This window comes from Amia ocellicauda, chromosome 7 (genome assembly GCF_036373705.1).
Source record: "Amia ocellicauda isolate fAmiCal2 chromosome 7, fAmiCal2.hap1, whole genome shotgun sequence".
Classification (NCBI taxonomy): Eukaryota; Metazoa; Chordata; class Actinopteri; order Amiiformes; family Amiidae; genus Amia; species Amia ocellicauda.
This window is the reverse complement of record NC_089856.1, coordinates 49138591-49199538: the sequence shown is the minus strand read 5'-3', so window position 1 is coordinate 49199538 and position 60948 is coordinate 49138591. Positions and strand designations below refer to the sequence as shown.

Genomic DNA, 60948 nt, shown 5'->3' with positions numbered 1-60948 from the left:
GTTAGTTGTATTGTGTTTTTCAGTGTTGTACAGTTTGATATAGAGTCACATAGTGTTATGTATTTGCAAATAATGTGATACAGTGATATGTACAGTGCTGTTTTGTGTTATTTAGTGTGGGTCTCTGTAGGGGGAATGTTGTAGAGCATAGTTTAAAGTAAATCACAACATGCAAAATAGACAAGAAAGACACACCACACATAAGACAACAAGCACAGAACAGTCAGGACACACAACCGATAACAGACTCAAAATGCTGGTGTTTACCGAGGCTTTAATATAATACACTGGTGACAGAGACCTGCCTCCACTCACTCACCGGTCTGTGTAGGCCCACGGTCTACACAACCACATACACAATACACAGCCACCTCACGCTTTGCATAGATGTAACATATTGCATTATGATTGCTACTGTTATCATGATGATCATTATAAATCTCTCTTTATTGCTTATATTATTATACATGTTATTATTGCATGTTGTACAATGTTGCATATTGATCAATAACCTGAGAAGCTAGAAAAATATTGTTGTGTTTTTGTAAGCCAGTGTGTTTTCATTCCTGGTCTGTACTGGACTGGACTGTGTCTCTGCAGGACCAGGCCTGAGACCCTGCTGGACTGGACTGTGTCTCCCAGGATCAGGGCCGAGACCCACTGGTTTATAGTCAGAGCTGGGGGTAAGTTTGTTTTGCCTGGTTGCAGCTCCACCAGCACTCCAGCCAATCCCCAGTCCCATCCTGTAAACATGACAGTTCAGTTCCAACTCCAGAACCACCCTGGACCCCCAGCTCTGGACACAGCTCAGCATTTGACTGCGAAAAACAATGTAAATGAACACATAGAGACTGTGGGCCAGTGTGCCAGGGTGGCAGGCTTTTGTGAGTGTGATGATGGGGCAGGGGCGGACAGGCACTTGTGTGTGTTTGCGTTGCTGCGTGTGGCACCAGTGTACAGCTGTGTGTGTATACACTTACTGGAGGTCCATATGTCCTCTGTGTGTGTGTCAGCTGTTCATACCCGATATACACTTGCATCATGTAACAGTTTTTGACATTATTCGTATTTATTTATTAGCAGACACCCTTATCCAGGGCGATTCTTCCTATGTGGACACCGTGTGAGGTTTTATATTTAAGACAAACAATAAAAGCACAATGTGAGCTCCTGTGAGTTGCCTGGACGGAGGTGGATGTTGTTGTTTTTCCGAGATCCCTCTGTGGGAGATTGCACACTAAGTCCCCTCTCTGTGACTTTGCATTCCCAGTCCTCAATGAAAATGGTGTCCAAGCTGTTCCGGATTAAGTCTGTCAGTGTCTCTGTGTCTCTCAGTGTGTCAGTCTTTCAGTACACTGTGTCTCTTAGAGTCTCTCTGGGGGGTGCTGGTGTCTTATGGTCTCAGTCTGTCAGTCCAGTGTGTGTCTCATAGTGTGTGGTGTCTCTGTGTATCTGTTTGTCAGTGTCTCTATGTCTCTATTAGCAAGTCTCACAGACCTCAGTTACCAGTCAGTGTTAGATAGTGTCTCAGGGCAGGGTGTCCCTCTGTCCTCCTCTCAGCACATTTCTTCAGCCTGCGTAGGGGGGTTTGCTTGAGTCTCCAGAGTATACGTCCCTGTTTCTGTGTCTTGCTGGCTCTCTCAGACTGCCGTCTCCATGCTGTGTTGTCCATTTCTCTCTGTCATTCCACACATCTTTCCAATATTTAGGGCATCTAGAGGAAGCTCAGTTTTGTGCTAAGTATTTGTATTATTCCACGGGTTACATATGGCATAGTCTGTAGCATCAGTATATAAATGTGTGTGTGTGTGTGTGTGTGTGTGTGTTTTTAAGAGAGTGCGTGTCAGTGTGAGTGTGTATGTTCGTGGACAAATATGATGGGGAAAAAATCAGAGTCTCTCTCTCTCTCTCTCTCTGTCACAACACACAGTATCTCCCTCTGTGGTCCCTCTATCTGGCTCTCTCCCTGAGTATGGGCAGTCCTTGGTAGCACAGCCGGGGGTCTCAGTGCGCAGGTCCTTGGTCCGGACCTCTGTCCTCGGTCCAGCCCTCTGTCCTCCATCCCTCTCCCTCTCTCCCTCTGTCCCGCCATGGGGTCAGTGCCGTTTCTGTCTCTGTCTGTCTGTCCCCAGTGTCGGCTGTCCTGGGTATCAGCGGTGGGGGGGTGCGCTGTCTCTCTCTCTGTCTGTCTTCGGGGGTCAGTACAGGCTGTCCTTGGTGGACGAGGTGGCCGTGGTGTTGGAGTCCTCGGGGAGGGAGTTGCGGTGGGGCGGGGCCCAGCGCCGGCGGCCTCCTCGGCAGCATAGCAGGCCAGCCAGGTCCCGAGACACGCTGCTGGAGAAGGCCGTGTAGATCCAGGGGTTCGTGCAGCTGTTCAGACTGGCCAGCAGCATCAGGATAGTGAAAGCCACACCTGGGGAGGGTAACAGAGGAAGAGAGGAGAGAGGGAGAAGGTGAGTGGGACAGAGGGGCAGAGGGGATGATTACTGAACTGCTGTTTCTGCTCTGTTCCCACAGCCCTCTCCTGCTTCACCTCGGCTCCAGTGCACTGTCAGTATTTACACTAAGAGAACCCGTCAGGGAGAGAGAACAACAGCTACCGGCCAACGGAGAGAGCAGGAGCAGAGATGAGTGGATTAATGAAGTAAACAGAGTGAGAAAGAGCCAGCGCGCGAGAGAGAGTGGGGGGGTGGTGACTGTGCAGGGATCAGCGCGTCTCTGCCTGCAGGAAGACTGCGGTGTCAACAGCGCTGCGCTGAGGGACCTGCTGTCTGAGGGACCAGCCCAGGGCTGAACTCAACACCTTCTGTCTCCCTTCGCTCAGCTGTCCCAGCACAGCACAACACACCCCAACACAGGGCACAGTGTCACTGCCTTGTCTCTCTGTGGCTACAGTCCAGCAAGGGTGTGTAGTGTGTATGAGTGTCATCGGTGTGTGATGTGTGCGTGTCAGGGGTGTGTGGTGTGTGTGCGTGTCACAGGTGTGTGTGAGTGTTTATGTGTCTGTTATATCAACAGTCACTCCCTTGAGGCTACTGCTGCAAATCGCTCTGCCTGAAGACAACAGTGCCATGAAGGGGTCCGGCTGTCTGAGGAGCGACGAATCGAGAAACAACTGGCGACACGTCTGAGGAGGCACACCGGCCCACACGGCTCGGCTCTCTGTGTCTCTGTGTGTAGCAGACAGTGTGTCCCACATAGCAGTAGTGGAAGTCAACTTCAGTTACAAAGGACAACATGATGATGTCTGTGAGTGTGTGTCTGTGAGTGTCTGTGTGTCAGTGTGTGTCAGTGTGTCAGTGTGTCAGAGTGTGTGTCAGTGTGTCAGTGTGTGTGTGTCAGTGTGTCACTGTGGCACCTTGGTCTGGGGGGTTGGGGTCCCAGGCAGCCCACAGCTGGACAATGAAGAAGGGCGACCAGCACAGTGCGTACACCAGCACGATCACCAGCGTCATTCTCACGGTCTTGGACATGGCCTTGGACACGCCTGGGGGGTGCGGGGGGGCGGGTGGAGCCGCTCCCTCTCCTCCTCCGTCTCCTGACCCCCCGGGCCAGTTCTCGAAGTGCAGCGTGACCTGGTTCTTCTGCAGCTCGGCTGACACCCTCTCGGACTTGAGGTAGATGTTGTTGTGGATCTCGCGGAAGATGCGCACCTGGCAGGCGCTGATGACCAGCGTCGGCATCACGAACACGGCCAGCGCCATCCAGGTCACGTAGGCCTTGAGGCCCCAGGGCTCAGCGAAGCGGCCCCAGCACTCGAACACCCCGGGGGCCACCTCAGACTTGGAGAAAATGAACACCTGGGGAGAGGAGGAGAGTGTGACGCAGGCCGAGACACACACATGCAGACACGCACACGCACACACACACTTATACAAAACATCCTGACACGCTTTCAATCAGACACACGCACACAGACGCACACATTAACGCACTCATACCCATTAACACACGCACACACACATTAACGCACTCATACCCATTAACACATGCACACACACACACCTGTGGCACGCTGAGCAGCAGGGACAGCCCCCAGGCCACGGTGAGTGGGGGGCTCCAGTGTGCCGCACCCCCGCCGCTGCGGAAGGCCACCATGGGGTGACAGATGGCCTGGTGCCGGTCAAAGGTCATAGCCACCAGAGTGTAGGAGGAGCCGAACATGCCCAGCACCTGCAGGTACTTCACCGCCCGGCACAGAACGTCCGGGCCCAGGAACCGCTCCGTCACGTCCCACAACAACTGAGGGAGCACCTGGAAGGAGGGAGGGAGGGAGAGAGGGAGGGAGAAGGATGGGTAGTAAGAGAGGGAGAGAGATGGGTTAGTCATGACTGTAAAGCAACCTTTTGAATTTAGTTTGAATTGAATTAAATTGAGAGCGGGAGGGAGAGAGAGAGCGATGGGTTGAGAGAGAAGGAGAGATGTAAGGCCATGACCTGTCACACACGGACAGGCACACACAGTCAGACGCTGGCATGGACGGGCGTGTCCCTCTCACCTGGAAGAAGGCCACGGCCAGGTCTGCGAGGCAAAGGTTGATCATGTAGCAGTGCATGGGCGCCCGGTGCCTGCGCCGGCGCCGCAGCAGCACCCACAGCACCAGCCCATTCCCCAGCACTGCGGCCAGCAGCACCGTGGCCAGCACGCCCACCTCCGCCCGGGCCAGCGCCACGTCGCGCTGCAGGGGGGGTGACGGGGATGGCCCGCCCCCATCCACGCTGCCGTTCCACCCCCCCACACCGGACAGGGGCTCCGACGACATCACTGTCACTGCTGTGGACACCGGGACCAGGACGAGAGGAGGAGCCTGCAGCCAGGAGCGGGTGTGGTTGGCCATTGCTGTGAGAGATGGAGAGAGGAATGGAAGGAGAAAGGGATGGAGAGGTGATTCTGAGTGTCTGTAATGCAGTTGATCTGTCAGGATCAGCAGCTCATCAGCCACTGGCAGGTATTGATTAGTTGACTGGTTAGTGTGTTACTAACTGTGTGTTGGTGTCAAGTGTCTTCAAAGTATTGGTTGGGTGATCAGTTCATTCAGACTCATCGTGACTCTGTCCTGGTGTTGGTGTTATTAGTGATTGATCAGGTGTTCAGCTCAGTGTGATTGTCTTGGTGTTGGTGTTGTGTCAGTGATTGGTCAGGTGTTCGGCTCAGTGTTACTGTGTCTCGGTGTCGGGTGTTTGGTCAGTATTGATCAGGTGTTCAGCTCAGTGTGACTGTCTTGGTGTTGGTGTTGTGTCAGTGATTGGTCAGGTGCTGTGTCAGTGATTGATTAGGTGTTGTGTCAGTGATTGATCAGGTGTTGTGTAAGTGATTGATCAGGTGCTGTGTAAGTGACTGATCAGGTGTTCAGCTCAGTGTGACTGTCTTGGTGTTGGTGTTGTGTCAGTGATTGATTAGGTGTTGTGTCAGTGATTGATCAGGTGCTGTGTCAGTGATTGATCAGGTGTTCAGCTCAGTGTGACTGTCTTGGTGTTGGTGTTGTGTCAGTGATTGGTCAGGTGTTGTGTCAGTGATTGATCAGGTGTTCAGCTGCTGCAGCGGGTCAGTTTCTGTTTTCACACACCCCTCTAACCTCCCAGCCTCGCTCCTTCGCTCCCTGAAATCCCCTCCTCTCTCTCTCTCTCTCTCTCTCAGGTTCCTTTCCCTCACCCCCCCAGGTTCCCACACTGCTCTGGGAATTAGAGACACACTCAGCTGCGTTGCACTGCTCTGTGTTCCCAGGCCATCAGACCCAGAGAGAGGGACAGGGAGATACTGGAAAATAGAGAGAGTGAGGCTCTAATTTTGTTGCAGGGGCATTCCTCTCTTCCTTCGTTATCCCCTCTCCCCCTCTCCCTCTCTGGACTTGGGGGGCGAATCACAGTAAAGAGTGTGGAGCGGCAGTAAAGTGAGATAAACTACAGATTCTAGGCACTGCAGCCAGTAGCAGTCGATACGTGCTAAAGCACTGGCCATCCCTCAGGGCTGTAAAGCACTGGCCATCCCTCAGGGCTGTTAAGTGTGCCTCAGTGTGCTGTGTCTCTCCAGCATCCAGCTGTAAATTCACCGTGGAGACCAACCAACCGTTCCTGTCACACCCCCCCCCCCCCAGCGCACCCCTCACCTCCCCTGGGTCACTGTGACAGGATTACATAACACACTCTCTCACAGCACGCTGACCGCTCCACCCCCGACCCCCGACCTGGCTTATCAGAGAGACAGCATTCCAAACAAGAGAATGTTTAAAAACGACGAATCATAATATTGATAATAATCAAAAACATGATTAAATAAATAAGTCTGACCACAAAATTGACCAAACCCGGGGCTCTGAGCGTGAGACCATCCCTGCCCAAATAAACACTGATGGAGAGGGAGATGGAAGGAGGGAGAGGAAGAGAGGGAGTGAGGGATGACAGAGATGAGAGGTGGGAGCACATGTGTGGATGGTGAGAGAAGAGGCTCAGACACACACACACAACGCTCCACACCTGCCCTAGCACACAGCCCTCCCCCCAGTCCCTCTCTGGTCCTCCGGCACCAGAAGACTCTCCACTCCCCCTCCTCCACACCCCGCCCCCTGAGTGGTGGGACGACCTTCCCAATGAGGTCAGAACAGCAGAGTCCCTGACTCCCTTTTACTCACGATGCTTGTTAGACCTCCTGTTGTTTACTGCGACCTCTGCCCCCCCTCCCTCCACGTACCGTCTTATATCCGCACTGTGAACTGGGATATGCACTTATTGTAACGCATTCATTGTAGTGCTTCCATTTAACTCCGCAGTGATTTGTTTTACTGCACTGTTGTAATGCTTACAGCTCTTACTGGAGACTATTATAGCAGAAGCAATACAGTCGATATCTCAGCCACAGGACAGTCACATCACAGACACAGACCACGGGAAGGTACATGTCAACTCCAGCCGTCCTGCGCTCACTCCTGCCCTGCCCTGGCTCACTCTGTTACAGCCTGTCCATTTTCTTGGACAGTTTTGTTTTCTTTTCCACAGCTTTGATCATGAAGCCTCTGGGATCGGCAGCAATAATTACACGTGAAACACGTGACATGTGAAAGAGAATTCCTGCAGCATTTTTCCACAGAGATTCAGGAGAGACCGCCTGGTGGGCCAGAGGGGGCCGGGGGGGCGCAGGAGGGGGCATGGGCTGTGTTGTGTGTTGCTTTGTGGCAGTTTATCTCCTTCTCTCCCTCTCTCTCTTGCTGTCTCCGGCTTTCTCTACTCAATGTTGAGATTGATCTGTACTGCGATGTATTGGGTTTTAATTGACTGTCTTGTGCTGCACAGTGGTGTTTCTGAGGGGGGCCAGGGGTGGCCAGTGCCCCCGTGACAGCAAGCTTGCCCCCCCGTGGCCCCCATAACTAGCAGCAAACCCCCCCCCCCAGCACCAAGGAGAGGAGAAAAGACCCCGCCAGCACCTCCCCCACCACTAACATCGCGGACAAAACACCATCAGCACCCCCCAGCCCCCCCTTTAAAATAGCGGACAATACACCCCCGCACTCCAGAAACGTGGACAAATTGATGGCCCCCCTAATATTACAACTGGCCCTAGCCAGGCCCCCCCAATTGAAAGGGTCTAGCATCGCCACTGGCGCTGCGTTGTATTTTCATGTTGCGTTGTATTGTGTTGCTCTACTGGTTTGAGCTGGTTCTGCTGTGCTGTGCAATATCGTATTCTACTGTGTTTTAAAGTGTTTGTGTTGCTGTACTGTATTGCTTTGTTGTCTTGCGTGCATTGCTCTTCTGTGATGCTCTGTTGTCATATAGTGTTGTGCTGTGTTGTGCACTGAGTTTCCCACTGTGTCAGCTGTCAATATCTGACCCCACCCTCTCTCTCTCTCACATTCTCACTCTCTTCTCTCAAACCCTCATCCCCCCTCTCTCTCTTTCGCTCTCTGACACTTTCTCCGATTCAGACACTCCCCACTCAGTCTCACAGTCTGTCAGCACATGCGTGTGATTCCATCCCCAAAGAACAGCGTGCACGGACGTGACCTTTGACCTCTGACTGTGTTCCTGAGCAGCCACCATCAGCTGCTGGTAGGAGCCTGGTGTGTGTGTGGCTTACAAAGATCCACATGTCCAAATCATGACTCACAAGGCACACTCCAGTCTGCTTCAACATGTCTGTCTGTCACATTCTCCACAATTTACTCTCTCTACAATACTGAACAGCACACTTGTTGTTTGTGTAAAAATGTTGTAATGCACTACAAGAGCTAGGGCCGTAGCGACACTCACAGGTATCCTTACCCCACCTGACCACCAGGTGATGCTGTTTTCACATCATAAATTACCAGCACTGCTACCTATACACCTTTCCTTGTATACCGTGCGCCTAAATTAAAACACTAGAATTCTGTAGGCCATAAAACAGCCCCTGAGAGAGAAAGAGAGAGAGAGAGAGAGAGAGAGAGAAAGAGAAAGAGAGAAAGAGAAAGAGAGAGGGTGGCCTCACCCTTAACAACACAAGTCAACATGAAGAAGAAAAAGATCATGATCTTCCACAAAAAAGGCCAGACCTCAGGGAAACAAATATCACTTCATGCTAGGCAACATTACCCTAGAACACACCTCACACTACACTTACCTGGGCCTGACTGACTGTCAGGGGCTTTAACCTGGCAGTGAAGGCACTCAAAGACAAAGCAAGAAGAGCTTTCTATGCAATCAGAAGAAGATTAATTAATATCCCAGTCAAAATATGGCTAACTAATTGACAGTGTGATCCAGCCCATTGCGCTGTGCGGTAGTAAGATATTGGGTCCACTCAGTCAACAGGACTACACCAGGTGGGACAAACATCCAATCCAGACCCTGCATGCTGAATTCTATAAACACACACTGTGAGACAGGAGAGGTCGAGACAGAGATGCACTTCCTCCTCCACTGCAGTAAACATAGCTAAATTAGCAAAATATTCTTTAATAAATTCATAAATATTATTACATCTTTTACAGAATTGATAGATGGAAAAAAAATAGCTTTCCTCCCGGGGGAGGGACACACAGCCCCCCTGGCTGCCCAATATGTAGCCGCTGCCACAGCCTGAGGGGCTCACTGTGAAAACATACACGAGCATAGGCTGTAAACTTGTTAGCTATAAATAAAGTACATGTACATGTATATGAAGATTTTATTTATAAACTATGTTGTACTATTTTTTTTTTTTTTTTTTAACCATAAGATATTTTATGAAAAACCCTGACTTATTTATTATTTTTCAATGTATGTATGTAATATTAACTGCTTTGGAAACAATGCAGACCTGTTTTTCATGCCAATAAAGCACCCTTGAATTGAATTGAATTGGGAAAGAGAGGTGGGGGACCTTTTTCTGTCAGTTACAGACAGCAGTCGGGGTGTGTAACTGTTGAACGAAGAATTCCAGATGTGTTTGTGAAACAGCTGGAGAGGCGAGAGGGGGGAGTGTCCAGCTGTGTTTACATGTCCAGTGTGTTACCGTGAATGTTGTGACAACCCATCCATCCCCCCCCTCCCTCAGCAACGAACTGTACTATTCATAGAACACCTGTGGGATGACCCGGAGCAGAGGGGCGGGAGGGAGGATGCAGTGGTAGATGAGACGGAGGGGTGGGAACAGGGAGGTTTAGCAGTGGAGGGGTGCAGGGATGGAGGGATGGAGTCAGAACAGAGAGCCTCTGTAGAGCTGTAACAGAGCAGCCACACTCCCCTACACACCGGACTTACACAACCCCGAGCCACAGCGCAGCACAATTGGGGACGACACAGCACTACAGGGTACAGCACAATAGAGTACAATGGGGGTCATTACAGCTCAGTGCCACACAGCAGCGCAATTAGGGCCCAATTAGTGTTCCCTGGAGCGAGACAGAGACAGTTGTACACTGACTGACAGGCCTGTGAACAAGACTGAGGGGAGACAGTGTAGCAGGCAGACAGGCAGTCAGTGTGTCAGTCAGTATGTCAGTCAGTCAGTGTGTCAGTGTGTCAGTCAGTGTGTCAGTTTGTCAGTCAGTCACCGGTGTGTGTGTATATGTGTGTCCGGTTTCACCTGAGGCCTCTGTGCAGGTTGTGGGTCTGTGCGGGGTGTATGTGTGTGTGTGTCTGGTTTCGTGTGATGCCTCTGTGCAGGTTGTGGGTCTGTGTGCTGTGTGTGTGTGTACACACTATGGAGCTGTTACATGAGTGACAGAAGCCAGAGAGACAGTCTATTATTGTAGACTTTGAACACTGTGCCAAACCTGGTCATTCAATACAACACAGAGAGAGAGAGGGAGGGAGAGGGGGATTGTTGTCAGGGCTCAACGCTAAACACAACACAACACAGAACATCCTTACATAAAGCACAAAACAAAAGCCACACTCTCTGCTTAAGCGCACAACAACACTGCGCTCCACTCCAGTGCTTCGCAGGGTGCAGTGCTGAGGGCAGGCTGGCTGTGCTGCATTTCCCTGCAAATGGAAGCCATTACGCACAGGGGTCAAAGGTCACCTGCAGCTGTTCTGTGTACAGAGGCTGATGTAACGGTGCGTCAGAAAGCAGCCCCTTCCCAGTGCATTACAATTAGTGTCACAGTTACTTCAACAAATTGTAGTGTTACTGCTTCACTTAACTAGTAAGTGTGAGGAGGGAGGAGGGTTTGCTATCGCTATACTCTACTATACTACACTATACTACACTATTCCACAGTGTACTGGCGTATTAGGTGTATTAACCAACTTCAGACTGATGTTGAGTACAAGTACAGTCTAGTGTGTAGAGTATAGCACAGTTTCACAATGTGTAGTGCAGCACAGCGCAGCACAACACTGCACAATAAACGAACACATCACCCACACAACATATGAGGAACATACATGAACTGAATGTAAACTTAAAGACGCACACTAACACAACAAGGCCACGACATTGTGAGGGTCAGACATGCACACACTCACTCACATGGAGAGAGAAAGGATAGATAGAGGGGCAGAGAAGTGATGTGTACATTTCACACAAGTTTGTCCGTTATCAACGCACCATAACGCGGGAAAACACAGCACAATGTGCGCCGCTCACACCTGCCACCTGTGTGAGGAGATTGTGCTGAAACCACACTACACTGTCACTGCACAGCTGAACTTAAAACAAACACAAACAGAGTAGATTTAAATAAAAACAACAAGGGAACATTTCCAGTTCTCCCAGCTCCTGTCATTGCATCACAGTGCACTTCCACAGAGTGTAGTAATTACTGTGGTTCGTTAGGGTAATACGCTAATTGAGTTTTTACTGCAATTAAGCCGTCTGCCAGTCAGTCAGTCCATAAATGTGGGGCTGTGTTGTGTTGCTGTTGTTGTTGCTACTGCTGCTTTCATTGTTGTTGTTTGGGTGGCGATGGGGGCGCAGTGATGCAGAACAATGGCGCTCTGTTCGATGTGTGTGTGTGTGTGTGTGTGTTCGGGGGGGGCAGAGAGATATAGAAATGCATATTACACTCTGCACACACACACACACAAACACACATACACTGCACAGTGGCACACACACTGTCACTGTAACACACTCACACTGCACACACACACACACAGACACATTGTATTCAAAGGTTCACCCATTTCTCTCTTTTTTCTGTTTTTAAGTTTATGTCTCTCTCATTTCCCCCTGCCCCCTCTCTCCCTGTTTTCTTTAATTATTCTTCCTTTATTTCTTTCTCTGTTCCATGTTTCTCTGTCTTTATCTTTCTCTCCCTCTGTCCATTGCTGCTCTTTTTCATCACTGTCTCTCTCTCTCTCTCTCTCTCTCTCTCTCTCTCTCTCTCTCTCTCTCTCTCCCTCACTCCCTGTGTTTCTGCCTCTCTCTCTTAGCTCCATCTGTCTCTATTCCTCTCTCTCTGCAGGTCTCACCTCTGTCTGTGTCTCTTTATCTTTCTCTGTCCTTCACTCCTTCCCCCCTCTCTCTTTATTCCTCTCTCCTCATTCTGTCTCTCCATTTCTTCCCTCTCTCTTCCTCCCTCTGCTCCACTCTTCTTATCTCTAAATTCTTCTCTCATGTACCCCTCTTTCTGTGTCCTCCCTTCCCCCTTGTTCCCTCCATCCCCTTCCTCCTCCATATCCCTCTTTCTGTCTATTCCCCACTTTCTTCTCTCTCTCTCTCTCTCTCTCTCTCTATCCCCTACTCCTTCTTGTTCCCTCTATTCCCCCTCCTATCCCTCCCCCACCTCTCTCTCTCGTAATCATAATTCAAGTTCAACAAGGGGATTTACTGGCCGGCTGGAATCTGTTGTAAACTTAACACAACTTAACACAACACAACACAACTCAGGGAAACCCCCCCTCCACCGCTCCCTCTCTCTCTCTCTCTCTCTCTCTCTCGCTCTCTCTCTCTCTCTCTCTCACCTTGTCTCAGATCATGCTGTGGAGGTGGCCGTGTGATTAAGGATTAGGGTTGTAATCTCTCCTCTGTCCCTCTCTCCCTCCGTCCTCCTTTGGACAGATGCACACACAATCCCTCGCTCCGTCTTTTCCTCTCCTCTCCTGTCCTCTCCTCTCCTTTCCTGTCCTCTCTTCTGCCAGTGTTCAAGAGGGACTTATAATAAAAATAATAATAATAATAATAATAATAATAATAATAGTTCTTATTATTAAACTGGTTACATGAATGACTGCAAGCTCTGGTTTAGTCAGCGGAGAGAAAGCCTTCCTTCCATTAGTAGTTGTGTAGTTGCAGTTTGTTGCGGTAGTCCCGTAGTTGTGTTACACTTGTGGTCATAGTAATAGTGGAGGTGGCTGTCGTCGTCGTGCTGAAGTTGTTTATGTCATTTCCACGGTGGGTTGTGTAATCCAGGCTCTCCCTGCTCCCCACGGAGACTGGAGTGAGATCAGAAAGGGCCGACGGTTCTTGTGGCTGAGTGCGGGTCGCTGCTCATGGCTGGACTCCGGGCTCAGGGTGGCTGCGGATCCTCTTCCCGTTGTCTACCCGTTGGGTGGGAATTTGTACAGTCCCATTGCGCAGAGCTCCCGTCTCAGTGTCCCTCTCTCTGTCTGTCTGCCGGGCTGCGTGACCCTGCGTCTGTCAGTGTGTCTGTCTCTCTTACAGGGCGTCGGTGTTACCGTGTCTCATGGTCCGTGTGTCTGTGTGTGTATCGCCGTGTCTAGGTGTCTGTCCGATACACCCTGTGTTTGTGTGTGCGTCTCTGTTACAGTGTGTCCATCAGGTCTCTCTCCCCCTGTGTGTTATGCTGTCTCTGTCTCTCTGTCTGTGTTACTGTCTCCCAGTGCGTCAGTGTCTCAGTGTGTCTGCGCGTCTGTCTGTCCTGTTAGTGTGCACCTCTGTTCCCATAGTGTTGGTATGGCTTAGTGCAGTGCGTCTCTCTCTCTCTCTTTCTCTCTCTCTCCCCCTCTCTCTACGATCGAGAACTATTCAGAAGCCTGCTCCCTCTGCTGATAGCTTCTAAATATAGCCACCTCCCCTCGCGCTCTCTCTCTCTCCCTCACTCTTTCTCTCTCCCCTCCCCTCTCTCCTGTCCTCTGTGATGGAGGGAGGAGTCAGCCTGTCCCGTTTGCTGACCGAGAGGAGAGGTGTGGAGGGAGAGAGACAGGGAGGGAGGGAGGGAGGGAGAAAGGGAGGGAGGGACAGGGGGGAGTGTAATAGACACCCTACACAAGGTAGCCTTGGGTTTGTCATTAATGTTTCAGGCTGGTGTTACTGTGTCTATACGTCGCAATGTTTATTTGCTGTGTGTTACCTGTGTCTGTGTGTGTCTCAGTCTGTGTTTGTGTGTTTTTCCAGGTGCAGTCCGTCAGTGTTTCTGGCATACACAGTGGTTTGCTTAGTGTTCAGTGTGTCTCTACTCAGTGAACACAGTGTGTCGGTATGTGTTAGTGTAGCATGTGTAGCCTATGGGGTGTCAGTGTGTGAAGCCTGTGCATGTGTGTCAGGGTGTGTAGCCTGTGCATGGCTGCAGTGTGTGTAGCATGTGCGTGTGTGTACTGTGTGTAGCCTGTGGGTGTGTCAGTGTGTGTAACCTGTGTGTGTGCAGTGTGTGTAGCGTGTGTAGCCTGTGCGTGTGTGTAGTGTGTGTAGCATGTATGTGTGTACAGTGTGTGGCCTGTGCGTGTGTGAAACGTGTATAGCATGTGCTTTTGTGCAGTTTCTGTAGCGTGTGCTTGTGTGCAGTGTGTGTAGCATGTGTGGCCTGTGGGTGTGTCAGTGTAGCCTTTGGGTGTGTGTAGCATGTGCGTGTGTGCAGTGTGTGTAGCGTGTTTAGCCCATGGGTGTGTCAGTGTGTGTAACCTGTGTGTGTGTAACCCGTGGGTGTGTCAGTGCATGCTTTTGTCAAATAAAGGTTTATTGTTCACACATCAAACAGTGTTCCTGTGCAGATTTCCACACGGAAATGAACGACCTCTCCCTGCCTCCTCCCTTTCTCTCTCTGTTTATCCCTCTCTCTCTTCCTCCCTTTCTCTCTCTGTCTCTCTGGGCCTTCCAAGGAATAAACACAGGCGGACAGTGAAGGGAAGGAAGCTCGGTCCATCTCTGACAGACGAGTGACGAGCGAGAGAGAGAGAACACTTTTTTCTCTGTCAGCAGTCACACTCCTCCTTTCTCTCCCTCACTTTTTCTCTCTCCTCCTGCAGCTCCTTCTTCCTCCTATCCCTCTTTCTCAGAGGCTGCCTTCCACACTTTTGCTCTCTCTCTCTCTCTCAAATTCAAATTCAAAGTGCTTTATTGGCAGAGCAGTGGTGATAAATACAGTTTCACATGTAAAGACACGCACATATAAACATACATATATTTATGGCCAATTTACATAAATAAAAGTAGAATACCTACATTTAAACAATAGTTTTTTAGTCTGGAAAAAAGCAATGACTGAGTAGATCAAACAATACATGATTCAACAGATAAACAATTGCAATCATAATAAAATAATTACAATCGTAACGCAATATAACAGGAGCAATAAGAACATGAATAACTGCTCTATGAATGCTCTCTCTCTGTCTCTCTCTCTCCTCTCTCTCAATTCAAAATGAAATACGCCTGACGTGATCTTACAATATAGAAAATAGTAAGTATAAAACATTAAAATAAATACTTATAGAATCATCATCGTATTGTAGCGACCCAACAAATTGACTGTTAATGGGGGATGGGGGGCGCTGTGTATTGGGGGGTGAGGCGGTTTGCAGTGTGCATGCTGCGGGTTGTGTTCATATGGTGCGCGTGCTTGCGTTACACCAGGTTTAGTTCCGGGGTTAAGGGTTAGCCCTGCGCGGGAACACGGGAAGCACCGTGATTGGAGAAGCCAGTCACGGAGCCAGAGGGTATAAATAGGAGTGCCCGGGTTCCCGTGTGAGGAGAGTTGTGGGGAGTTCGAAGTAGATGAGTGAGCGAAGTGCAGAGGGAGTGTAGAGGAAGAGGTTCGCTCCGGCTTGAAATTGCACTGTGTTCAATAAAGTTCATGTTGTTTGAATCCTATGTCCCCTCCATTATTAGCTGCGACGAAGAAGAAACCTGCAGTCGTTACAATATTATCTCTCTCTTCTCTCCACCACTCTTGTATATGAGGCTTATGAGAATGCAGGATGAGTCCAGAGAGAGAGAGAGAGGAGGCGGGGGAAGGGGAGAGGGAGAGGCTGACAGAGTGATACATGGGGACAGAGAGAAGAGAGAGGGAGGACAACAGAGGGGGGGAGAGATGCACAAACATACACACTCACACAATGACAGTCACACACTCATCCACACACACACAATGATTTTCACACACTCACTCATCCACACACACAATCATTCATGCTCACACACACACACTCACACAATGACAGTCACACACTCACTCATCCACACACAATCATTCATGCTCACACAACACACTCACACAATGACAGTCACACACTCATTCATCCACACACACAATCATTCATGCTCACACACACACACACTCACACAATGACAGTCACACACTCATCCACACACACACAATGATATTCATACACTCATTCACACATACAGTCATTCACACACACACGCAATGATATTCACACACACTCACTCATTCACACACACACACTCATCCACACTCACTCATTCACACACACAATCATTCACGCGCACACACACACACACTCGCACAATGACAGTCACACACACTCATCCACACCATGTCAGAGAGGGACAGTTAAAACCCCAGAGTGACACCAGAGGAATCGGCTTCTGCAGGTTATTTGAATTTTCCATTTGAATTTAAAATGTGTTGTTTTGAATTTTGCCCTTAAAAATACAGAGACATCAGCATAGACTCTGGAGAGAGAGGGAGAGAGGGAGGAAGGGTGCATGGAAGGGACAGAGAGAGAGAGAGAAAGGTGGGGGAGGAGGTGTGGTCTGGGGGACACAGTAGGGTCCTGTGTGCAGTAATTGTGTCCCCACGTAACTGTAGCTCGTTAAGGCAATTAAAGAGGGGGTAAAGAGGGGCTGGAGCGCTTCTGTAATAACCCAGGTATTTCATAATAAGCAACGATGATGATGATGGTAATGACAGTCATAATAATAATAATAATAATAATAATAATAATAATAATAATAATAATAATAATAATAACAATAATAAAGATAATATTAATAGTAATAATGACTTTAATGGCCGTACTGGTGGAGCCCCAGCCTGTGAGTGAGTGTGTGTGTTTGTGTCTGTGTGTTTCTGTGTCAGTGAGTGCATGTGTGTGTGTGTGTGTGTGTGTATGCGTGTGTGTGTGTGTCAGTGAGTTTGTGTGTGTCAGTGAGTGTGTGTTTATGTCCTCTGTCCCAGCAGACCCCCCAGCTGGCTTGTAAGCAGTTTTCTGCTCTCTGTGCTGAGAGGATTGTCACAGAAGCACATGTTTAAAAATAACATCTTACCTCTTTATATAGCAAGCGGGTCCTCAGAGGCGCAAGGAATTCCTCTCTTTCCCATGAACGATGAATCCTGAGGCACTCTTTCATTCTTTCTGCACTCTTTCCATCATGAACAGAGAACACGGCCCCGCAGTGTATTGTGCAATATCTCACCGTGCTCCTTCATCAGAGGAACTCATGTGAGACCTTCCTCAAGGTCTGAAGCTGAGATGCTGGTTAGTCAGTCTGAGCCGTGTCATGTGCGGGAGTGTCCGTGTCAGAGCTCAGAGACAGACAGAGACACACTGAGAGAGAAAGGTGCAGACAGGGAGATGTGCTGAGGGACAGATGGACAGACTGACAGACAGACACTGCCCGCAGAGCAGCGTGAGGAACATGCTGGTTGTCAGTCCACACAGCCCGGTAATGGCCTTGTCTGGGACCTGTTTTGTTTATCAACATGTGATTGTCAGGGTAGGACTGCCTGTCCCCCGTGTCACTCCAGCGTGTGGAGGTGGTCATTGTATGGGACGCATGCCACCTCTCTGTACACACACTGCTGCAGTTCTGAAAACACACTGCTGAACACACACTACTGCAGTACTGTACACACACTGTAGTACTGTACACACACTGCTGTACACACACTGATGCAGTACTGTACACACACTGCTGCAGTACTATACACACACTGTAGTACTGTACACACACTGCTGCAGTACTGTACACACACTGTAGTACTGTACACACACTGCTGTACACACACTGTAGTACTGTACACACACTGCTGCAGTACTATACACACACTGTAGTACTGTACACACACTGCTGCAGTACTGTACACACACTGTAGTACTGTACACACACTGCTGTACACACACTGTAGTACTGTACACACACTGCTGCAGTACTATACACACACTGTAGTACTGTACACACACTGCTGTACACACACTGTAGTACTGTACACACACTGCTGTACACACACTGATGCAGTACTGTACACACACTGCTGCAGTACTATACACACACTGTAGTACTGTACACACACTGCTGCAGTACTGTACACACACTGTAGTACTGTACACACACTGTAGTACTGTACACACACTGCTGCAGTACTATACACACACTGTAGTACTGTACACACACTGCTGCAGTACTGTACACACACTGTAGTACTGTACACACACTGCTGTACACACACTGTATTACTGTACACACACTGCTGTACACACACTGATGCAGTACTGTACACACACTGCTGCAGTACTATACACACACTGTAGTACTGTACACACACTGCTGCGGCGATGCTGTACAGTGCGGTGAGGTCACATCTCAGAGACGCTGAGGTCACAGTTCAGGGATGGTGAGGTCACAGCTCAGAGACGGTGAGGTCACAGCTCAGGGACGGTGAGGTCACAGCTCAGAGACTCTGAGGTCACAGCTCAGGGACAGTGAGGTCACAGCTCAGAGACTCTGAGGTCACAGCTCAGGGACAGTGAGGTCACAGCTCAGAGACTATGAGGTCACAGCTCAGGGACGGTGAGGTCACAGCTCAGAGAGTCTGAGTTCACAGTGCTGCACAATGGAGCTGGGCTGCCTGCGCTTCGAATACTACTCATATTGTTATTGTTCTTCTTCTCAATGATATTGTTGGTGGCAGGCAGTTAAAGCACAGGAATAAGAATGGGTCTCATTGGTAGACTCAGTAGTTACAATAACAGTAGCAGTAATAGTAACAGTAGAAGTAGTAGTAACAGTAACAGTAGAAGTAATAGTAACAACAGTAGTAACAGCAGTGATAGTAGTAACTAGTAACTAGGAATAGAACTAGATGAAGTATCGCATGAGAAAGACCTAGGAGTCTATGTGGACTTCTCACTTTCTCCATCCAAACAATGTGGGGAAGCAATAAAAAAAGCAAACAGAGTGTTAGGGTATATTGTCAAAAGTGTAGAATTGAGAACAAGGGCAGTGATGTTCAGACTGTACAATGCACTAGTTAGAGCTCATCTGGATACTGTGGACAGTTCTGGGCTCCACACTTCAAGAAAGATATCGCTGCTCTAGAGGCAGTTCAGAGGAGAGCAACCAGACGTATTCCAGGTCTGAAGGGAATGTCCTACTGAGAGACTGAGGACCTGAACCTTTTCACCCTGGAACAGAGGAGACTACGTGGGGACTTGATCCAAGTCTTCAAAATCATGAAGGGCATCGACCACATCAAACCAGAGCAGCTTTTCCAGATCAGCAGGGATATACGCACCCGGGGACACAAATGGAAATTGGGCTACAAGGCATTCAAAACGGAAAACAGGAGACGCTTCTTTACACAGAGAGTTGTTACAATCTGGAACAAATTCCCCAGCGATGTGGTAGATGCTGAAAATTTGGGAACATTTAAAAACAGACTGGATAGGATCCTTGGATCACTTAGTTATTAATGGACACCAAACGAGCACGATGGGGCAAATGTCCTCCTCTCGTTTTGTAAAGTTTTTTATGTTCTTATGTTCTAACAGTAGCAGTAGTAATGACAGTAGTAGTAGTAAAGATATTGGAAAAGAGGGAGGGGGAGAAGCATGAACAGGGGAGGGGAGAGAGAGAGAGAGAAAGAGAGAGAGAGAGAGAAAGAGAGAGATCTGGCTAGTATTGTGTGAGTGACAGCCTGGCGTGGTTTGTAATGAGGAGTTGAAATGGAATGTGGTAAAAAGAAAGAGAGAAGAGAGAGTGAGTGAGTGAGAGAGTGAAAGTGAGAATGAGGTGTGTGTAATTGTGTGTGTGTGAGAGAGAGAGTGAGTGTGTGTATGAGAGAGAGAGTGTGTGTGTGTGTGAGAGAGAGAGTGTGAGTGTGTCAGAGAGTTAGTGTGTGTGTGAGTGTGTGAGTATGTGAGTGAGTGTTTGGTGCCCTAATAATCATTATAATCATAATTAAAATAATAATAATAATGGTATTCATCTGTTTAGAGAAAAACATATGACATCACAGCAAAGTGAAGGCAGGTGTTTGTGAATGATTGGAAACCCAACAAAGACAAGAGGGGGAGAGAGAGGGAAGGAGGGAGAGAACTGATTGGATCCAGACGTGATTTTCTGGGGCGGCTGACAGGCCGTGTGCAGTGAAAACAGGAACAGCTGAGTCTGATTAATGAGATTCACAGAATTAAAAAGAAAAAGAAAACAAACGGAAAAAGAAAAGATAGCTTTGGCTGCCTACCTGCCTCACCTCGCATCAACTCACACAATGTGCCAGGCAGTCAGTGTGCCAATCAGTCAGACAGTCATTGTGCCAGGCAGTCAGTGTGCCTATCAGTCAGGCAGTCATTGTGCCAGGCAGGCAGTGTGCCAGTCAGTGTGTCAGGAAGACATTGCAACAGTCAGGCAGTCAGTCAGCGTGTCAGCCAGTCTTTCTTTCTAAATGTGTGTATCTATCAGTCTGTCTGTCTACTGTATATTTAGTTATATACTGTATATACTTAGTGCTCAAACACTGGTGTGTGCGTGTGCGTGTGTGTGTGTGTGTGTATGTGTGCGTGTGTGTTATTCTCCTGAAGTATGCAGTGCCTTGCAACAGTATTCAGACCCCTCACACCTTTCACAAGTTGCTTTAAATCTTGCAGTCATGACACTTTGAAGTAGGAATTAATAAATGTTCTAAACACAACTTACTCCACACATTCAAAGCAAACAGAAAATATAAGTGCATAGAAAATGTATATGAAATAAAAATGGAAACATCATATGCAGAACACTTCTCCAAACTAGCCTGTATAATGATCCAACACACACAGGCAAAGCTGCACTGGAGTGGCTAATGAATGGGAAAGTGAATGTCCTTGAGTGGCGAGTGAGAGCGAAGGAAGGGGAGAGGGACAGATAGTCCAGTCCAGTGCAGTCCAGTGCAGTGCAGTGTGGTCCAGCCCAGTCCAGTCCAGTCCAGTGCAGTCCAGTGCAGTGCAGTGCGGTCCAGCCCAGTCCAGTCCAGTCCAGTCCAGTCCAGTGTAGTCCAGTGCAGTGTAGTCCAGTCTAGTGAAGTCCAGTGTAGTGCAGTCCAGTCTAGTGCAGTCCAGTTCAGTACAGTGCAGTGTATTTAAACCCAGTGCAGCGCAGTACACTACAGTACATTATACAGCCAAACTATGTCATTATATAATTTCCTGGACTAATAATATCATTTATTAATGGCTTCCAACTCCCCAAGCTATCCCCACAGCCCATTAACTCACACAGCAAAGAACACAGCCTCTCTCTCTCTCTCTCTCTCTCTCTCCCTCTCTCAAATCAATTCAATTTGAGAAGCTTTAATGGCAGCGCTCAAGAACAGGCGATTGGAACAATAAACACACACATCATGCATTTGACATTGACAGACATTGTGTGTGTGTGTTGTGTACACAGTGCGCAGTGTCGGGCCCGGGGGGCTGTTCCTCTCTCGGCGTGGGGCAGCAGGGCTGTGTTGTGCTGCCCTCTACTGTCTGTGCTCCTCCAGCGGCAGGGTGGGAGTCTGCTGTCCCTGCTGGGTGAGCTGAGGTCAGGGGTCAGGGGTCGGGGCCTTGAGTCTTTGGGAAGGGCATCCCTGAGGGCAGTGTGTTTGGGGCAGAGCCCCCTCTCCCACCCTGTGTGGCACGCTGTGTGTCTGTGGGTGTCACTGTGGCCGTGCTGTGTGCTGAGAGAGACAGAGACAGCACAGATACAATGTTACACACAGGCCTGGTTCTAATTAGATCCCCATCCGCACCTCTCTCCTTCTTTATGTCTTTTTCTCTGAGGGAGTCAGTGTTGATGGGGATCCTGTGGGGTTGTGTATCTCATTCACCCTGGTCCTGACTGCGCATGTGTGTGTGTGTGTGTGTGTGGTACTCACAGTGTGTGTGTGTGTGTGTGTGTGCCTGCGTGTGTGTGTGTGTGTGCATGCACTGTGTATGTACGTGGGGGGTCAGTGTGTGAGTGCGGGGGCCGGGGGGCGTGTCTGGTTGCCGGATGGTTACAGGATTACCTCTCAGGTGTCCCAGAACACGCCGCTGGAACAATGGAGAGCGCCATGGCAACGGAGAACAATGGAGTTGGTGGGGGTTGTGTGTGTTACCATAGAGAGAGCGTGGGGGTGTAGGGCAGGGATATAGCACTGCTCTACTACACTGTTACTACAGCCCTGAGACAATACTGCTCTACTACACTGTTACTACAGCTCCTACTGTAACAGCACTGCTCTACTGCACTGTTACTACAGCACTGCTCTACTACACTGTTACTACAGTACAGCCCCCACATCACTGTTGTGCCCCTGTGTGTTGCAGTGCAGTGAGGCCGGAGACTCGTTACTGTCTTGTGATGTTGGTGTTTTGTATGGCTGTGGTCTACAATAAGGAAGATATAAGAGTTCATGAAACAGAGGAGACAGGCCAGCCGGGGGGCAGGGGGTGACCCTGGGTGACCACCATTCACTGTTGTTGCCTCCTGACGTCAAGCCCACAGGGCCGTGTTCAGCTCCCGGTCACAAGAGAGAGAGAGAGAATGTGTGTGTGTGTGTGTGTGTGTGTGTCTGACTGTCTGTCTCTGTGTCTGTGGCAATTAGTATGTTAACGTGTTACTAAGTGGTGTTGCATATTCTTTATTTAGTTTATTAGTCGCTGCCATTGTATAACAGCTATTTTGGGAGAATTTAAAGGGAGTCAGATGCCACTGTTATTACTACTGCTGTTGTTATTAGTACCGATGTTACACATTCCTCCCTAGTGTTGTTACATTACTGTCAGCACTAAAGCCACTCTGAGTACCACTGCTATTACTATTGCTGTGGCTACTACTGCTAAGCATGATAAAGGACCATTATTATTACTACTACTACTACTACTACTACTACTACTACTACTACTAATAGTAACAATAATTATAACAGTAGTACCAATAGTAATGGTAGACAGTTGTTAAGCGTGGAGTTATCGTTTTGTGTGAGTTGCTGCAGCTCTCACTCACTGCTTGGTGTTTGTTTTCTGATGGACGCTGACGTTCTCAGGGCTGCACCGGGCGAGTCTCTGCTCCGACGCCTTCAGCCATTCATTCTTTAATTGCCTCTAATTGAGCTTTGATTGATATCACATTGCCCCAGCGATGCCCCCATTCCCCCCCAGCACCTAACCCCCCCAGCACCCCCTGCAAGGTGCCAACAAAACAGGGGCAATTAGTGAGACGCTAATTGGAATGAACAGTCCCTCGGACACACTGTCTCTGATTCTGTCTGTAGCATGTTCATAAAACGCACTCATAGACTGTATTAGAGTGTGTGTGTGTGAGTGTGTGTGTGCGTGAGTGTGAGTGAGTGTATCAGTGTGAGTGTGTGTGTGTGAGTGTGTGTGTGTGTGTGCCTCTATTCTTTGTTTACTTTTATTATATTGTGTTTTGAAATGATTTCTTTTCTTCTCTTTCTACTGCCACTCATTTGTTATGAACCCTTTCACCCCCCACTCTACTGTGTTCAGCCAGGGCAGCTTGTTAACCTCGTTAAGAGGCTCCAATTAAGCAACAAGGGAGAGTGGCTCTGGGGGTGTTCGGTGTTAATTGGGCTGCGCAGGGAGGTGGGGGGTGTTTTGATCATGTCTTTGGACAGGGGTCAAAGGTCAAAGACTGCAGAGGCTGCCAACTGAACTGCACAAGTATCTGTAATACATTAATAATGTTCTCTGTCCTGTCATTCACATGGAGGTCTGGGATCAGATGCTATATTGGCAGCAGCGCAGTGCGGGTTGCCAGAGCATTAGTCACAGTAACAGTTCACATGTGTACACACATACACACATATATCTGTGGCCAACAATTACAAACAATAAACAGCTCAATTTATACAAATAAAACTAGATTAATACATTTAAACAAACTGTACAAAAATTACAATTACTGAGATATAAATTATTCAATAGATAAATCATGTAAATATTACTATAATAATACAATAAAACAATAGCATTAAGAATGTGGGTAATTTTCTGAACTAAACACTATGAACATTAGTTCTCTCCAGGGCAGCCAGGGTTGTCTGTGCCGGCTGGTCGTCTCTGCGCAGTCAGGTCTGTCTGTGCCAGCCGGTCCTCTCTGGGCAGTTGGGTCTGAGCATGGTCTGTCCTCTCTGGGCAGTTCGGTCTATCTGTGCCGGTCGGCCCTCTCTGGGTAGTTGGGTCTGTCTCAATGACCAGGTTGTGCTTTCTGAGCCGTTACCTCGTGAGGATCTGTCTGTGTGTCGTCCTTGGGCCGGGTCAGGTGTCCACTGGGCTGTATTGGTTGGTGTCAATGTGTGTCAGTGTGTGTTTGTGTAGTGAGCCTCCGGCCCAGCTGACCTCGTGGTGGAGGAGTCTGGGTCACTGTTTCTTAAATGTAGCCAGAATTTAACTGCTTTGAATAGTAATTAAAAGTGGATATTGGTCTAATTCAGTGCGCCCGGGAGAGAGAGAGAGAGAGAGAGAGACGGAGAGACGGAGAGGGAGAGGGAGAGAGAGAGAGAGAGAGTTGGTTTTAATGTATTTATTTGTATAATTGGTTTATTATTGTTATTATTAAACTTATTTGCGTATTTACTCTACTATCGTTTTTTATGTATTTAAATATTTACCAATGTATTATCATTATTGTTGTTGTTGTATCGTATAACCTCTGTTTTACACACGCATTGGCAGCACCAGAAAGAGGTCGTGACAATAAAGCTTGAATTGAACTTGAGAGAGGGAGGCTCGGGGTTCAGGATGAGGGAGAATAGTGATGTATCTGAGGCAGGGTTGAGCCCTGTGAGCAGCAGTGTTGTGCTGTGTTGTGTTGTGTTGGTCTGTGCTGGGACAAGTTGAACTTGAGTTTGCAAATGAACATTTTGAACGAGAGATAGAGGGAGAGAGGGAGAGGGGGAGTGATGGAGGGCAGGAGGAGGACTGAGGAATCGCTTCCTGTAATTCCCCACATTCCTGCCCCCCCAATAATCACCCTGCCCCCCATCTCTCTCTCTCAGTCCTGTCAGCCCCTAATTATAGAGCTGCCCTGAGCGTTATTACAACCTGTTTCTGCATACCACAGCGCGCACACACACACACACACACACACACATTCACACACACACGCCCTCAGACACACACACACACATACACACACACTGACACACACACGCCCTGAGACACACACACACACACACATGCACGCACATTGACACACACACGCCCTGAGACACACACACACACACACATACACACACATACACATACACACAATTATACACACACGCCTTGAGACACACACACGCCCTGACACACACACACACACACACACACACACATTGACACACACATGCCCTGAGACACACACACATTGACACACACACACATACACACAATTACACACACACGCCCTGAGACACACACACACATTGACACACACATGCCCTGACACACACACACACACACATTGACACACACATGCCCTGAGACACACACACATTGACACACACACACACACACACACACACACACACACAGCAAACACACATGCACACAATCCCTGACACACACATGCACACAATCCCTGACACACACATGCACACAATCCCTGACACACACACAGCACACTCATACACACTGACACACAAACACGCACACTGACACATACACACATGCACTGATACTCAGACATACACATACTGACAGATGCACACTCACTCTGATACACACCCTCTGACACACCGACACACACACACAGCCACACACATGTGCACACACAGTTACACACATACTCACACACTGATGCATACACACACATACTCACTATCACCCTGCATGCCTCTCCATCAACACACACACATTGACACACAGACACGCAGTCATGCAGACACTGTTAAGTTTGGGAACAGATAAACGTTTGAGAGAGGGATGGAAATTGAGAGGGGGGGGAGGCATGGAAAGAGAGGGAGAGAGAGAGTCGGTATTGATGTTTACAGTTTCTGTCGTTTTGCAATGCTCAGAAACTATGAAAGTTGAGAACTAGTGAATAAAAAGTTCTAAAAGTCAGAGGGAGAGAGAGGCGGAGAGAAGAGAAAGAGAGAAGGAAGGACAGTTTTGAATAGTGTGTACGTGACTTATGGAAAAAGAGGGAGAGAGAGAGCATCGCTCAACACAATGCATCACAACACAGCATCGCTCAACACAAAGTGACACAACACAGCAACGCTCAACACAAAGTGACACAACACAGCAACGCTCAACACAAGTGACACAACACAGCATCACTCAACACAGTGACAACACAGCATAGCTCAACACAAAGTGACTCAACACAGCATTGCTCAACACAACGCATCACAACACAGCATTGCTCAACACAAAGTGACTCAACACAGCATAACTCAACACAACGCATCACAACAAAGCATCACTCAACACAGTGACAACACAGCATCACTCAACAATACGCATCACAACACAGCATCGCTCAACACAACGTATCACAACACAGCATTGCTCAACACAAAGTGACTCAACACAGCATAACTCAACACAACGCATCACAACAAAGCATCACTCAATACAAAGTGACACAACACAGCATCGCTCAACACAAAGTGACACTACATAGCTACAAAGGAGAATAACACACAGCCCCTGAGTAACATATTAAATCACAGCAGCACCACACCAACATAATAACAATAACAATTATATACCTAATGATGATTATGATGGTGACGAGGAAGGCAACATGATTATTACAGTGCTCACTGACTGAAGCACAGCCCTGCTCCTGCTGTTGGCCTCCCACCGGTCACTTCAAAGCCAGGGCACCAGCTTCCACGGCACCAATTAAACCTTGAGCTCATTCAATCAGACATATAAACAAGGATAAGAACACAGTGAGGGCAGGACAGCTGCAGGGGGCAATGTGTACATAGTATAACAGTGTGTACAGTATGACAGTGTGTACAGTATGACAGTGTGTATAGTGTGACAGTGTAGTAGTGTAACAGTGTATTAGTGTAGCTGTAATGGTGTAGTGGTAAAATGATAAACAGGTATATATACTATACTGGCTATACTATAGTGTGTGTGTGGACACAGTACCCTACAGCTTCTATTCGGATTGTATCACAGGACTCTTGACACACTGACACACTGCCCCTCTCCTCCCTCATCCCTCTATCCCTCATCTCTCCATCGCTCTGTCTCTCTCTGTCTGTCTCTCCCCCTCTTTCCACATCCCTTTCTCAAACTATTAAAAATAGCTCTGCTGATTATACAACTATGTGTGTGTGTGTTTCACTGAATCAATATCAGTGTGTGTGTCTTGATTATTGAGGTTCAGTTTAGTGGTTGTTGTCGGTCATTAATTGGTGTTAATTGGTTTCTCTGTGAGAGTCTCATGGGAGGGTCTTCTCTCTCTCTCTTTCATCATTCTCTCTCTCTTCCCCTGTCTTCCTCTGTCTCTCAATATCCCCCACTCTCTTTCTCTCTCTCTTCTCTTCTCTCTAACTGCAAATGGGAGCACAGCTCAGTACACAGCCTGGGGGAGCTGGGGAAATAAAAAAACACCAACCTGTCCAAAGAATGTGAAGAAGTATGCCTGACCGGAGAGAGAGAGAGAGAGAGAGAGAGAGAGAGAGAGAGAGAGAGAGAGAGAGAGAGAGAGAGAGAGAGAGAGAGAGTTTATGTAAATTGTATTTCTTGTATTCTTGTCTTACATGTTGATTGTTGATGGAGTGTTCTATCATTGCTTTGGCAATATTGTCTCAATCAATCATGCCAATACAGCACTTGAAATTGAAACTGAAATTTAATTGAGAGAGAGGGAGAGAGAGAGAGAGGTGTGTGTTCCAGCAGTTGTGTTGTAAAAGGACCTCGAGCCAGAGAGACAGGGAGAGACATACACTCTATAACACTCACTACACAGTACACACACTCTGTAACACTCACTACGCAGTACACACACTGTACAGTGAGGCAAATGGGGAGCGAGGGAGTGAGGGACTGAGACTGGGAACAGGAACAGGAAAGGTTTTGCAATAAAAGTTAATCCCCGTGTGTGTAGTGGTGATTGAGGAGAGAGAGAACGATGGAAAAGAGAGGTCCCCTTCTCCCCTTCTCCCCTTCTCCCCCTCTCTCCCCTTCTCTCCCTCTTCCGTTCTCTCTCCCCTTCTCTTTCTCTCCCTCTCTCCGTCTCCCCTTCTCTCCCTCTCTCGTAAGTAAGCCACATTCCCTCTGCCTGACTCACTGCTCCATTGAGAGAGAGGGAGAGAGCAGAGAGGGGCGAAGGGGGAAAGATGGAGTGAGGGAGAGAGAGGGGAAGACGGAGAGCTGTTTACTGTGTTAGATCTTTTAACAGACTGTGCTGTGGATTGAGGGAGAGATGGAGGCAGGGAGCAGAGGAACAGAGGGAGGGAGAGAGAGCAGGAGAGAGGGAGAGAGGGAGGCATGCTGGTGGGGAGGGGGCACTGGCATAGTCTTGTGATCGAGCAATAAAGCTGCTTTGGAATGTTTCCCTGAATTTGAACACACTGTACTGAACACTGCACTCTACTGAGCACATTGCACTGAATAGATACTATACTGAACACTCACTGCATACACACAGCCCCACAGCGCCTCACACACACACGCACACACATGCACACACACACACACACACACTTGCACATGCTCACACTCAGTGATTGCTGTGTCTGCATGGATTTGTCAATATCTGTGTATCTGTATGTCAGTATTGTTGTCTGTGTGTGTGTGTGTGTGTGTGCCTGTCAGTATGTCTGTCTGTATGTAACCCTGTGGACAACACTGAATTAAACTCTCTATCTTGTGTTACAGTACGGGCTGTAGTAACAGTGCAGTAGAATAGTGCTGTTACAGTAGGGGCTGTAGTAACAGTGCAGTAGAATAGTACTGTTACAGTAGGGGCTGTAGTAACAGTGTAGTAGAATAGTGCTGTTACAGTAGGGGCTGTAGTAACAGTGCAGTAGAATAGTGCTGGGGCTGTAGTGTAGTAGAATAGTGCTGTTACAGTAGGGGGCTGTAGTAACAGTGTAGTAGAATAGTGCTGTTACAGTAGGGGGCTGTAGTAACAGTGCAGTAGAATAGTGCTGTTACAGTAGGGGCTGTAGTAACAGTGCAGTAGAATAGTACTGTTACAGTAGGGGCTGTAGTAACAGTGTAGTAGAATAGTCCTGGTACAGTAGTGGGCTGTAGTAACAATGCAGTAGAATAGTGCTGTTACAGTAGGGGCTGTAGTAACAGTGTAGTAGAATAGTGCTGTTACAGTAGGGGCTGTAGTAACAGTGCAGTAGAATAGTACTGGTACAGTAGGGGGCTGTAGTAACAGTGCAGTAGAATAGTGCTGTTACAGTAGGGGGCTTTAGTAACAGTGCAGTAGAATAGTGCTGTAACAATAGGGGGCTTTAGTAACAGTGCAGTAGAATAGTGCTGTTACAGTAGGAGCTGTAGTAACAGTGCAGTAGAATAGTGCTGTTACAGTAGGGGCTGTAGTAACAGTGCAGTAGAATAGTGCTGTTACATGTTTTATCTCAGTGCAGTATTTAAGTATTAAATTAAAGTTGTAAGTGTTTGACATATCTTTACAGAGTGAGTTGAATCTTCATCATCACATTTCCAGCACTGAGTAGCGTCTGTATAACTCTGCACGGACAGTAATGGCAACAGTACTCACACTGCAGACAGCAGGAATAATAATCTGTGCTCCAGACGCAGTCCGTCTCAGTGTGGGGCTCTGGCCTCCCTCCATCGCTCTCTCTCTGTCTGTCGATCCTCCTCTCCCTCTCTCCTTCCCTGCCATTCATCTCTGTCAGGCCTGTTTATTGTTGTAGCCCTGCAGCCCAGTGGAGGGACCGCAGCTCAAACCCACAGGCTCTCCCTCCCTCCCTCTCCATTCCTCTCTGCCTACACCTCCCTCTCTCAATCTCCCTCTCTCTCTTTCTCAATCTCTCATTCTCTCCACCTGCCTCTCTCAGAGCTATCAGTGTACCAGCTCTACCTGTGCTGTACCTGTGTACTGTGTGCTGTACCTGTGTGCTGTGTGCTGTACCTGTGTGTCGTGTGCTGTACCTGTGTGCTGTACCTGTGTGCTGTGTGCTGTACTTGTGTGCTGTACCTGTGTGCTGTATGCTGGACCTGTGTGCTGTACCTGTGTGCTGTGTGCTGTACTTGTGTGCTGTACCTGTGTGCTGTGTGATGTACCTGTGTGCTGTGTGCTGGACCTGTGTGTCGTGTGCTGTACCTGTGTGCTGTACCTGTGTGCTGTGTGCTGTACCTGTGTGCTGTGTGCTATACCTGTGTGTTGTGTGCTGTACCTGTGTGCTGTGTGCTGTACCTGTGTGTCGTGTGCTGTACCTGTGTGTCGTGTGTTGTACCTGTGTGCTGTGTGCTGTACTTGTGTGCTGTACCTGTGTGCTGTACCTGTGTGCTGTGTGCTGTACTTGTGTGCTGTACCTGTGTGCTGTACCTGTGTGCTGTGTGCTGTACTTGTGTGCTGTACCTGTGTGCTGTGTGATGTACCTGTGTGCTGTGTGCTGGACCTGTGTGCTGTGTGCTATACCTGTGTGTCGTGTGCTGTACCTGTGTGCTGTACCTGTGTGCTGTGTGCTGTACCTGTGTGCTGTGTGCTGTACTTGTGTGCTGTACCTGTGTGCTGTGTGATGTACCTGTGTGCTGTGTGCTGGACCTGTGTGCTGTGTGCTATACCTGTGTGTTGTGTGCTGTACCTGTGTGCTGTGTGCTGTACCTGTGTGTCGTGTGCTGTACCTGTGTGTCGTGTGCTGTACCTGTGTGCTGTGTGCTGTACTTGTGTGCTGTACCTGTGTGCTGTGTGATGTACCTGTGTGCTGTGTGCTGGACCTGTGTGCTGTGTGCTATACCTGTGTGTCGTGTGCTGTACCTGTGTGCTGTACCTGTGTGCTGTGTGCGGTACCTGTGTGCTGTACCTGTGTGCTGTGTGCTGTACCTGTGTGTCGTGTGCTGTACCTGTGTGTCGTGTGCTGTACCTGTGTGCTGTGTGCTGTACTTGTGTGCTGTACCTGTGTGCTGTGTGATGTACCTGTGTGCTGTACCTGTGTGCTGTACCTGTGTGCTGTACCTGTGTGCTGTGTGCTGTACCTGTGTGCTGTGTGATGTACCTGTGTGCTGTACCTGTGTGCTGTACCTGTGTGCTGTACCTGTGTGCTGTGTGATGTACCTGTGTGCTGTGTGCTGGACCTGTGTGCTGTGTGCTATACCTGTGTGTCGTGTGCTGTACCTGTGTGCTGTACCTGTGTGCTGTGTGCTGTACCTGTGTGTCGTGTGCTATACCTGTGTGTCGTGTGCTATACCTGTGTGTTGTGTGCTGTACCTGTGTGTTGTGTGCTGTACCTGTGTGTCGTGTGCTGTACCTGTGTGCTGTACCTGTGTGCTGTGTGCTGTACCTGTGTGTCGTGTGCTGTACCTGTGTGTCGTGTGCTATACCTGTGTGTTGTGTGCTGTACCTGTGTGCTGTACCTGTGTGCTGTGTGATGTACCTGTGTGCTGTTTGTGTGCAGTCTGTCACTGACGAGGAGATTGTGCTGTGTTGTGGCGCCCTCTGGTGGGAACTGTGGAGCTCCATCTCTCCTTCTCTCCACCTGCCTCTCTCAGAGCTATCAGTGTACCAGCTCTACCTGTGCCGTACCTGTGTACTGTGTGCTGTACCTGTGTGTCGTATGCTGTAACTGTGTGCGCTACCTGTGTGTCGTGTGTTGTACCTCCTGCTCTGGTGGGAACTGTGGAGCACTGCACGTCTTGTGTTGTAGTTTCTTTATTTATATATAATACAGATATATACTAATATAATGTGTTGTTTTGTTGTTGTGTTGTTGTGTTGTTTTCTCTTTTCTCTTGCTCTCTGCCTGCTGTGTGTTTTATTTAGAATTGTCTGTACTGGACTGGACTCGGCCTGTTATTCTCTCTCCCGCCACACGGGGGCAGCCTGCACCCGGGAATGCCTTGTTAGTGCCCTGTCCGAGACTGGACCTGCCCAGGACACCCGTGAGACCCGTGTGAGTGTGAGTCGGTGAGTCGTGTGTGCGTGTGTATGTGTGTGTGTGTGTGCGCAAGGTGGGTGTGCATGTCAGTATGAGAGAGTGTTTGTGTGTATAAGAACAGGACATGGAAGCGATATCCTACATATTGAATACAGTGCAGTGGCGTATAATATAGTGACTGAGCTGTGTGTGTCGACTGTACTGTATTGCACAGAGCCTATATTATATATATATATATATATATATATATATATATATATATTGTGCTATATTATACTATATTGTGCTATAGTGTATACAGTCTGTTGTGTAGTGTAGTGACTGTGCTATAGTGTATATAGCCTGTTGTGTAGCAACTGTGCTATAGTTTATACAGTCTGTTGTGTAGTGTTGTGACTGTGCTATAGTGTATATAGTCTGTTGTGTAGCGACTGTGCTATAGTATATACAGTCTGTTGTGTAGTGTAGTGACTGTGCTATAGTGTATACAGTCTGTTGTGTAGTGACTGTGCTATAGTGTATACAGTCTGTTGTGTAGTGACTGTGCTATAGTGTATACAGTCTGTTGTGTTGTGACTGTGCTATAGTGTATGCAGTCTGTTGTGTAGTGACTGTGCTATAGTGTATGCAGTCTGTTGTGGAGTGACTGTGCTATAGTGTACACAGTCTGTTGTGTTGTAACTGTGCTATCGTGTATACAGTCTGTTGTGTAGTGACTATGCTATAGTTTATACAGTCTGTTGTATAGTGTTGTGACTGTGCTATAGTGTATATAGTCTGTTGTGTAGCGACTGTGCTATAGTGTATATAGTCTGTTGTGTAGCGACTGTGCTATAGTATATACAGTCTGTTGTGTAGTGTAGTGACTGTGCTATAGTGTATACAGTCTGTTGTGTAGTGACTGTGCTATAGTGTATACAGTCTGTTGTGTAGTGTAGTGACTGTGCAATAGTGTATACAGTCTGTTGTGTAGTGTAGTGACTGTGCTATAGTGTATACAGTCTGTTGTGTTGTGACTGTGCTATAGTGTATACAGTCTGTTGTGTAGTGTAGTGACTGTGCTATAGTGTATACAGTCTGTTGTGTTGTGACTGTGCTATAGTGTATACAGTCTGTTGTGTAGTGTAGTGACTGTGCTATAGTGTATACAGTCTGTTGTGTTGTGACTGTGCTATAGTGTATACAGTCTGTTGTGTAGTGTAGTGACTGTGCTATAGTGTATACAGTCTGTTGTGTAGTGTAGTGACTGTGCTATAGTGTATATAGTCTGTTGTGTAGTGTTGTGACTGTGCTATAGTGTATACAGTCTGTTGTGTAGTGTTGTGACTGTGCTATGGTGTATACAGTCTGTTGTGTTGTGACTGTGCTATAGTGTATACAGTCTGTTGTGTAGTGACTGTGCTATAGTGTATACAGTCTGTTGTGTTGTGACTGTGCTATAGTGTATACAGTCTGTTGTGTAGTGACTGTGTTATAGTGTACACAGTCTGTTGTGTAGTGTTGTGACTGTGCTATAGTGTATACAGTCTGTTGTGTAGTGTTGTGACTGTGCTATGGTGTATACAGTCTGTTGTGTTGTGACTGTGCTATAGTGTATACAGTCTGTTGTGTAATGTTGTGACTGTGCTATAGTGTATATAGTCTGTTGTGTACTGACTGTGCTATAGTGTATACAGTCTGTTGTGTAATGTTGTGACTGTGCTATAGTGTATATAGTCTGTTGTGTAGTGTTGTGACTGTGCTATAGTGTATACAGTCTGTTGTGTAGTGTTGTGACTGTGCTATAGTGTATATAGTCTGTTGTGTAGTGTTGTGACTGTGCTATAGTGTATGCAGTCTGTTGTGTAGTGACTGTGCTATAGTGTATATAGTCTGTTGTGTAGTGTTGTGACTGTGCTATAGTGTATACAGTCTGTTGTGTAGTGTTGTGACTGTGCTATGGTGTATACAGTCTGTTGTGTTGTGACTGTGCTATAGTGTATGCAGTCTGTTGTGTAGTGACTGTGCTATAGTGTATACAGTCTGTTGTGTAGTGTAGTGACTGTGCTATAGTGTATACAGTCTGTTGTGTAATGTTGTGACTGTGCTATAGTGTATACAGTCTGTTGTGTTGTGACTGTGCTATAGTGTATACAGTCTGTTGTGTAGTGACTGTGCTAGAGTGTACACAATCTGTTGTGTAGCGACTGTGCTATAGTTTATACAGTCTGTTGTGTAGCGACTGTGCTATAGTGTTTACAGTCTGTTGTGTAGTGTAGTGACTGTGCTATAGTGTATACAGTCTGTTGTGTAATGTTGTGACTGTGCTATAGTGTATACAGTCTGTTGTGTTGTGACTGTGCTATAGTGTATACAGTCTGTTGTGTAGTGACTGTGCTAGAGTGTACACAATCTGTTGTGTAGCGACTGTGCTATAGTTTATACAGTCTGTTGTGTAGCGACTGTGCTATAGTGTTTACAGTCTGTTGTGTAGTGACTGTGCTATAGTGTATACAGTCTGTTGTGTAGTGTTGTGACTGTGCTATAGTGTATACAGTCTGTTGTGTTGTGACTGTGCTATAGTTTATACAGTCTGTTGTGTAGTGTAGTGACTGTGCTATAGTGTATACAGTCTGTTGTGTAGTGTAGTGACTGTGCTATAGTGTATACAGTCTGTTGTGTAGTGTTGTGACTGTGCTATAGTGTATACAGTCTGTTGTGTTGTGACTGTGCTATAGTGTATACAGTCTGTTGTGTTGTGACTGTGCTATAGTGTATACAGTCTGTTGTGTAGTGACTGTGCTATAGTGTACACAGTCTGTTGTGTATTGACTGTGCTATAGTGTATACAGTCTGTTGTGTAGCGACTGTGCTATAGTTTATACAGTGTTGTGTAGCGACTGTGCTATAGTGTATACAGTCTGTTGTGTTGTGACTGTGCTATAGTGTATACAGTCTGTTGTGTTGTGACTGTGCTATAGTGTATACAGTCTGTTGTGTAGTGACTGTGCTATAGTGTATACAGTCTGTTGTGTAGTAACTGTGTTATAGTGTACACTGTCTGTTGTGTAGTGACTGTGCTATAGTGTACACATTCTGTTGTGTAGTGACTGTGCTATAGTGTATACAGTCTGTTGTGTAGTGACTGTGCTATAGTGTATACAGTCTGTTGTGTAGTGACTGTGCTATAGTGTACACAGTCTGTTGTGTAGTGACTGTGCTATAGTGTATACAGTCTGTTGTGTAGCGACTGTGCTATAGTGTTTACAGTCTGTTGTGTAGTGTAGTGACTGTGCTATAGTGTATACAGTCTGTTGTGTAGTGACTGTGCTATAGTGTACAGTCTGTTGTGTAGTGACTGTGCTATAGTGTTTACAGTCTGTTGTGTAGTGTAGTGACTGTGCTATTGTGTATACAGTCTGTTGTGTAGTGACTGTGCTATAGTGTATACAGTCTGTTGTGTAGTGACTGTGCTATAGTGTATACAGTCTGTTGTGTTGTGACTGTGCTATAGTGTATACAGTCTGTTGTGTTGTGACTGTGCTATAGTGTACACAGTCTGTTGTGTAGTGACTGTGCTATAGTGTATACAGTTTGTTGTGTAGCGACTGTGCTATAGTTTATACAGTCTGTTGTGTAGCGACTGTGCTATAGTGTATACAGTCTGTTGTGTAGTGTTGTGACTGTGCTATAGTGTATACAGTCTGTTGTGTAGTGACTGTGCTATAGTGTATACAGTCTGTTGTGTAGTGACTGTGCTATAGTGTATACAGTCTGTTGTGTAGTGTAGTGACTGTGCTATTGTGTATACAGTCTGTTGTGTAGTGACTGTGCTATAGTGTATACAGTCTGTTGTGTAGTGACTGTGCTATAGTGTATACAGTCTGTTGTGTTGTGACTGTGCTATAGTGTATACAGTCTGTTGTGTTGTGACTGTGCTATAGTGTACACAGTCTGTTGTGTAGTGACTGTGCTATAGTGTATACAGTTTGTTGTGTAGCGACTGTGCTATAGTTTATACAGTCTGTTGTGTAGCGACTGTGCTATAGTGTATACAGTCTGTTGTGTAGTGTTGTGACTGTGCTATAGTGTATACAGTCTGTTGTGTAGTGACTGTGCTATAGTGTATACAGTCTGTTGTGTAGTGACTGTGCTATAGTGTATACAGTCTGTTGTGTAGTGTAGTGACTGTGCTATAGTGTATACAGTCTGTTGTGTAATGTTGTGACTGTGCTATAGTGTATACAGTCTGTTGTGTAGTGATTGTGCTGTAGTGTATACCGTCTGTAATGTAGTGACTGTGCTATAGTGTATACAGTCTGTTGTGTTGTGACTGTGCTATAGTGTATACAGTCTGTTGTGTTGTGACTGTGCTATACTGTATACAGTCTGTTGTGTTGTGACTGTGCTATAGTGTATGCAGTCTGTTGTGTAGTGACTGTGCTATAGTGTATACAGTCTGTTGTGTAGTGACTGTGCTATAGTGTATACAGTCTGTTGTGTTGTGACTGCTATAGTGTATGCAGTCTGTTGTGTAGTGACTGTGCTATAGTGTACACAGTCTGTTGTGTAGTGACTGTGCTATAGTGTATACAGTCTGTTGTGTAGCGACTGTGCTATAGTTTATACAGTCTGTTGTATTGTGACTGTGCTATAGTGTATACAGTCTGTTGTGTAGTGACTGTGCTATAGTGTATATAGTCTGTTTTGTTGTGTAGTGACTCTCCTATAGTGTATAGGGTCAGTCTGTGCAGTAGTACAGTCAATGGGCTATGTGAGTGTACTGTAATAAACTATTCTATATTGTACTGTTCACTGTAGTATACTGTACTGAGCTGGTGTTTACTGTAGTATACTGTACAGAGCCAGTCATAAGAAATAAATTACTGTATCTGACTGCTCTTTGTCCTTCTCTCTGAATTGAAAAGTCTCCTTGATATATATATATATATATATGAATAGACAATTAAATGGATTGGATGCAGGGCAGCTGTGTGATAAATGTCTGTCTGCTTTAATGTGCAGTAATGGAGGGAGAGAGAGATGGAGAGAGGGAGACGGGCTGAACTGGAGCCAGCATGACTGCGGATCACTGCAGTCTCTACACTGACCCTGTGAGAGAGGGAGAGAGGGATGAGGTTGAGGGGGATGGTGGAGAAAGAGAGAGAGAGAGAGAGATGTGAAGGGAGGGGAGAGATGGAGAACTGGAGAGAGAGAGCGAGAGGGAGGGAGGAGGTGCGGTGGTGTAATTAGTGTAATGGTCTTAATTGTGTTAATGTGTTTCCCGGCAGTAGCGCAGGTTGTGAGTGAAGCTGTGACCCTGCGGCGGGGCGGGGCACTGTTGGACTTGTGTTTTAATTTAGAGGCCCTGCAGTCAGAGACAGTGAATTAAAGTATTCTGTACATAATGAGACACTGACACACCAAGAGATACACACACACATACACACACACACACACACTCGACACACTCAGACACACTCACAGACACACTCAGACACACACAGACAGACAGACACACACACACACACACACACAAACACACAGACACACACACACACACCAGATACACTCAGACACACACAGACACACACACACACCAGACACACTCAGACACACACAGACACACACACACACACACACACACACACAAACACCAGACACACTCAGACACACACAGACACACACACACACACACACACACACACACACACACACACCAGACACACACAGACACACACACACACACACACCAGATACACACAGACACACACAGACACACACACACACACACACACAAACACGCAGACACACACACACACACAGACACACACAGACACACACACACACACACCAGACACACTCACACAGACACACTCAGACACACACAGACACACACACACACACACACACAAACACACAGACACACAGACACACACACACACACACCAGATACACTCAGACACACACAGACACACACACACACACACACACACACAGACACACACACACACACACACCAGATACACTCAGACACACACACACACACACACACACACACACACACAAACACACAGACACACACACACACACCAGATACACTCAGACACACACAGACACACACACACAAACACACAGACACACACAGACACACACACACACAAACACGCAGACACACACACATGGGGTTTGAGGTAAAGGTTAGTGTGTGAGGATTAGTAAGGATGGATTCTCTGTCCTGCATCTCCGGCTGCTTCTCGTCCTTCTGTGTCTAGTTGTGTCTCCGTTTATTCATTCGTTTATCTCTTTCTGTATTCAATTCACCTTTTAGTCTCTTTAGTGTTTCTTAATTTCACTTAGTTTCTGTCAGATCGTGTTAGAGAGACAGAGCACCGAGCCCCCCTAAGACAATGCCATCTCTACAGGCTGGCTTCTCTCTCCCTCTCTCCCTCTCTCTCTTTCTCCATCTCATCTCTCGCCCCCACTCTCTCCCTCTGCCTCTCTTACTTGCATCCCCCATCTCCATCTCCCTCTAGAACTTTTCTCCCATTAACTCTCTCCTCGGTTCACCCCACACACCCTATCTCTCTCTCTCTCTCTTGCTCTCCATTACTCATGTTCTAAAGCACATCAAGACTGTCTGTTATATCAAACACACATACACACACCCACACACACACACCAATCGATTCCAACTGACTCACTGAGAGACTGACCATCTTACCGGTAGAAAGGTCGAGCCAGAGGGAGGGAGAGAAGGGCGGAGGGACAGGGGAGGAGGGGACAGCACTGTGTCGCTCTGCATTGTCGTTGTTGAGTGTGTGTTGTGTAACGGTGCGTGAGACAGAGTGAGGCTGGAACTGACTGTGAGTGAGGAAGAGTGAGGCTGGACTGGAACTGTGAGTGAGACAGAGTGAGACTGGACTGTGAGTGAGGAAGAGTGAGGCTGGACTGTGAGTGAGGAAGAGTGAGGCTGGACCGGTACTGTGAGTGAGACAGAGTGAGGCTGGAACTGACTGTGAGTGAGACAGAGTGAGGCTGGACTGTGAGTGAGGAAGAGTGAGGCTGGACTGGAACTGTGAGTGAGGAAGAGTGAGGCTGGACTGTGAGTGAGGAAGAGTGAGGCTGGACTGGAACTGTGAGTGAGACAGAGTGAGACTGGACTGTGAGTGAGGAAGAGTGAGGCTGGACTGTGAGTGAGGAAGAGTGAGGCTGGACCGGAACTGTGAGTGAGACAGAGTGAGGCTGGAACTGACTGTGAGTGAGACAGAGTGAGGCTGGACTGTGAGTGAGGAAGAGTGAGGCTGGACCGGAACTGTGAGTGAGACAGAGTGAGGCTGGACTGTGAGTGAGGAAGAGTGAGGCTGGACTGTGAGTGAGGAAGAGTGAGGCTGGACCGGAACTGTGAGTGAGGCGGCACTGGCCTGGCCCAGGAATGGACACACCCAGCAGAGAGAGAGGGAAGGAGGGAAAGGGACAGGCAGGTAACATTGTTCTGTTTGTTTATATTCTCCATCCTCCTCTCCTTCTCTCCTTCCCAATCGTTCATCTCCCCTCTCACTTTTTCTTCCTCTCGTTAATCCTCTCTCTCTGTCTCTCTTTTTATCTTTCTAACTGATTCCTGTCATAACCAGCTGAGTCATTGTAGTAGTAAACGCATTTAGAGCTTCTCTGTCTCTCTCTCTTTCTCCCTGTCTGTCTCTTCCTGCTCTGTCTCCCTCTCTGTCTGTCTCTCTCCATCTCTCTCTCTCCCACTCTCTCTTTCCCTGTCTCTCTGTCTCCCTCTCTCTCTCTCTCTCTCTCTCTCTCTCTCTCTAGAGTTAGAGGGGGGGAGGAGCCACAGGCCAATCAATCTCCATCTGCAGATCAGCCAGCCAGTGAAATGATTATTAAAATAAACTGCATAAGTGCACTAACTGTCCGGGCGACATGGACTTCCTGTTTAACACTGAGCATCTGCACTCTCCCTCTCTCTCTCCCTCTCCCTTTCTCTCTCCATCTCCCTCTCTCTCTCTGTGCTCTTAGCTCTCTCAGTGTGACTGTGATGTACTGTGTAAAATCCAGATTTTACTGTAAAATCCTTGGAATCTCTGTAATCCTCTTAAAAGTTTTGTGCGCGTGTGTGTTTGTGTGTGTCTGTGTGTGTGTTTGTGTGTGTGTGAGCGTATCTGTGTGTTGACTGCCGTGGGGACTGCGTTTGTGTCTGCAGGCTGTGTGTTGGCTCAGTGTGGAAACTGCACACACACTGCTGCTCAGTGTGCTTTACAGGGTGTGGTGTTGCACAGTGTAGTGCAGTATGGCACGGTATGCAAGCAATATACAAAGTAGTGCAGCCCAGTGAGCCTGTTTTCTGTCTTCCTAATTGCACTACACACTAGATTGTATTATACAGTACAGTACTGTCTGTATCACACTGAATTACACTGCACGGTACTGTACACAGCCCCCCCCCCACACACACACACACAGCTCCAGCACACTGCCACCACACACTGACATCCATCTGTCCGAGAGGGAGGAAGTGTCAGTGTGACTGCCAGAGTGTCAGGGTGTCAGAGTGTCAGGGTGTCAGTGTGTCTGTGTCAGAGTGTCAGAGTGTCAGTGCTTGACAGAGGAATTGAGCTCATTTCACAGACCCATCAATAATAGATTTTAAGACACAATTTAACGTACAGACACACAATGCTGCACACCGTTTATAACAAACACAACATACCATCAAATACAATACCACACAATGCCATTAAATACATGCATTCATACAATAGGAATATTAAGTGATATAGATATTATATTATATTATATGTTGCAGTATTATATATAGATATACACACATTCATACACTTACATGCAGTTACATATACATACATACATGGATATTTATATCATGTAATGAAATGTGTCTGGTGACAGAAGGAAAATGGGGGAATGAGAGAGAGTGTAAGAGAGAGAAAGAGGGAGAAATGAGAGAGAGAGGGAGAGGGAGGAGTAGAAGGCGACAAGGGAATAGAGAGAAATTAGAAAGAGAGAGAGGCAGAGGGATGATGTCACTGCTAACCAGCGACGAATCAGAGAGCAGGAGGGTGGGAGGGGTGTGTCACTGCATCAATAAAGACCAGAAGGGAGAATATATTGAGAGAAAAGGAGAGAGATAGCGAGAGAGAGAGAGAGAGGGGGACAGACAGAAAGAAGAAGAATTAAACAGACAGAGTGAGGGAGAGACCCAGCGCAGGCAGACGGCACGCCGCTGAAGACAACCCAAGGTAAGACAGCTTCACTTTGTCTCTGCTGCGGTGCCGAGGGGACTGACATGGCACCTACACAACAGCGCAACACTGCCGCTGTGTCAGCAGGGGACTCCCCCTCCGCATCACCACACGATGATCAGCATCGCAATATGAATGTATCAATAATACGGCATGATCAGTGATGATGACGAGGCAGTGGACCACGGTTTACACCTTTTCTCTCTCTCTTTCATGTCACGATTGTTGCTGCTGCGTTGTGTAGATATACAGTCCAGTGTCCAGTCAGTCAGCGGCTGAATTGCGGTGTGAGTGTGTGCTGTGGGGGTGGGGTGGGTGGGGTGGGTGGGGGTGCAGTGAGCAGGTACAGAGCCTGTGTAATTGACTCTTGACGATTATTCTAAATTGCACTCACACTCAGTGGCTTATTGCTATGGCGATGAGCGTTTGAGAGGGATGCAGAGGCAGGGCTAGAGAGAGAGAGAGAGGGAGGGAGACAGAGAGAGAAAGAGAGAGAGAGAGACAGAATATTGGAGAAACAGGGAGAGGTGGGGGGGGAAGAGGGAGAAAAAGGGAGGAGAGGGGGATGCAGAGACCACCATGGCGAGTGCTAGGGTTGGGAGGGAAAGAGAGAGAGAGGGAGAGGGAGGAAGGGAGGGAGAGAGATTCAGGGAGGGGCAGGGGTGCAGCGTGTGTTTGTGTGTGTCACTGTGTGTGAGTGAGTGGCAGTGTGTCAGTGTGTGAGTGTGTAACTGTGCAGTGTGTAGCTTGTTACCTTGCAGATTGGTGTCTGCTCAGTGTTGTCAGTTTGTGATGTCCGACTGGGCGGTGAGGTCTGGTCAGCAGGGAGAGACTCCGAGGGAAATGGCCCTTGATGTGTCTCAGTGCTTTGGCAAAGCGTCTGATCTTGTAAGAGGGAACCCCATTATTTAATTTGAATTTAAAAGAGAGATAGATACAGAGAGAGAGAGAGAGAGAGAGAGAGAGAGAGAGAGAGAGAGAAGTGGGGAGGGAGGGAGAGACAGAGATCTTGTGGAGGTTTTATGTCTGTACACACACACTCATTCACTGAGAGAAGATGCATTATCACACACACGTGCACACACACACACACACAGGCACACAAACACACTCACACAGGCACACAGACATAATGACACACATAAATCAGTAGATGAATGGATAAATAGGTACAGCAATAGATAAATAGCTGCAGACTCTATGTGGACAAAGATGTAACAGTTGTTTGTAAAGGTGTCTGGTTTTGTAAATGTTTGTGTTTGTGTGTCTCTGTGATTGTACAGAGGTCATTGTTCTATAGTGCAGTTTACACAGAAACAGCTGTCTAAACCAGCCCCCTGTGCCCCTGCGGCCTGCGTGTTTATAAACACGGACAGGAAATGCATACAGAACTCTCCTGGCCAGTGCAGGGTCCCGTGTTACAGGTCAGCACAGTCCAGTGAGCCTAGCATAGTCTATTATTATTATTATTATTATTATTATTATTATTATTATTATTATTATTATTATTATTATTATTATCCAGGGTGACACAGTTTAGATTAATTAAAAAAGCATGAAAAAGTACAATCAGTACAAAATACAATGAATGTAATCCCCAGGACAAAGAGCTGTGCTATAGATCAATGCACTATGCTGTAGTGTGCTGCACTCCGCTGTAGTGTGCTATAATGTATTGCTCTGCTTTACTACACTGTATTGTACTGCATTGTTCTACGCTAGATTGTTCTCTAATTAACTGTAGTATATTGTACTCTACTATTCCAGTGGTCCTCAACCGTGGTCCTGTTGGGCGCCCTACCCAGCTGTTTTTTCTTCCAGCAGAGCTCTCAATCACTTAATTGAACCCTTAATCATTTGCTTACATTTTACTTTTTATATTGTGTAACTGATACAAAGTTGGTTTCTTAACAAGATAATAGGCCTTCTTCAATTCTATACTTAACTGAAAACCCCTACTGTTTAAAATAATGAAAAGGTTCTGATTTAGGAAACTATTAGTTCAATTAAGGGTTCAATTAACAAATTGAGAGCTGAGTTGAAACAAACACCAGCAAGGTAGGGGGTCCTCCAGGACCAGGGCTGAGAACCCCTGTACTATACTACGCTACAGTGTGCTGTGCCTTACAGTGTGCTGTGCTGTACTGTACTACAGTGTGCTATGCTGTACTACGCTACAGTGTGCTATGCTGTACTATACTACAGCATGGGTCTCCAACCCTGGTCCTGGAGAGCCCCTATCCAGCAGGTTTTAGAGGTCACCCTTCTATTGCCAATTTAAAAACACCTAGAAGTATTTCAGTCTGATCAGTGAAGCTTTGGTTTGGTAAATTCAGTAATTTAGAAACCATTTAAGCAATTATCAGAATACCTGCAGCCTCTCTGAGCAAGAGCAACCTTGGATGATTTGCTTAATTGATTAATAACTCACATGTGTTCCTAGTATTTAGAAATTGGTGATTTAGGGTGACCTATAATAAGATAAACTGGATTGGTTGAGGCTCTCCAGGACCAGGGTTGGAGACCCCTGCACTACAGTGTGCTGTGCTCTATAGTGTGCTATGCTGCACTACACTACACTACACTACACTACACTACAGTGTGCTGTGCTGTGCTGTGCTGTGCTGTGCTGTGCTGTACTACACTACAGTGTGCTGTTCTGTACTACACTACAGTGTGCTGTTCTGTACTATGTTTTTTACCACAGGGTGTCAGTCAGGTTGCAATGGGCTGCAGGGCTTTGTGTCTGAAACCCTGCTGATTAAAAATGTATCTGAGACTGAATTATTCATCTGGACTGTATAGACTGCAGGTACACACACACACAATCACACACAGACGCACAGGCACACACACACACAGACTGACACACACACAGACTGGTACACATAGACTGATATGCAATCTTGATAAATGTCGACTAACATTATTATTGTAATGACAGAGAGAGGGAGGTGGATGGAGAGGAAAGCAGACTTCCATTCAGAAGGAGAGATGGGGAGAGGAGGATGAGAGAGAGAGAGAGAGAGAGAGAGAGAGAGAGAGGGAGAGACGGGGGAAAGGAGGGTGTGTGATTTAATTTAGAGACTCTGTCCAGCTGTAATATATTCACTGGCACAGACTGAGAGAGCAAGGTCACTGAGAGAGAGAGAGGGGGGGGAGGGAGAGACAGGGTGGACCAAAGAGAAAGAGGTAGAGAGAAGGGGATAGAGAAAGAGAGGGAGGAGGCAAGATAGTGAGGGAAGGAGCAACTGTAGAGAAAAACAGGTGGGAGCGGAGGAGGGGATTGTAGGCAAAGAATGACAGAGAGAGGCATTGAGACGTGGAAGAGACAAGAGGATGGTCCGGGGGAAGGCAAGGAGGAGAGAGACAGAGAGAGAGAGAGAGAGAGAGAGAGGGAGACACTAATCCCAGTGTTGTGCTCACTGACCGATCAATACAGCCGATCCACAGGCCTTGCTGTCACTCTACAAGCAAACACACAGTGTATCAATGAGTCGGTGCGTCAGTCAGTGTGTCAGTCAGTCAGTCAGTCAGTCGGTCAGTGTGACAGTCAGTCAATCAGTCAGTCAGTCAGTGCGTCAGTCAGTCAGTTAGTGTTGCACACCCCCTCCAGTCCTGTTCAGTGGACTTTTAACTGCACTGGGAGCGGAGAGAGAATTGAAGAAGGAGTGATGGCCAGAGAGAGAGGGAGAGGAAGAGAGAGAGCGAGAGAGAGAGGGGGATGTGACTGCATTACCTTGATTAAAACAATGCAGTAGGCAGAGAGAGTCAGTCCAGATGCACAACACTTACACACACACACACACTCTACACCATGGGGGCCGAAGCTCCAGCATACATTACTGGAGTACAGCATCTGGACCAGCAACCAGAGGAGCGAGGGAGGGAGGCAGGGAGAGGGAGGAGAGATGAAGGGAAATGGAGGAAGAGAGATGGGGATGAGAGAGAGATGGAGAGAGTTATTAAACTCCAGGGGACAACCTGTGTGTTGAGCTGAACTGAACTGAAGAGAGAGAGAGAGAGAGACGGTGAGGCGGAGTGAACGGAAGAAAGGCAATGACAGGGAGGGAGACTTGACCTTCTCTCTGCTCATGCAGGGACAGAGAATCGGACCCTCACCCCTGTGTAAAAGTGTCTGTTTTGTGCACAGACACACCCTGTAGAGAGGGAGGGAGTGAGAGAGAGGGGGAACACTGCCTAGACTGACAGAGAGAGAGACAGCGAGGTGGCAGTGGACAGAGAGGGATGGCTGGAGGAGGGGTATTTCTGGCTGGTGAGTCACTAGCAGGAACTCCAAGTTGTGATGACTGGTCCTGCCGGGTCGGGGGACTGCAGGGCAGAATAGGGGCTTTGTCCTGGAGGACAGAAAGAGTCGTTTCCCCCTCTTCCTATCCCCTCCCTCCTCCCTCCTCCCTCCTCCCTCCCTCCTTCCTCTTCCTGTTCTCCTCTCTCCCTCCCTTGGCCTGAACGGAGCGATTGTTGCAGGGAAGGGTGTTGTTGATAAGTGAGTTACAGTCTGAGTGAGTGGGCGAAGGAAGAGCGGCCAGCCGGGTGGGGGGGAGAGGGAGAGAGAGAGAGAGGGGAGAGGGGAGAGGGAGTTGCTCTCACCTGTGTGTGAGAGAAGGAGGAGAGGGAGGAAAAGAGCAAGAGAGAGAGGGAGGGAGGAGAACATCCAGTTCTCTGCTATACTGTATCATACTGCACTTTACTGCATTATACTGCACTCCTGTGTCACACTCCGCATTCTGTGACAGGGAGAGTTATTGTGTTTCCCGTTTTTGTTTCAAATGTGCAGTTTGAGTGAGAGTGAGTGAGTCAGTGTGTGTCAGCAGTGTGTGTGAGAGAGTGTGTGTGTGTGTGTGTGTCAGTGGGAGGTGATTATAGTCGGCTCTTCAGACTCCATTGAGTCTGTCTGTAATTCCTGTCTGAGACTCTGATCCTGTTACACACTACAGCTTCCCTCCCGTCTCTCCCTCTCCTTCCCTCCCTCCCTCCCTCCCTCCCCCTCTCTCTCTCCTGTCTCACAACTAGTGATTGTAACAGTAGCAGCAGTAGTAGTGACAGGTGTAGTACTAGCAGTAGTGATGTTGTAGTAACAGTTGGTGTGTGGCCATGGTGTTAAGTGAACCTGTCTGGTCAGCCTCTGTGTCGCTGCACACAGCAGTGTTGTGTATTGCTCTGTGCCGTGTTGTGTTGTGCTGAGCTGTATTGATGTCAGTGCTCTGCGTGGTTCCTCTACTGGTGCTATCCGGTCAGGTGATGACACTGGCGACCCAAGGGGGGGGGGTGCCAGGACAAGCTGTCGGCAACTCCACACCGCAGCAACGAGACTGTACACACACACGCATGCACACACACACACACACGCACAGTAACCGGCAAGCACATGCACACAGCCCTATTCTTTTGGGGGTTAAAGGCAAGTTTTGACTGCGGGGCCCCAGCCTCGCTGCAAAACATGTTAGTGATGCCCTTCTTTACAATGTTTAGGTAAAACTAAAAGACACACAAACTGTGCATGTTGAAGAAATAGATTCAGTAATAAATGCAAATGTAAATAGTGCTCTGTGCACATTGAACTAACAGCAACAACTAATAAACACATTAGGTAAAAAACATCCTCAGCAACAATATTCAGAACTGAAAATACTGTATTGCACAGTGCACATTAAAAACAATTCACTAAGAAATACAAACTGAAATATTGCAATGTGAACACACGATTACAATAATAAATAGAAACAGTAACACAGTGTCAATATTGCACCAAATGGAATATATTGAAGAAAAAAAAACTTCCACATAAAAACTGTTGTAATGGATAAACACCAAAAGTGACAGTTTCTGCTGTTTTATTGTGTAACTGGACACACCTCAATTTCGTTGAGGAAAGTCTTCTATCACCTCATCGTAAGAAAGGCGTTCACTGGCCTCGTGGTTGAGGCTCATTATGGCCAGTCCTCAGAACCGCTGAGACACGGTGGACCCGGGGTGGGGTTTGAGTCACTTTGAAGAGCTCCTCTCTGCTGAGGCTACTGAGGCTGGCAGCAATCCTCGGGGCTACCCACAATCCTCAGGCACTCCACTCGGAGACATCATATCGTGCGCAGTGCAAAAGCACTTTTTGTTAAAAAATTTGATTTATGTCGTATTGTAGGGCCTTTTGATATTCTGGGGCGCTAGGCGCCTGTACCCGGGATGGCCCCGCATGCACAAACACACACACACTCACACACTCCAGAGGCAGGTCTTACTCTGGTGAAGGTCTCCGCTTCGATAACAAAGACACAACACTGGGGAGAGAGGGAAGGAGGGATGGCGATTGTATTATTTATTTAGCAGCAGACGCCTGTATCCAGGGCAGCTGACAGGTTACAGAAACACTGCCAGTCCACAGCACTGCAGCAGTACAAGCACAGTGAGGAGACGCTGCAGACAGTGTGTGCTACAGGTCCCACAAACACTCCTTGTTCTGCTGTGCTGAGCGAGAGACAGAGAGAAGGAGACAGGGAGAGAAGGAGGGGTGTGGCAATAAATGGATGCAGGCCGACGCTTTGTAGAGAGGAGCGAGGGAGGAAGGGAGGGGGAAGGGGTTAACACATAAATACATACATAAATAAAGCAGTCAGTCAGGGAGGAGAGAGAGAGAGAGAGAGAGAGAGAGAGAGAGAGAGAGAGAGAGAGACAGAGACAGACAGACCCTTTTAAGAGTGTCCTCTGGCCTTGTCACTGTCACTCTTAACGAGGCTGGGTTCAATTTGCATTAATTGCCCCAATCCTTTTCTCGCGCTACACTGGACCATTAGGCAATGTTTCCACATTTATTTTAACTACCCCCCCCAGCACTCCCACTCCCCCTCCTCCTCTCTCTCTTGCTCTCTCTCTCTCTTCCCTCCTGTCTTCTGTCAGAATGTATGTGTGTCTGCAGTACTTGTGCATCTACAATATGTCAGTTTGAGTGTGTGCGTATCAGTGTGTTTGTGTGTCAGTGCGTGTGTACAACTGTGTGTGTGTGTGTGTGTGTGTGTCAGTGTTCATATCAGTGCGTTTGTGTGTCAGTGTCAGTGAGTGTGTGTGGAGTCTTAGCTCGGCTGTTCTGACTGATTCCCACACCCAGCTCAGATCTGGGAAGGAATTTGAATTAAAATTTGAATTTGGGAGAGGAGAGGGAAAGAGTAAGAGAGAGAAAAAGAGAGATAGAGAGAGAGATGGTGTCCACTTGCCTAACTTAACACTGTGACCAGACCTGGATAACCTAACAGTCTGTTCTGGATTTGAACTGCAATGAGAGAGAGAGAGAGACTTGGTTTATCTGCATGAGACATATTTTGAATTTTTTTTGAAGTCTGAAGATTACTGCAGATTTAGCAGCAGAGAGGGAAACACCAGAAGTTGGGGAGAGAGAGTTGAGGGCGGCTCAGAATAATCAGATAAAAAATAAGGAGGCTAGAGAGAGAGAGAGAGAGAGAGAGAGAGATAGAGTGATGAGAGGAAAGGGGGGGCAGGGGGAGTCTATATACAAATGCACTGTGTTTCAACTTCACAAGTCCTACTACTTACAAGGGCCTGAGAGAGAGAGAGAGAGAGAGAGAGAGAGAGAGAGAGGGAGGGTTTATCTGGCTGTGTGGTTTTTGGCTGGTGTTCAGTTGTCCATTGGTTGGCGTTAAGTCGGTGTGTTCTGGTAAAACCTGTCATACGTAGTTCTGCCTCCAAAGCAAACTTTAATTTATATTTGAATTGGAAAGAGAGTGAGGAAGGGAGAGAGAGAGAGAGAGAGGTGAAGGTAGAGAAAGAGATAGAGAGCGATAGAAGATGGCGGGAGTGGAGAAAAGCAAGTCTTGTCAGTGTCACTGTGAGGTTACTGTATACAGTGTATCGGTACAGTACAGTGCAGTCTATCACAGTGTATTGGTACATTATAGTGCAGTATAGTGCAGTGTATTGTAGTGGAGTCAGTGTATTACAGTGTGGACACTGTGCCAATGAACAGCTGACTGCCTGACTCTCCAGTACTGAGACCCTGCTGGCATCCAGCTGCTAACGAGCTTAACGAGGGAGGTAATTACCCAATTATATAATTAACAGAGCCGGGGGTGGGGGGTTATGGGGTATCAGGCCAGAGTCAGAATCTGTACAGCACTGTGTGCGTCTCTCAGAGATCTCAGTGTGTGTGTGTGTGCGTTACAAAGTGCTGGTGTGTGTTACTGTGTGTCAACATCAGAGAGCCGTGACAGTTCCAAGCTACAGGCATCAACTTTTCTCACAAAACTAGGGCATCTTCTTCTCTCCACCCCCCTTCGCTCTCACTCTCTCTGTCTCCCTCTCTCTCCCTCTCTCTCAATCTCTCTTACAATCTCCCTCTCTCCACCCCCTCACCCCTTTCTCCCCAATCTCTGACCATCTCTCTCTTTCCTAGTATCTCTACCCCCTTCCTCCATCCCACTCTCTACTCTTCCTCTAACCCTCTCTCTCTCTCTCTCGTGACTCTCAGTCAGTCATTTGATGTGGTTCTGGTAGTTAAACCAAACTGAGAAAACTTTTAGTAAAAGAATCTCTTTCTTTCTCTCTCTCTCTATCTGTCATTGCTGTCCCCTCTCTTCTTCCCCTAAGAAAGACCTCACACTCTCTGCTCCAGGCTGTCTGCCTGCCTCCCTCCCTCCCCCTCTCTCTCTCCCTCTCTCTCTCCAGGGCTGGCAGCTGTGTCTCCAAATATTGGTTTGTTTGTGTTGTTGCTTTGAGTGAAATTTTAAAGCAATCAAAATCAAAAGATAAACAATATTTTGACAGGAGTAGTCATCTCTCGCTCTCTGTCCGTTTCCCCCTCTCCCTCGCTCTGTCCGCTCGTCTCTCTGTGTATCCCAGGGTGCAGTGTGTTGCAGGACGGTCAGGGTCTCGTACACCAGCTGCGTAGCAAAGTGTGTCAGTGACTGGGACGTCTTAGGTGCGTGTGTGTTTGTGTTTCGTGCCTTTTGTGATTTTTGGAAGTGGGGGGAGTGATGGCTTAGTCTTCCTGTGGATATGAGACTGAGAGAGACAGAGAGAGTATCAGACAGAGAGAAAGGGATGAACAGTGTGCAAATCTGCAGTCGAGCTGCTTTATCTCATACGTCTGAGACTCCACAGGCTGTTGGAACAGAGCGCTGGCAGACGGTGTCCCCGCAGTGCCATCCTTGTTTCTCCTTGACTCCTTGTTTGTCCCTGTCCTGTGTGAAACTCACGAGGGGTGGACATCCCGTGTCCAGCCTGCGTCCCACTGTCTGTCTGTGCGGATCTGTCCTAATGCTGCTGAGAGAGACATTTCCTCAGCTCTTCTCTGTGTCTTTTATTTATTTAATGTAAATTTTCCAGACCCATAACACTCACAGAGACACACACACATAGAGACACACACTCACAGTGACATACACACACACAGATACACACACACTCACAGAGACACACACTCACAGTGACATACACACACACAGACACACATAGACACATACTCAGACACGCACACACACACAGAGAGACACACATGGGGATAGAGACACAGAGACGCACACTCACTGAAACACACACACACACACACACACACACACACACACACCGAGGCCAGACACACGGTCAGCGAGTCCCTGTTTGCTGCATCAGTATCACTATCTATTCCACAGGTTTGTCATTTTTCGCCCTGAGGAAGAGACAAATAAAGACTAACTGACCCCCCCACCCCACCACCACCGCCTTCTCTCCTCCTCCACATCCCTCTGCCCATATTCTTCCTTTCCCTCCCTCTCCTTTCCTCTCCTCCTCGGAGCAATGTGAGCGAGGGATGCGATTCTGTCATTTCATGTCACGCTACCAGCTGGTGACGGGGTTACACAGGAACAGCCTGAGAGAGCGAGAACGAGAGAGAGAGAGAGAGAGAGAGAGAGAGAGAGAGAGAGAGAGAGAGAGAGAGAGAGAGAAGAGGAGAAGAGAGACATATACCGGCCCCCAAGCCCTGACACTGAGACCAAGAGAAGGAGGGAGTGAGACAGGGATGGAAAGAGACAAACACACACACACACTGCCCCCCCAGCCACTGACACTGAGACCCAGGGAGAGAGAGAGAGAGAGTGTTTGACAATCTGTGTGTGTGAGACAATGTGTTTGTGCTCTCTGACTGTGGGTTAGAGTGTGACTGTATGAGAGAGAATGTGTGAGTGTGTATGTGAGAATGTGTTTGTGTAAGTGTGTGTGTTCCTTTGTAAAGCATGTGTGTGTTTCTGTGTGTGTGAGCGTGTGTAGGCTTCATAAATAGACAGGTGCTGTACCTGTGAGAGTCTATTTATTGCTGAACAGGCTGTATCTTTTAGAAACAGGTAGATGAACGAGGGAGTGCAGAGGAGGGAGGGTGATGGGGGGTTGGATCTCAGAGAAACAGGTCGAGGAAAGGAGAGAGGAAGAGGGAAAGGTTAGAGGAGTAGAGGGAAAGTGTGTGAGAGAGAGGAGAGATGACAGATGTGAGGGAGAGATGGAGAAAGAGGCAGACGGAGAGAGAGGATGAGCAAGGCACCCAGAGAGAGAGAGAGAGGGAGGAAGAGAGAGGATGACAAAGGGACAGAGAGAGACAGAGAGGATGAGAGAGGAACAGAGAGGATGAGCAATTGACACAGAGAGAGACAGGTAGGATGAGAGAGAGAGAGAGAGAGAGAGAGAGAGAGGGAGGACGAGAGAGGGACACAGAGAGAGAATTTAGCCATCGCCACCTCCAGTTCATCTACACATGAAAACGAGAACAGAGGCAGAAGAAAAAGAAAAGCAAAATACAGAAAGGTGAAGATGAAGTAACGACAGATGCAGGGGAGAGATAGATGGAGGGAGGAAGGGAGAGAAGGAGAGACGGAGGGAGGTGGGGGATGGGGGGAGGGGTACAGCGACAGTAGCTGGAGTCAGGAAGTTGCCATGGCGACAGCGGGATGGAGGGGGTTATTAAAGCACCAGGGAGGCTGAGTGTGAGATCAGGTATCGACGGGGGGAGAGAGAGAGAGAGAGGGAGGATGCACAGTATCACTCACACGCAGGGCACACACACTGCGACACGACACACACTGAGACACACATACTGTGACACAACACACATAGCAGTGCACACCATCAGCCCTGGAACACACTAGACTGGACTGCTGCACATACAAATACACTGGCACTGAAACACAAACACACAAACTGATACAGATACAGTGATACACACACACACACAACACACACACACTGGAGCTGTAATCAGAAGAGAGAGGGAGCAGTAGAGGGAGTGATAGAGAGAGAGAGGGAGGGAGTGGGAGAGCGGAAGAGGTAGTGAGGGGGCAGCAGCAGTGGCAGAGTGTGTTTTCCAGGTCTATTCCAGCTGGTCATAGCAGTACTGTATAGAGTACAGTTTGAAAGAGAGGGAGAGATGGAGGGAGGGAGGAGTTTCCACAAATGCGTAGGCAGGAATCAGTCTGATGTTGAGAAAGAGAAGGAAAAGTTAGTTCACACACTACACTGACACCACCCTGAGACACAGAGAGACACTGAGACACTGAGACACAGAAAGACTGAGACACTGAGACACAGAAAGTCTGAGACACTGAGACACAGAAAGACTGAGACACGGAGACACTGAGAGACTGAGACACTGAGACACAGTATGACACAGAGATCAGGACTGAGGATGGGAGGGACAGAGACAGAGGGGTGGCTGTGTGGATTGCTGTGGTGATGGTGCGTCAGTGTGCATTCATCTCCACATCCTCCTGGACACAGACCACACATATACACCGATCAGCCAAAACATTATGCCCACTGACAGGTGAAGTGAATAACACTGATAATCTCGTTATCATGGCACCTGTCAGTGGGTGGGATATATTAGGCAGCAAGTGAATATTTTGTCCTCAAACTGATGTGTTAGAAGCAGGAAAAATGGGCAGCGTAAGGATCTGAGTGACTTTGACAAGGGCCAAATTGTGATGGCTAGACGACTGGGTCAGAGCATCTCCAGAACTGCAGCTCTTGTGGGGTGTTCCCGGTCTGCAGTGGTCAGTACCTATCAAAAGTGTCCAAGGAAGGAAAAGTGGAGAACCGGCGACAGGGTCATAGGCGGCCAAGGCTCATTGATGCACGTGGGGAGCGAAGGCTGGCCCATGTGGTCCGATCCAACAGACGAGCTACTGTAGCTCAAATTGCTGAAAAAGTTAATGCTGGTTCTGATAGAAAGGTGTCAGAACACACAGTGCATCGCAGTTTGTTGCGTATGGGGCTGCGTAGCCACAGACCAGTCAGGGTGCCCATGCTGACCCCTGTCCACTGCCAAAAGCGCCTGCAATGGGCACGTGAGCATCAGAACTGGACCACGGAGCAATGGAAGAAGGTGGCCTGGTCTGATGAATCACGAATTCAAGGTGTTGACTTGGCCTCCAAATTCCCCAGATCTCAATCCAATCGAGCATCTGTGGGATGTGCTGGACAAATAAGTTCGATCCATGGAGGCCCCACCTCGCAACTTACAGGACTTAAATGATCTGCTGCTAACGTCTTGGTGCCAGATACCACAGCACACCTTCAGAGGTCTAGTGGAGTCCATACCTCGACGGGTCAGGGCTGTTTTGGCGGCAAAAGGGGGACCTACACAATATTAGGCAGGTGGTCATAATGTTATGGCTGATCGGTATACTAGCACACACAAAGACAGACACACACCCAGTAATAGTAGCAGTAGCTGCAGTAATAGTAGCAGTGCTGCAGTAATAGTAGCAGTAGCTGCAGTAATAGTAGCAGTGCTGCAGTAATAGTAGCAGTAGCAGCAGTAATAGTAGCAGTGCTGCAGTAATAGTAGCAGTAGCTGCAGTAATGGTAGCAGTAGCAGCAGTAATAGCAGCAGTAGCTGCAGTAATAGTAGCAGTGCAGCAGTAATAGTAGCAGTGCTGTAGTAATAGTAGCAGTTCTGTAGTAACAGCAGCAGTGCAGCAGTAATAGTAGCAGTGCTGTAGTAATAGCAGCAGTGCTGCAGTAATAGTAGCAGCAGCCACAGTAAAAGCAGCAGTAGCCACAGTAATAGTAGCAGTAGCTGCAGTAATAGCAGCAGTGCTGCATTAATAGTAGCAGTAGCAGCAGTAATAGTAGCAGTGCTGCAGTAATAGTAGCAGTAGCAGCAGTAATAGCAGCAGTGCTGCAGTAATAGTAGCAGTGCTGCAGTAATGGTAGCAGTAGCTGCAGTAATAGTAGCAGTAGCTGCAGTAATAGCAGCAGTAGCTGCAGTAATAGCAGCAGTAGCTGCAGTAATAGTAGCAGTGCTGCAGTAATAGTAGCAGTAGCTGCAGTAATAGTAGCAGTAGCTGCAGTAATAGCAGCAGTGCTGCAGTAATAGTAGCAGTAGCTGCAGTAATAGCAGCAGTGCAGCAGTAATAGTAGCAGTGCTGTAGTAACAGCAGCAGTGCAGCAGTAATAGTAGCAGTGCTGTAGTAATAGCAGCAGTGCTGCAGTAATAGTAGCAGCAGCCACAGTAAAAGCAGCAGTAGCCACAGTAATAGTAGCAGTAGCTGCAGTAATAGCAGCAGTGCTGCAGTAATAGTAGCAGTAGCAGCAGTAATAGCAGCAGTAGCTGCAGTAATAGCAGCAGTAGCTGCAGTAATAGTAGCAGTGCTGCAGTAATAGTAGCAGTAGCTGCAGTAATGGTAGCAGTAGCAGCAGTAATAGCAGCAGTAGCTGCAGTAATAGTAGCAGTAGCTGCAGTAATAGTAGCAGTGCAGCAGTAATAGTAGCAGTGCTGTAGTAACAGCAGCAGTGCAGCAGTAATAGTAGCAGTGCTGTAGTAATAGCAGCAGTGCTGCAGTAATAGTAGCAGCAGCCACAGTAAAAGCAGCAGTAGCCACAGTAATAGTAGCAGTAGCTGCAGTAATAGCAGCAGTGCTGCAGTAATAGTAGCAGTAGCAGCAGTAATAGCAGTAGTGCTGTAATAATAGTAGCAGTAGCTGCAGTAATAGTAGCAGTAGCTGCAGTAATAGCAGCAGTGCAGCAGTAATAGCAGCAGTAGCTGCAGTAATAGTAGCAGTAGCTGCAGTAATAGCAGCAGTGCTGCAGTAATAGTAGCAGTAGCTGCAGTAATAGTAGAAGTAGCTGCAGTAATAGTAGCAGTAGCTGCAGTAGAAGCAGCAGTGCTGCAGTAATAGTAGCAGTAGCTGCAGTAATAGTAGAAGTAGCTGCAGTAATAGTAGCAGTAGCTGCAGTAGAAGCAGCAGTGCTGCAGTAATAGTAGCAGTAGCTGCAGTAATAGTAGCAGTAGCTGCAGTAATAGTAGCAGCAGCCACAGTAAAAGCAGCAGTAGCCACAGTAAGAGCTTTAATAGCTTCAGTGACTGAAGTTGCAGCACCGGGGTCATCAGTAATGTCACTAATAGCTAAAGTGTATATCTGATCATGTCTCTCTGATTGCTTGTACAGATTCTAGCTGTCGTTCCTCTGTTCCCAGAAAAGGGAGAGAGAGAGGGAGAGAGAGTGAGTCCCAGTCAGTGTTCATACTGAGTGCTTGATTGATTGAATGATTGATTTTAATTGACTTTCAGCTCTGTGTTCATGCAGAGGGACAGACAGACTGAAAGAGACATGCTCACACACACACAGACAGGAGGCCACACAGGGACTGACACACACACACAGACAGGGATGCTTGTGTGTGTTGATGCAGTCTGCCTCGGGGGACAACAACACTGGAGATGTTTAACAACCCTCTCTCCCGCCCTCTTTCTCTCTTTTTCCATCACTCTCTCTCTCTCTCTCTCACTGCAGCTCATTAATAATTGAGGGAAAAAGATGGAGATTCTCTTTGATCTCTTTCTTTCTCTCTCTCTTCATCCCCCTCTCTCTCTCTTTAACGAGTACCTCACAACACCTCTTCTCTGTTAATTATTCACTCGTTCTTTATTCAACTGTTTTGTTGCTTTTGGGCAAAAAAAGAGAGAAGCAAAGATAAACAAGAGACAGGGACAGAGACAGACAAACAGACAGAGGTGTCTGTGAAAGTGTTTATCGTCATATATATATATATATATATGTATATATATATACATATATATATATATATATGTATGTGTATATTTAAAAATATTCCATGGGTTCCTGCCCTGTCTCTCCGGATCTGTGTCTCAGTGCGTGTCTTAGGTCAGGGTGCCAGCGTGGGAGTCTCAGTGTGTCGGTCACTTTCAGAGTGTCAGTGTCTCGGTGTGTCTGAGTGTGTCTCATTCTGTCAGTGTGTGTCAGGATCTCAGTGTATCTGAGTGTGTCTCAATACCTCAGTGTGTGTCGGAGTCTCAGTGTCTCAGTGTGTGTCAGGGTCTTAGTGTGTCTGAGTGTGTCTCATTGTGTCAGTGTGTTTCAGGGTCTCAGGGTCTCGGTGTGTGTCAGGGTCTCAGTATGCCGGAGTGACCAGTCTGAACCAGATTGATCCGGCAAGAGGACAAAGGTCAAATCAATAACTCCTCTCTCTCTCTCTCTCTCTCTCTCTCTCTCTCTCTCTCTCTCTCTCCCTAATAATTGATGTCATTGTTGGTTTGATTTCTCCCTGAATACAAAATCCTGTCAGCAGGGTTACTGGTAAAGCCACCCTCCTCTCCCTCCCTGACTCATCATCCTGCTCTCCCTCTTCTTCTTCCACCCCTCCTTCTCTCTCCCTCCCTCTCACCTGCTCTATCTCTGTTTCACTTGTTCTTTCTCCCTTCCCTCTCTTCATCCCTGTCTCTGGCCTGTAGATCTCCTGCAGTCCGTTTCAGTACCAGTCAGGCTGGACAGAGAGGGGGTGAGAGAGAGAGAGAGAGAGAGAGAGAGAGAGGGAGAGAGGATGGGGGGGTCAGGGGAGCCCAGGAGACACCATTGTCATGGAAACGGGGAGAGTGGAGTGGGCGGTTGCCCTCGACGACCTTTATTCTCTTCTTTTTTGTTGCAAGCCAACTGGGATATTAACCCAAGACACGGAGAGAGGGAGAGAGAGGGGTGGGGAGAGACAGAGCGACACGTGTCTCTCTTTCTCTTTGTCTTGTTCTCTCAGGCTCTGATGTGTATTATTGACACGTGGATTGATAGAAAGAGAGAGAGGGAGAGAGAGATGCACTGAGGCTGTAAATGATACGGATGTCTAGATAGAGAGACTGATATACAGATAAAGACAGACAGACTGTGTGTAGGGGTGTGTGTGTGTGACTGTGTCTGTGTGTCACTGTCTGTGCATGTCAGTCAGAGTATTGTAAGCGTGTCAGTGTTGGTTTGAGTGTGTCACTGTGTGTGTGTGTGTGTGTGTGTGTGTGTGTCTCACACTGACCCTGACAAACAATCACTACACACACACCCATGCACACATTTAAACACACACACACACTCCCTGGACTCCGTGTGTCTGTACTGACTCTGTTCTTCAATGGTCACCTCTCCTCTGACTCACTGACCACAGCACAGAGGGAGAGAGAGAGAGACAGGGATGGAGAGGGATAGAGAGCTGGACAGGTGACAGGAGAGACGGGTGGGTAGTAATGGAAAGGGAGGGGAAGTGACAGAGGACAAGTCAGAGGACAGGAGAGAGAGTGAGGGATGAGAGAGTCAGAGAGGGAGAAATGGAGAGGGAGGATTGTAGAGAGGTAGCGTTGGAGAGAGCGAGAGGGGGAGAGACAGGGAGGGAGGGGGGTACGGATGGATAGATTCAGTCCCACAGCAGGGAACCTACAAACACCAGTAATGTGCACTGAAGAGGAAGAGAGAGAGCGAGGGAGAGATAATTACTGAGAGAGGAGAGGAGAGAGGACATGGGACAGCGAGAGAGGAAGAGAGAGGGGGATGTGAGGAGAGAGAGTGCTGGAAAATTAATTACAAATGGGGGGACAGAAAGAAATGGGGTGCAAGGATGGGAGAAATGGGAGAAATAGGAGAGCGAGAGACAGGGAGGAAGAGAGGGAGAAAAGAGAGTGAGACAGGGAGGGAAGAGAGGGAGACTGGGAGGACAGTGGAGAGAGAAAGAAGGGAGAGAGAGGAACAGAGTAGTCTAGACAGATTGGAGCAGCAGAGTTGTGTTGAATTACAGTAACAGTATCTGCGCCTACAAATCATCGATCGCTCCCCTTTTCTCTCTCTCTCTCTCTTTCAACCCAAACACACTCCTGCCATCACTGACTGTGGATCACGTTAGAGTTGTGTCAGTGTGTCAGTGTGTGCGCTACAAAGTCACACAAAGTGTTCAGTATGTTGTGTGTCAGTGTGTCATTATGTTGTGTGCAGTGTGTCAGTATGTTGTGTGCCTGTGTGTTGTGTGTCAGTGTGTCAGTTTTATATTCAGTGTGTTTAAATATTCATCAGCTCCAGCTGTGAGAGAGAGAGAAGGGGATTCCTGGGACAAATTACCCCCCCGCCCCTCCAGCCCCTCTCAGGGTCAGTCTGTGCCCCACTTTGTTAATTATTTACCACCCCAGCCCCCACCTGCCCTAAATACACATTGCGTATACTCCATTGCGGAACACAGAGAGAGAGAGAGAATGAGAAGATGGAGGGAGAGAGGGAGAGAGAGAGAGAGAGGGATAGAGCACAGGCTTTCATTCAACATGTCTGTCTGTCTCTCTGTCTCTCTGTCTGTCTGTCTCTCTGTCTGTCAGCCTGTCCATCTGTGTCACAGTCACACAGCACACACACCTGTGCAGACTGACACCTGTGCGGCTCTCCTCTCACAGCTGCAGTGCGTTATCTGTGTTGTGCGGCTGTGTGTTGACATCGATGTTGTGACTCTTGTGATGTCGTGGACGTGTCAGGCCGGTCAGGGTCAGTGCAACAATAATCCCAACGGTGAGCGTCTTCTGAGCCGGTCCCAGCCGCCACCTCCACCCGGACCCCAGCCCCCGTCCACTTGTGGGAGGAGAGAGATGGGGAGTGAGGGATGGGGCGCAGGGACCAGGGAGGAGAGGGAAAGTGGTAGAAATGGTTAAGAGGGAAAGGCAGAGGGAAAGAGGGATGGGCAGGGAAGGCGAGAAAGTCACGGGGAGAGGAAAAAAGGAGAGAATACATTTATCTGTGAAAGGAGATGTAATTAAGGGGAGGTGGGGGAGGGGAGCCTGGGGATAGTATCAGTTCAGCTGTCAATTGCACCCCCCCTGCAGCTCAGCACAGAGAAGACTAGAGAATACAGCAATGCGACCCAGGGGCCCCCAGGAGAGAAACACAACACAATAAATATGTCTCACAGGCCGAAACCATCATGAGAACAGGTCCCACTCTCTCAATACTGAACATGTATAGATGCTCTGGGATCAGCAATAGTAACAGCAGCTGCAGCAGGGAGAGCAGCAGGCTCCTTGTGTGGAGTCTGCTGTGTGTACCTCTCTCCTCTCCCTCCCAACTCTCTCTCTCTCCCTCTCTCCAGAATAAACTGACTGTCCTGTTTTCACTCCTGATAGATGAGCTTTAATATTCAATTGAAGGAACTGCCTGAAACTCTCCCTCCCTCTCTCCATCTCTCTATCTCTCTGCATCTCTAACTCTCAGTCACTCTTTCCTCTCCATCACCTCAATCTCTGTTTCTGTTTCTGCACATCTGCCTCTGCTATCTCCTCTGACATCTCTCCCCTGCCCATCCTCACCCCCTCCTCCTCCCTTTCCTCCTCCTCCCCTCCCCTCTGCACTAACCATCTCTTATCTCTCTCTTTTTGTTTTTCTCTGGCAGAGTGTGAGAAGATAGCAGGAGGGCCTGCTTGACCACGAGGGAGGTGGAGATACAGAGACGCACGCAGCGGGAGAGAGAGAGAGGTCTGCCGGCCACCTTCGATTTCTACAAGAAGGAACAGAGGAGAGAAAAGAGAGGAAAGAAAAGAGCAGAAGAGAGGAGGGACCCAGCAGCTCCCAGTGTCTCCCTCTGCTCCTAACCACTGATTCCTGTGCCTGAGCGCGAGAGAGTGTGTGTGTGTGTGCGTGTGCCGGGGTGTGCGTGTGTGAGGGCGTTGATGGGAGTGTGAGCAGTCCTGGGGAGCATGTCGCAGTGTCAGTGTGTGTCCACAGCAGGGCGCTGTTTCCCTCTCCTCTTCCTCCTCCTCCTCTCCCTTGCTCCCGCGCCATCGGGGGCCGCCATCCACATTCCTGAACAATGTGAGTACCACCGCGGCACTGTGTCGTTACTGTCATCGTTGCTGGGGCTGTGATTGTTTGTGTTGTTCTCATTGTCGTGCAGTGCATTACAGTAAGTACTACAGTTTACTGTGCTTTAGTTTACTGTGTACTGTTGTTTAGTGTAGTAGAGTGCGTTGCGCAGTACCAGGCTGTGCAGTGTCACACAGCTCTGTTGTGTACTGGTCTGAGTGGCAGCAAACTTATACTGTACCGGTTTCATCACAGTAAAGCAGTGTGCTGCACAGACACGCCATGACCTGAGAGCACACTGTGTGAGGTTACAGTTACACGGACACGCACACTGCACAGAGTGTCGGTACCCATGGAAGTGTTGTCTGACCAAAGCCTGCTCTGTGCACAAGTGTAGTGTGTGGATTTGGACTGTACTACCCTGTGATATATTGTAGTGTGCCGAAGTACACCGATCAGCCATAACATTATGACCACCTGCCTAATATTGTGTAGGTCCCTCTTTTGCCGCCAAAACAGCCCTGACCCGTCGAGGCATGGACTCCACTAGACCTCTGAAGGTGTGCTGTGGTATCTGGCAGCAAGACGTTAGCAGCAGATCCTTTCAGTCCTGTAAGTTGCGAGGTGGGGCCTCCATGGATCGGACTTGTTTGGCCAGCACATCCCACAGATTCTCGATTGGATTGAGATCTGGGGAATTTGGAGGCCAAGTCAACACCTTGAACTCGTG

At 47.9% G+C, this 60948-nt stretch overlaps 1 protein-coding gene across 1 annotated transcript; it reads right to left on the bottom strand.

The window, feature by feature from the left end:
* Nucleotides 1-257: 257 nt before the first annotated feature.
* LOC136753784 (vasopressin V2 receptor) lies at nt 258-13421 on the bottom strand. Its single transcript, XM_066710166.1, has 5 exons — nt 12366-13421; nt 4499-4839; nt 4006-4254; nt 3359-3800; nt 258-2413 (listed from the first exon to the last, which is right to left on the bottom strand). Exons 2-5 carry the CDS (start codon nt 4835-4837, stop codon nt 2199-2201), a joined length of 1245 nt encoding a protein of 414 aa, XP_066566263.1. The 5' UTR covers nt 4838-4839; nt 12366-13421; the 3' UTR covers nt 258-2198.
* Between the last annotated feature and the right edge of the window lie 47527 nt (nt 13422-60948).

Coding starts and splice junctions, on each gene's coding strand:
- LOC136753784 (XM_066710166.1), bottom strand. CDS start 4,837: ATGGCCAACCACACCCGCTCCTGGCTGCAGGCTCCTCCTCTCGTCCTG. Junction 3,801..4,005: donor TGCTGCTCAGCGTGCCACAG/GTGTGTGTGTGT, acceptor TCCTCTCCCCAG/GTGTTCATTTTCTCCAAGTC. Junction 2,414..3,358: donor CCCCAACCCCCCAGACCAAG/GTGCCACAGTGA, acceptor TACCCTCCCCAG/GTGTGGCTTTCACTATCCTG.